Source organism: Pygocentrus nattereri, chromosome 9 (assembly GCF_015220715.1).
Source record: "Pygocentrus nattereri isolate fPygNat1 chromosome 9, fPygNat1.pri, whole genome shotgun sequence".
Taxonomy (NCBI): domain Eukaryota; kingdom Metazoa; phylum Chordata; class Actinopteri; order Characiformes; family Serrasalmidae; genus Pygocentrus; species Pygocentrus nattereri.
Genome location: NC_051219.1, coordinates 39,017,914 through 39,071,716, shown reverse-complemented (window position 1 = coordinate 39,071,716; position 53,803 = coordinate 39,017,914). Strand labels below are relative to the sequence as shown.

Here is a 53,803-nt window from a genome sequence, read left to right as displayed (position 1 = left end):
AATTGTCATTATAGCCCAAATAAAAGAAGAAAAAGGGCCATGTACAACAAAATATTTGTACAGATTTAACACAAATGAGATGTATAAGAACCAAATGTCTTTAAACTTATTGTAAGGCAAATAACCATAATCCATATGGAACTCAAATATACCAAAAAGTCAGTGTCTCCAAGAGTCCCAAAAAACATAAATATATCATATGTAAAAAGAAACATGGGGCATGTTTGATCAGGTCTCTGTCCCCTTTATTTCATTTCTCCTTGGTGTTCCAGAGAACACGAGAAAGGGTGCCTACACATTAGAGACGTTTTGTGAGTCCCGTGCCTGCCGGATCCCATACAGCCATTTGATTACACGTGCATTCCTCTCAATAACGGAGATGCCATAAGGAACACGCTCGTTGGGCCTAGGGGGGGCATCGTCTTCATCATCTTCATCCTCCTCCTCCCTCCTGCCTTCTTCTCCGCACTCAGAGCTGGGTGTGCTGACGCTTCGGAGTTTGGAGACAGAGACAATGTCTGAGGCAGCACGGGCAAAGCGCTCCACTCCGCCCAGGCCCTCTAGCTCCTCAGGGTCCAGGCCACAGTAGTTGAAGAAACGCTCCAGATCAGCGGTGGCCCGCGAGAGACGGTCGCTCAGGTCCGACTTGGAGCGATGTAGGGCTGGGTGCTTGCGCCCTGAGCCCCGCGAACTGGCTGAAGAAAGGCGAGTGAAGGCAGGCGAGGCTGGAGGTGGGATACCAGAACGCAGGAGCAAGGGGCTGGATGGTATGCAGGGCGAGGGAGAGCGGGCTGGGAGTGAGGGAGGCTTAGTAGATGGAGGAGGTGGAGGTGGTACCTGTGGCTGGGCGACCTGTGGTTGTGCTGCCTGTCTGGGCTTGGCCTGGGGCTGCAAAGGTATCCTCTGGGGTTTCCTGACCTCCGCTTGAGGCCGCACATCCACCCGCCGGACCATTACGGAGTTGGGGCTGCTGTAAGCACCCTGTGCAGGGAGCCGGGGAGCTCTGGCTGGGACAGGGGGTGGTCTGCGGTTAGGCTCTGGAACAGCAGGAGACGGAGGCTGGATGTGGTTGTTGAGATGAGAAGGTGTGCATGAGTTGACAGAATCAGATGTTGATAGAAAGTGTCCCTTAAAGCAGAAACCCTGCTGGGGCTCTGTTACTGACTGTCCACTCCCCATACTCTTTCCTCCAGATGAGGGTGAGGAGGCCAAGGGTGAGGGAGAGGAAGGAGCAGGAGATGAAGGCTGTGGCCCATCTGAGACATTAATGAGGTTGTTAAGGATCTCCAGATTGAGCTGTGGGCCCCTGCGTGTAGTTTGTCCTGGGCTTCCTCCATTGTCCACAGAGTCCGAGGGTCTGCGGGGAACCTTCCGGGCTGGCGGAGTGTTGATCCTGCACTGCAGCATCATGCTTGGGGACAGCAGGGGCTTGCGGATGATTGGTGGCTTGACAGGCTCCTGCCTAGTTAGTGCTACTTGCTGACTCTTCACGTACTTGGCCTTGTCAGCTTCCAGACGCTCCACGGCACTTAGCTTGCGCGCCCCAGGCTCGGGAGCCCTACGGAAGTAGCCCGGGCCCTTGTTCAGGATGCGGAAAGGCATGGCCGAGGTAAAAGGACCACCAGCCAGACGTCCGTCCGAAGGACGAAGGGTTTCCACTGGCATGATGGGTTAGGTTAGCGACTGGGGAGGTGGGGTAAATTCAAGAGGGGTGAAACTGAGGCTAATGGTCAGTTCCCCTTTTGAGTTTTCAAATGTCCAGTACCTCAGAAAAGTCTTTTGTACTCACACTTTTTCTCCTACTTTTTTGCTGTGTCTTCAGGGTCCTCTCCCACCCCTGAGGGCCCCTTATAACTTTTTCAACCCAGCTGAATGGTACTGCTGCTGCTCCCTCTTTTTTGTTTCAGGTTCTCTTGTCTTCTATCCACGCTCCTCCTGGCTCAGCTCACTGAATAGGGGACTTCAGGGAGGGGGGTCACCAAAGGTTGCATTCCATATCAGTCCAACTGAGCGACTCACCAGGACAAGGGCAGTCTGTAAAGTCAGTGCCGAGACTCTTCTACCTCACAGCTCCAACGCTGGCCAAGTAACGGAGTGAAGCCCACAAAACACAGCGACTCAGTCCACTCCTCTCACATGCACTGGCAGTGTCCCAAGTGTCCCATAAACTCCACAAAAGCAGATAATCCTGGAGTCCTCCTCTTATAGCTGCAGTGCTCTGAAAAGAAGAGAGAAAGGGAAAGATGTCATTAGAAAAGAGGAGAAAAAAGGAGAGAGGAAACTCCTCTCTCTCTCTCCCTTAGCTCAACACATATAGCACTGTAGAGCAAATGGGGCAGACGCTTGGTTTTAATACCGCTGTCTGGCTCCTCCTACTACACTCTCAGAGCCTCCAGATGCCGTTTCTCCAAGCAGCCAATCAGAGGAGAGAAAGGAGCTCAGCGCATGGGAGAGAAGAAAGGAGGAGAGACTGAGCGGTGCTCTGATTGGCTGAAACTAGAGGCTCCAACCAATTGTACCCTTCCCCCCACTCACAACAAACACGCCTACTGAATTTTCATTCAAATTAAATTCTTTGAAAGACAACAAAAAAGAAAAAGAAAGAGCAAAGAGGGAACAGCTGCAATCTTTTGCGTTCAGTTGCATCAAACACAACAGGGCCTTTTTTTGGGTGGAAAACACTGAAATCTCCTCCTGTCCTTCACATGTGCATTATTCTAGAGTACTTAAAAGGGCTTTGTATACTCTCTATACAGAACACATTACAGGCAGATTATCATGTTTTATATGCTGACCCCAGAGGCTGGAACTAAGCCGAGGCTCATTTAAATCCTACTGAAAACGCTTATAACCATCACCTCAGCTCGACTCAGACGGGCAAAAGCCCTCTTAAGATTTCAACCGGACTATAAACAGACTTGCTGCTGCTCACTGGCTGCTGGTGACTCAGATTAGAGCTCCCGCTCCATCATCACTGATTCTTTCATGTGTTCATCTGTGGTTTCATTGGAGCTGAGAGGCAATTTACTTTTTCCCCTCTCTATTCTATCCCCCCCTATTTCTCTTACAATACTGAGGATTTGGATTACATCATAGGAGATGCTCCAAGGCTTGTTCCTTGCCCTTCTTCATCCTCATCATCATATTCAAGCACATATTTTTAATTAATCTTTTTATAGCATGCCTTTGTCTCTGGAACTGTGTCCCCATTACACCCCCTCCCTTCTCTCTCTAATAAGATAGAGCAAATTCAATGGAAAGAGAAGGATTTTAAAACCAAGCAAGGGTGCGCAGTCTGAAACCCTAAATACAGCCTCGGGCTTTAATTACTGGATCAAACGCAACAGTCTCAGAACATTTAGAGAGAAGGAAAAGTTAACCTGGATACATACAGGGCATGCACGGGAGTGTTTTAATCTAGAAAATGGTCATGATGATTCACGTCTGATGCACAAAGCTTTTGAAACGGCCTGTGGGAGAAGATGACCTTGTGGCCAGAGCACAGAAGAAGCACAGAATCACTTTGACTGAAAATGTGTTGCTTATGTACTTCATTACACACACTGTAATGCATGTAACTACTATTGAGGCCATGCCATAATTCTTCTGAATAAGAATCTTTCCCATTTTGGTCTACAGAGGTCAGCGCACATGCGCATTTAACTTGTTGAATCATAGATATTTTATAAATATGTTTACATTTATACTTACTGCTCAATTCTCTTAGCTGTACATACAGTATATATGTAGCTCGGTATTTGATTGTATTTGTACTCATCTTCCATTGCACATTTTGTTTACATATATTTATACATTTATTCTGTTTTTTGTTGGGTTTAATGTTTTTGTTCACTTGGTTTTTGGCAAATACAGATTCTGATGATAATGTCCTAGCATTTCTAAACAACATAGGTAATGTGAAGATGCTAAAACTAAGTATATACCAACCTAAAAACTAGCCTACTATCTAACAGTTAATGGAAAGAATGAGGTATTTAGCACACAGAGGATGCTTATTTGTGATACTCTTCCCTTTAAGAAGCTTACAGATATAGCAATAATGAAAGCATATCCAGGTTAAACTCTTTGGTGCACTTTAAGCCACATCCAGACACACAAATGTTCAGCTGTCTCCCAGTGGCAGGGCTTTTAATAGAAGGTGCAGTTGCTTGGGATCCAGCCAGAATGGAAATGTTGAAGGGGATCAGACCCAAACAGGTCATTAGTCACTCCAGTCCACAAGAACCCAGCACCCTGTGACCGCTGTTAAGCTCCTATATACACTGTCTCGGGGTCACTACCATGGAGGACACAAATAGACAGAAACTGAAAATAAAAGGAAAAGCCCCAGATTCTGTTTTCAAATCATAATAACACAATTATGCCACAAATGCACTGCTCTGTCTCTGCAGCCATAAGGTACAGACACATAATAACAACCCAACATATACTACACACAGACACATACATTACACAGCTCATATTTCAGTGTGTGGTGTTCGGTTACACAACACAGCTGTCCAAGGCTATTTTCCACCTCTGCTTTGTCTCCATGCCTCCTTTTTAAAAAAAAAACAAAAAACAAAAAAAAACACAACACTGTAAAAGGTGTGGAAATTCAGGTAATAACTGCTGTCTCACCATCACATATACCATATTGTGCAATATGCACCTTACTCACTGCTCCTAAGCCCAAGAGCAGTAGAGGCACAGGTCAGGTAAGACACTCACTACAGAATGAGCCAGACAAGCGCAGACACACACGCACACACACATGCTCACACGCACGCATACATACACACACATACAGGAGAATGTGCTGGGCAGAAGTGATCCATGACGTCAAAGGCCAACTTTGGGCATGAACAGAAGTGTGAACTGATCCATATAACAAGAGGGCTTCAGCACCATGCCATCTGGGCTGGACATGCGGAGACACAGGAACTAACACACACATACACACGCACACGCACGCACACACACGCACGCACACACACACTCACAAAAGCATACATAGATATAAAAAAAGTACCCAAACTGATATTTGCTACATTCCTTTCAAATGTAGCTTTTAAATTATGAAGCTACATATCCATTATAATACTGGGGGAAACTGGAGGAAAGTGCCTCCTTAAGAACGATGTCCATTCACTGTAACACTAAACCGTATCTTCATGTAGACGATGATGATGCATAAACCTTCACACAGTATCTGGTGTATCTGGCATACGTTTCTCATCACCTTATGAAATGTATAATTTATATGTAAAATAATATCTTGTCTTTGCATTTTTCAAAAAGTGATCTTATTGATCCGATTATTGCTACAACAAAAAGGACTGCAATAATTTAGACAAAGCAATACATGCTAGGAATGTGGTTATCCAGATAATCTAATTTGAATTACAATTAATTAGCACTCAGCAATTCAGTAAATTTGTTGAGATAGGGTTTGGCTCCATCATTTGATCAGGTGAGAAAATTGGGGGGTACCATAATGGACTCCTTCCCTTAAGTGACTATTTACCAGAAGAGTAATGTAATACATTTACATTTGTTTAATAATAATAAAAAACAATAATAAATAAATTAAGATGAGGAAATATGCAATGTCTAATAATGTGTGTATTATGTGAATCTAGTGACATTAATCTGAAAAATAGGGACATTGAAAAATGAATTGAAATGAAAAAAATATTACTTTTTCATACTTCAGCTCAAATAGATATGTAACCTTGAACACATTAAGGTAAAGTACTCACTGACATAAACTGATGGCAGCCTTGTAGGCATTTTAGCTTGCACCAAACATTCTTCCTTAAACTAGAACAGCCTGAGTTGAACCTGGATTATGTACATTATGAGTATAAACTGCAGTGCTCATTCACTTTAACAGTGTTTAGAAAACACTTTTCATAGGCGAATCTGAACTGGGAAAATGTGACGTTACTAGCATTAGTCCCTAAAACCACGACTAAAAACGTTGAGAGACTGTGGGTTAACCCCAGCAGCCTACAGCTGGAGAGAAAAGGAAAAACTCCACCACACAAATTCCAGCTGTGAGAAACTACATTCTGTAATTACAGGGGAATTTCAGTGACTTGAAGCAATTTGGTGCTCTTACAATATCTATCAATTACAGCCTGGAGTCAGACACACGTGAGAGAGTAAGGAGGAAAGAACAACAAGGGAGATCAAATAAAAGCTGTAGAGAAAGCAGTGAAGTAGTAGTAGGGGAGGGAGAGAACACGAGAGAGAGAGAGAGAGAGAGAGAGAGAGAGAGAGAGAGAGAGAGAGAGAGAGAGAGAGAGAGAGAGAGAGAGAGAGAGAGAGAGAGAGAGAGAGACAGAGAGAGAGAGAGAGAACGAACAAGAAACAAGAGGAGAGAGAGATGTACAGGGAGGGGAAAGTGGCCAGGCGCTGGTCGGTTGTTTTTACTATTCACAGAGGAATTCCTGGAGATAGTAGCCTAAATGATGAGGAGTAAAAATAAAACGGCTCTGGTCCGCAGAGCCTAGGCGTGGACCACTGATGAGAGGTTCCTGGAGGTAAAAGAGTGAGAGAGGTTGGTTTGAAGTGGGGGGTTCCGACACGCAAGCCTTAGCTTTATCTGTACCCAGGAGTCTTTGTACCCCAGACACTGGCTGCTGCTGACCTCTCCCAGCTGGGCTCTGGACTAAACAAACATGACTCCCCAACTGGGACAGATAAGGACAAGCCTCCACTGCTGAGCAGTACCTGGTCTTCAGTGTTCAGACGTTAGCCTGACAGGAAACATGCTACTTCAAATTTCACATTTCTAGAAGTAATGAAAAACACAGGCTCCGAAAACATGCTGATGACGAGAACTGCTAATAAAAGCTGGGGCAACGTGGGGGAGATGAGGAATGTGTGAATTAAACTCAGGTGGAGTCTGTGCCTACCCTGCAGGAGAGAGATAATGAGAATTCACATGAAACAGAAACTTTAAAAAGGTCATCTCTCTCTCAATCAGTCCAAAGCACTACCAACAGCAGCGATAAGAAATGTTTGTGATAAGGAGATCAGCCATCTACACACAATCCACCTCAAGGCCTTCATTTGATACTAAAGAGCTCGTGATTATCTGTTATCTGTGTCGTCAGGTTTTGTACTGTGAAAATTATCAGTTGGTTTAGAAGTTGGAGCAAGGAAAGTGTTTAAAAGACTTTATGCCATCTGTTTCTCATTTCAAGTACAAGTATGAAGTCTATTCCACAATTTAGTGACTTTCCTGCTGTAACCTACCCGATTCCCCATCATTGAACTTAATTATCAGTGATTCTTTGATGGGGAATTCCACTGATTTCCTAAAATATACCCATACCCATAAAATGTACCCATAAAGCAATCATTGAGATATAAACAAAGTCATTCAATATAAAGCCATTTTAATTAAAATACAAAACCAGTGAATCTTTACATGTCTAATCTGTTATGTGTAATGATAATAAAAATAGTAGATCTGGTTCCTTTGGGTACTATTTTGCCTTACATATACCTCTCCACCATTAGCATGCTTAAAATGTTCTAATGTTTTACTTTAAAAAAACTTTTAGCAAATATATTGTAAAACAATGTCTCACATCAGACAATTCATCTGTAAGCATTCCATGTAATGGCTTTCTGTGAGGGAGCCTTTAGAGGCATTAAAGGCTTTAGACTTCTGGTTCCTATCGCTAAAACTGTGAACAACCCTGACTTGGTTTCTTTAGAATGGAGCATCTCACAGCAAACCAGTCTAAATGACTTATTTTTACTGACTTTTACTTATTTTACTTAATTTACTTATGCTGAATTTTTGAAAAAATGATGGAATTCTTCTTTAAAAGTAAAGAAACCCTCTTTAAGAGTAAAGAAGCCAGTGCTGCAGTTGAGGACCACTGCACTGTGGTAGCAGCTTCAGTTTCTCTTGGAAGCAATAGCATTAAGTACTGCCTAATGTGTCAGGCCCAGATAGAGCTGATCAAGAGCTGTCCTTCAGGAGACATACCTGCTTTTACTAAGATGGTTAAGAGACAGTTTGCTGCCCCAGAGGGCACACAGACCAGTACCAGGATAATCGGTCCCTGAAGACCCAAGCAGTGAACCAGACAAACCTTCTCGTGGTCTCAGTCCATTTCTACAGCTTCACCAGTGAAAGGGGGATCCAAATGGCCCCATTCTCAAATTTCAATATGCAGTACAGCACAATACAACTGCTCCTTCCACCCACAGCAGGACAAAGTCAACTCTGAGCACTGAGCCATTAGAGCGTCAAAGAGTTGTTATAATGCAACCCTCCCCCCACCTTCTTTCGCCCAGCAACTCGCAGCCTATGCAAGGCCTAACCCAACACTGACTGTCTACGTCTGCGCCCCCGGGACATTCTCAGTATTCATCTCTCCATTCATAATCACACCCACTACACGCATCCCACTGTGCACAAGAGCATACCCCAACCCCATCTCTCAGTATGACAAGCAAGGACGCCAGCAAAAATGAAGTACGAGGGCTGCACAATATATCGCTAATCATTGCTAATCATTATTATGATACTGGCCTTCAAAACGCTGATACAGCAGAAGTCTGCAGTATGCAAATGAGTCTATAACCAGTTATTAAACGTTTTACTAGAACCAATCACAGACATGCTTCTGTATGTTTGCTTACTGGAGAATTTCACTGACTTTTCAAAATGTCTGCATTATTAAAAGGTTGAAATATAAAACGTTGACACTACCTGATGAGACATTGGTTTATAAAAGTTTTGAGGTAAGGCATCAAACTAAAATATGTATATTTTTAGATTCATTCATGGTAGAGGGGTACATGCAATGTATTGCAAGGCAAAATAGTATACAGTAGAAAACATTAATAAAAAAACATTTATCTATCATTATTATTATTACATGTAAAAATATGCCTGTAGCTTCACTTGTGGTTTTGGATAGTAGATATAATGGCTATATTTGGGTTGTAGACATCTCGACCCCTGGTTCCTATCACCACCGCTGTGAGAAATATTGGTAATGTCAGTGCAATATGGAGCATTATATCTGCAAAATCAAATTTTGTCCATATCATGGCTTCCAAATGCATGTGAATGCCAAGTAATTAACCCTTCCAAACACATTTTTGAGAAAAGGATCAATGACACAACTGACACTAAACACTGTGCACGTCATTGGGATTAGAGGGAGGAAGAGATAGAGGGCAGAAAGCGCAAGTCCATTCCTCATGACTTGATTGTAATAAGATAATCAAATAAGAGCAGGTGGTGCAGCTGGCCCCATGGCCTCAATAAGACCCCTCTTGTAGACAAACTGCCCCTGACAGGCATTGACTCATATTAGAGAAGAAGAGGCTCAGCCAAAGACTAGAACAAAAAAACCTAAAATCCACATTCTCAATGAGTAAGAAGAACTTGTGCTTGTGTTGAGCTTGTGCTTCTCTGCTGACTGTGCGGATACGAGCCAGCCCAAATCCCCAAACCCTTCCCACTGCCTGGCCTGCTGCTCCTCGGCCACACATTCTTCTCATGTCTCCCATTCTCTCCTATCTGACACCACCAAGCCCTCTATCAGAGGGCTGAAGATAAGTCACCTGATTTTGGCTCTACTGGGCCGAATCCACCAGGGTCCCATTCTTCTTTGGTGGAGTAATGTAACCTGAAGGCTCCCAGGAGGGTACAATACCATTCAAACAGATGGACAAGACCTGAGCGATCCATCAGCGGACTGTTAGTGGGTTAGCATTTCCTCCAGATCATGCTTTATTTTCTTAGTGGTCTATTCGGGGCAGGTCACCGGGGTGATTGAGGTCAGTCTGAACTCTAAACTAAATGTGGCTTTCCATTCTTTATCACTTTAGCAACAAGACTGCCTGAGCACTGTCAGCAGGAGAAAAATGACACCATCCTCAGCAAGGTATTGATCAAACAAAACAGCAGACAAATAGTCTAATCAGTCTATCATTACAATCATGGTCACCTTGCCCAGCTCACGCAAGCTCTGTCCAACCCCAGCCAAGCCTGGGAAAGTGTAGAAGAACATGGAACATACATACAAAGACATAATTACATCCTGAGTGTCAGATCATCACACAAAAAACAAGTACTCACAAGCATGTACATACACTTACAGACATAATGACACATGGTCTGCTGTAGTCAGAGAGTAATCATAGAGCCATGGTGATGTTGCAAGCGCCCCAGCGGCGTCACTGCAACCTCGGATGGTTTTGGATCTTGTCTTTCCCCATTTCCACCACAGCAACACCACAACAACACATTCCCACAGTCTAACTGAACAGGAACAACTGTTAAGAGCCATGCAACTAGATACGTAGAGACAGAAAACACAAAAAGATCCCAATCCACAAGCATTCAGACTAACCAGATCAGCTATTAATGGTGTTGAGTCATCATCCAGTGACTGACCCTGGAATGTTAGTGTTAGTGGACCTCTGACAGGGAACTTCTCAGAGGCGAATGCCCTAGCGATAGAGATTCTGTTTGTTTTCCTGTCCACGTGAGTAGGAGGATATACCAATAAAACAATAAAAAAAAAAACACAGCAACTTCATAGAGGTCTCTTTTTTTCTGACTTAATCACTGGACATGAGTCTAGGACAATATCAACATAGCACTATTATAGCTATAAATGAGAAAAACTTAACCCAACAAATGCCAACCTGCATGCTAATATCTCCACTGTTATAACCAATGGCTATGTATGCACACAAGATAGGAAAATTCCAAGGACAGATTATGGCCAAGGACAGAGGGCTTTTGTCACCTCTCACTCTGTTTAATGAGCAATAGCTTAAGCTCGCTCATCAAATGGTAATGAACCTCTCGGTGATCCAATGTAGACACTCATTAACATTCTGGGCACAACGCTGATCCATGAAACAACTATGAGCAACAACAGACAGTTCAAGACTAAAACACAATAGTGGGCTTGTTCTACCATTAATGCAAAGATGTCTCTCAGAATATAAATAGATACAGATAAAACCTAGAGTAGAAAAAGCAGCTTTATTACTCAGGAGCTCACTAATTCACATGATCTAAATAAACAGTTTTAAGTAAAAAAAAAAACTTTTCTAATTTCAAATGCTTATTCTCAGTCTTGAGCAGCAACTTACCAAAAGAGGTGCGAAGAGCTGTCTACTGAGACAAAAAAGCTGTAAAAAGTACAGACGTCCTTTAGAGAGCAGATGCCGGTTGAGAAAGTAGCGCTTCCCTGAAGAGGTGAAGCGCATGTGAGGGAGTCTGTGTATGCGCGAGTGAGCCAGCAACTCAAATACTCCTCCTCTGTCTCCCGGGCTCCACCCTGCCTGTCCAATCAGCACTGCTGTTCAAGTGCAGACAGGAAGAACAACACTTCCTAGTAGGCACATGACAAGAAGAGTTCATTAATGTACAGTAAAGTGTGTCAAATCTCTCCTATTCCTGTGCCTATTCTTCTACTCTAATACTGATATTCCATAGGCTCCTATTGTTGCTTCTTGGTTAGTCTAAGCAGTCATTTCCCAAAACACCTCTAAATAGTCGTTTCCAGCACCTCCACCTTTTTTCCACCTCTGTGTTACTGTAGAGGAAGTGATATAACAGAGCTGGTCTGGCTCATCAAAGAGCCAGGGCGAAGAGTCAGAGAAACAAATCACTAGCAGTGTTGCTATAAGGATATCCTGTCATTAGGCATGCTGGTTTCTCTGAGGAATTACCTGAGAAAGACTGCGGAGAGTAGTGTCAACAGTGTGTGCTTGTGTACGTATCTGTGTGTTTCTATTCTTAGAAACAGTCCCATACCAAGGAATAGCCCAGTACAGTATTGTCCATCTCTGTGCTACACAATGCCAAGATACCATTAAGCCAAAAATGGTAGAGGGGCAGAAAAAAGAGAAAGGGGCAAAGTCATAATATTATAAGATGATGACTTTTACCGACACAGCAGTAAACCAGAAATCCACTGAACTCTTGGCTCTGTATTTGCAGGTCATGACTGGCGTCACAGTAATCACTTCTTTGCAGAGACACCACTTTATACAGCGCACTAAGCCTACACAGGCAGTCAGCTTCCAGTAAAGAAATCTGCTAAATGAAGGATGGTTAATTATAAAGACGAGATAAAGAGGAGTGTATCGTCACAACTGGAACCCAACTACGTACCCCAATGTTGTCATTTTGTCCATTTTTTAAAGAGAATTTGAAAATGCCAGCTGCTCTTCACATTGTGTTCAAATTTCACAATGAACGGACCAATTGTCATAGGCCAAAATGACTTGGGAAAAATGTTGTTCCTTTAACTTCCATTCAAAGTATTTTTCCTGCTCATACGAAGTTTTGTGACTGCGATGATATGCTTTAGTACAAGCAGCATCTGTCAACACAAGCAAAGAATTAGGTCACAACTGAACTCACTTCGAAAACCCTTTTTAAAGCCTTCCTAGTTTTCTTTTTTTCTCCAGAGAAATGTACTTTTGATTCTTTTAAGATGTATGCATGCTTTGTTATTGCTCAATTAAAGAATTATTGTTTATTTCTTTTAAACGGTTAATTGTTAAAATAAATCACTACATTCACATACATGGTGTTAGCCCTGGGGGGAGAGGGGAACGGGGGGGGGGGGGGAATCACACTTGGGCCAGCGGTAACCAGGCCTCTTCCTATAGATACGGACACATCAGTGCAAACCAAAGACTCAAATAAACATTCATCTCTTCACAATAAACTTCACCAGTTAGCTTCCAGTCCTGGTGTTTATCTGTCCTTTTTCATAATGCATCTCATCCACTGTAAGCATTTTAACTGGATCCTGTGACATGATATATTCACTGTTTACCTTTTAAAACCTTTCTGATGTAAACATTTAGGTTAACATTAGATGCAAGTGGGAGGAGTGGCATGCTTTGAGAGCATCAACCTGTCTGAGACATAACGAGAAAACAAGCAAATTATATTATCATTCTTTTATTTACTGAAAGCAATTTTCACATAGGGACTCATATGATCCTCACTATGTCACTGCATTACTTGATTACTCATATGTAATCAGCAGTGACAGCCCTACTAACAGTTAACTGTAATACTACAGCAGTAAAGTTAATGAGACAAGCAGGTGGGGATCATTTAATGCTGATCTCTTTTGAAACCTACACTTTCAGTGCCAGAGGCCCGTACCTGAGTAACACAATAAAGCACCAATCCTATAGCAATGATACCATTAGCTATAGTGACAGATCTCTATGGAAACGTCTGTAACTCTGTCCCCGCTTAGGCGGGTGGCCCCGCGGCTACCTGCCTCCACCTGTGCTAAGAGCCAGAGCATGGCAGAAAGAGCAGAGCATTCTTGACATGCCACAGAGCACAGCGAGCTCTAAAGGAGAAGAATAGAGACACAGTATGCAAGAGTAGGCTTCAAGATGAAGTGTCCTAGCGTAAAACCAACACATTACATAAGAGAAGGGTGAAAGTTATTGCAGGACACCGCAGCTAACGGAGTTTTCTTTAGTTTATCTAAGCGACCAGTGACTGCTTGCATATAACCTCTTAGATATTTATCTTAAATACATAATGGCTATATTTACCTAAAGGCTGGTCCTATGTGTACTGTATTAAACAAGTTAAGCGCTATACTTAAGCACCTTGTTTCTTGCAACTGTCAAAAATGTAAGTGTAAATTTAGATCAAGAACTCAGTTTTGAACTCAGTATTTTCCTGAACTAAATGCAGCTCGCACAATTTAAAGGGGAATAGAAGTGAAGACTTAGGCCCAATCCCATTTCTTATTTTTACCCCTACCCCTTGTTTTCAAGTGAAACCCTCCCCCTTGAAACTGAATTACAAGGGGTAGTGGTTGAAATCTTCCCCCTATGAAATGGGAAAACCCTTCAAGAGCCGGATACGTCATCAGTTGTCATCAGCGACTTTTACAAATACAGACGAGACCAGGTTTTCCGGCCATTTCCAATATGCCGCCTCCAGCTGTGGTGATCGCACTTGTGTGTCACGTGACAGGACAGGTGAATCATATTTAAAATGGTCTGGTTTTCCTGCTGTGTTTCCATACTATAGCAATAATGGTACATCACACTGACATTTGCCGTTTATCTGAAGGAGACTGAAAAGCACGAGCGCACACGATTCACTCACAACTTCAGTTTTATACATTAATCAATCAAACGAGTCACTGAATAAAAAAAGAGCACAAACAGAAAAACTACATAACTTCATTAACAGCTACTAGCACTGCTCTGTAGGCGACCCTGCCAGTCTGCAGTGACAGCAGAGGAGGGGAAAGTTCAGCTCCTCACTGCTTAAATACATTTAGGGCATCATACGCCTTCAAAGAGGGGGGGCAATTATTTATCATCACCACCAAGGATTCTTCGGTGATATGAAGCTGAACTTGTGTCTCTTTGGTCGCTTGTGCAGCTGCCTTGCCGACAATTCGCATAGATTCTGGGAATTTTCTCAACCCTTCGTTTGTTGTGCCTCTGAAAAACCTCCGTCTGAAGGGCCTAGCCCTAACATTTCGCCCTACCCCTCCATTTCAACAACAATCAGGACACCCTACCCCTAGACGTGAATGCGCAAAATGGAGGGGTAAGGCTAAGTGTTAGGGGCAAGGGGTGAAATGGGATTGGGCCTTAAGTCCAAAAGATGTTTTATGCAAGTGGCTATAAGCTCACAGTTCTATGGAACTCAAGTGCAAATTCTCTCTCTAAGCTGGCGGGTAAGCTCTACTGACCCCTGAACTCCCACCTCCTTGACTTCTCATGTCCAGGCTGTAATTTCATCTCTCCACAAGCTGCTGAGATGTTCACAGTCCTGATCCTAACCCCACAGAGCCAATCCCACTGCAAACGTACCTGTCGGTCATTGCCAGCTGCCCTTAGACCCAGCAGCAGTGAGCTGCCCTACCATCCATCTGAGCAGTGCAGGAGTGGCAGTGCCTTTGAGCACAGGGATTACAGATGAAATGTTCTAGGTGCAGGATTACCGCTGGAACCCATCTTTCTTACAGAAGATCATAGGCCTTGCCTTAGGGTCCGACAACACACACATACGTAAGTCCGGGCTGCCCCCCAGCCTGACTCACATCTCCGTTTACAACTCAGATTCCACACAAGCATGTTCAAACAGGCTTCTACACTTCTAAATCAGCTCTCCCACACCCAGCTCTTCAGTGGATGCACATGAGCCTGCAAATATAAACATGCTTGCTCATACGCACACAACGTGCACACTAGCAAAGGGAGTGAATCACACAGCATATGAACAGGTGACTCACCTAAATTGCTGCTAGTGGCGCACAATCGGAATCGGTCAAGATGAGTATACACCTAAAACATACAAATCATAATTTTTATCCAATTCTTATTGCAATTTTATGACGTGAACTAAAAAAGCTAAATTTGTCTTGGCTGATCAACTATATCAGGTTGGTGGAAAATGATGCCAAACCCATATTAAAATAAGCAACTGGTTTTTCATTTAAGCATTTATAGTGTTAGTCTGGCCCAATAAGAAGCAATTAACATTATTTTTAGGGCAACTTTGGCTAAGAAAATTTACTGGAAATGTGTGTTTTTTCCCCCATGTATGTTCAATTAACCCCCTCAACTGACCAAAGCTAAAAAAATATCCATTGTCCAATTAGGCTGTAAAACCAATTATAACAAGCCATAAAAATGAATGAACATTGTATCACTAACTGCTACTGTTCAGATACTGTTCAATTAGGGCCAAGTGGCTTAGATCAAACTCAATATCATAACATTTTCTAGATTTTCTAACAGTTTTACAGTCACATGTAAATTTTACATGTCTCGTCAAATTACTTTTCCATGATTTTCTAAGTGATAATAACACATTCTATACAGTGAACAAACTTAAATAAGACATTTTTCTGCAAATTTTAGTGCACTATTTCTATTTATTTGCTGAGTTTAACATATGGACAAAATAAAACGAAATTTAAAATGACCCATAACTTAGACATGCCATCTTTTTGTTTTATTAGTTTGCCCCAACATGTTACATTCAGCAAATAACTGCAACTGTGCATAATTAAATATGCAGAAGACTGTACAGGATGTACTTAACCTGTAATTTGGGGCGCCCAAACTTTAGCACATGAATGTATATGAGCACTAAACCCATGCTTTATCTATTCTGAACTGGCTAAAGTACACAGCAAATGACACACACAACTGGTGCAACACCAGTACTACTACAGATTATACATTACATGGCTCTACCTTCATTTTTCACTAGGGATCCAGACAAATACAGACAGACTAATTTCTCAAAGAATCAGCAGCCTGCACGTGAGCCGCCACACCTACCACAACACACACACATATATACAAGGTCAACAGGTCCAGCCAACTGCAGCTAAGTGAGTACACAAATAGACACATGGGGAAAGGGTGAGTGTACTCTCAGTCACACTGCTCTGGCTATAACAGAGGTGCTTGGACCGACTCAAACTGAAGATGCATGGCCTGCTGGGCAAGAGCAGAATGGAGAAGGCTGCTGAGATTGGACTGTTTATCTTGGGTAGACCTCATCAGAAAAAGAGGCATTCTGCTCACATTCCACAAATCCTGTCAAGGAAACCGCAAGGCTGCAGAGAGCACAGAATTGTGTGTGTGTGTGTGTGTGTGTGTGAGTGAGTGAGAGTGAGAGTGAGAGTGAGAGTGAGAGTGAGAGTGAGAGAGAGAGTGAGAGAGAGAGAGAGAGAGAGAGAGAGAGAGAGAGAGAGAGAGAGAGAGAGAGAGAGAGAGAGAGACACAGACAGACATATGAAGGAAAGAATTGTGTGGTTTTAGTAGCCTATACATTCCATGACTGAAAAAGCTCCATGTGGCAGTTTCTCCATAACCCATGCGGTAGGAACATGTAGAGTCAGCAACTCCATAAGACAATTCAATTAAAGATGTCATATTTAACAGTAGCTGTTTTGAGCAGCATATGCAGGGCTGTGGAGGCGACAGCATGTCATCCTGTTATCATCCAGAGACAATTATTATCTATGCATTCTTCAAAATCCACATCACCCCTTTTCACCCTGTCAGCAGACGACGACTGTAAAAGCCATTTGTTCTTGAATCAGAGGCAAAATGATCCTGTGCTGGCTGGACTAATATCAAAACTACATCAGAGCAGTTAACAATCTAAAGCAATTGCTGCTGCTTTGTTCTACCTGTGCAAAGCTTTCAAAGCACTGAAACAGCTTCGAAGAGGAGCTGGTTGGTTGGGTGGAGGGGGAGAGTCTATGTTTTAAAACCTTACAGAACACAGCTTTTGTGAAAATGTTGTTTCCACAGAACTAAAACAGCCTACACACTAAAACATTCCTCAGAACTTTGCAGGTTTGTGCTGTTCTGGGATGTTGTGTAGGCGATGGCTTGACAAGGCTACACGTGCTTCAGTGGAAGGTAAGCATAAGCCCACACCCGCCATGGTTGGTAGCTGTCATGAGAGGGAAGACTCTTCTCATACTACACCGTAGAATTAAACCTTTTCCATATTCCAGCATTGATTTAAACCGAGGGGTCATTCATTTTAAATGCTGTAATTAGGAATGAACAAGATATTTTAGATTTTTATGGCATATCATTCATGTCACATTTCTCTTTTTTTGTTGTTTGACAGCCTAAGATGCCATAGCCCTGTTATTGGAACGTGCTCGGATCTAGCTGTCCTGATCTCGAAGTAGCTCAGCATGGATCGTAATCAGATCTATGAGTGTAAACGCAATGCAGCAAGCGTGGTCGAATGCCACGTGCACCCAAATATCATTTCTACTTCTCTCATTTAACAAGTTGGTTTGAGGCATCTGCGTTTGTATTAAGAGAAACTTATGATTACAGCTCCTTTCTGTGATTGTAACTCCTATTTTGCTAAGCAAAATGTATAAAACTCGCTGTCTTTACTTTGTCCGTAGCTCAAAAAGCCGTAAACATTAAACACGGCACAGCCTGAGTCCTCTTATACAGGTAAAGGTGTGAAAAATAACTGTGGTAAATGGGGTGAAGGATGGGGTGGATCGTGCTTAAAATGAAATAATAATAACAAGACTTCTGAGATGGTCTTCGGCACTCAAGCAGCCATGAGAGCAGATTCAATTTTTGATGTTTTTCAGTTTTTGACATAATTTGAAAATACCTGTTGCACTTTACATTGTACGTAAATTTTATGATGAATGGACATAAAGAACAGCCCAAAATCACTTGGAAAAAAGCCTGATTCCATTGACTTACATTAGAAGTAAAGTAGGTTTTTTCCTTCTTCTGTAAAGTTACAATTTTGGAGATATGAGGTTTAGCATATCCATTAGATTAGGCAGCAAAGCATCTCTTGGATTGAAATAAAGCCACTAGCACTGCTTCAGTTGACACAAATTGAAACACAAACACAGAATTGGCTTTAATTTTAAGTGCAGCCTCTCAAGTGTCAAATATTACTTTGACCTGAAAAATTAACTGAAAACACGTTCATCTCCGTCTGCAACAGAACGGTATTTTTTTCCTTTCATTTACACAAGATAGCATAACCTAGCCAAGTTAAATTAGGCTGGGAGAAGCACTGAAGCTAATGCATTCCAGTTTTTGTAATAATAATATGTCAGCAGAGGGGTCATGCGCAGTACTGACGAGTTGGCTATGCCCTAAAAACATCATAACATTTTAAAATGAAGGCTTTTCTGTGTATCAGTGCATCCAAACAGGTCAAATTATGCTCTCATGGACTCAAAAATCACGACAGCAGTGCAAAATCTTACACAGTTCACTTGGCAGCCCCTATTTAACGAAACATGCAATGATCAGTATACTCACGATATGCTCGAAAAAGCATTTTATCAAGATAACAATACATTATCATATTATCCTAGCTGTAGTCAAAAAGGGAGGTAATAAAGATGTACTGTGTGGGAGTGTTAAACACCAGAACACTTCCAGAGGCGTTTTGAAAGATGAGAGGGAGCAGCCTGCACTGTAATCTACAGATTCCCATGGTTGTTTATGTGCTGAGTTGTACGTTTGGCCCCAGCAGAAAAGCCCCAAGGGAACCAGAGCTGCCATGTAGCGAGGCTGCCTTCATCAGAAACCATAAACAACAGTCAGTCGAGCCACAACGGAGAGGGGAGAGTGATGTCATGAGTCTCTGAGAGAAGAAGCAGGATGCTCTCTGTTAATGGAACAGCAGAAGATCCAACATTTCACAAAGCAGTGAGGTTGCTGGAGGCTGATATCCAAAACAGTGACATCAGCAACAGCCCAGATCTACCCTACAGCAAAGTCATCACCATGGATTAGCAGCACTGCTACAGAGAGAGCAAAAGAATGAGAAACAGACTCACAGCCAGAGATAAGAGTGTGACTAAAGGTCTGATTTCAAAAAGCCATGTAGGATAAAGTGAAGTCATTGGAATATCCTAATGGACACTGAGATTATGAAGAAACCATTGATGATAAAAGTAAGGCCACGAAAAAGCTATTTTTCCAGCTGCAGTGGCTCAAAATCTAAGCATAGACCGCATTTATCATGGAAACTGGCAAATAAACTAACTAGCTTGGCCCCTAAACACACACACGCCCTCCTCTGAAGCAATCAATGTTTAACCTTTCTGTTTTTGTGAGTAGCTAAATCCACTATGCAGCAGCATGTGATGAATATTTACTTCACCCTTTCTCCTCAGGTCAGCATTGTGCTTTCTATACAAAAAAGCAGGTTAAATGTTAATCTGGATGAAAATATTAGGCAATAAATGATCAAATATTCAAACATTCTGTATCCCTGTGCTCAACTGTGCTGGTAAAGTCACTGTTCAAGCCAGGGTACACTTTATAACAAGAAGTGTTGGAAAGATATAACTTTACTAGCTTTTTAGTGTTTCCTTTAAATTATTAGGTCATATTGATGCATTTAAAACCAGGGTAGGTAGCTGTAAAAATTTGCATTGGTCACTTCAGCCAAAATGACGATGAATCTTATGGCCAAAATTCATTTGAGGCCTGAATAATGGACATTTTAAAACATACATTCAACATTACACTGACAATTAAAAGGCATGCCGACTACCCAAAACATATTAAAGACTTTATTTTAATAAGAATGTGCCATTGTGGGGACTGTGGTGGTCCACCTGCCAATTTTGTCCACCCTTACGTCATCCAATCGAGGTTATTTCATTAAGCATCTCACCTTATACTACTTAAGACCTTATTTCATTGTGTTTAACCTCTTCAACTCCTTGAGACGACTGGTGGTTCCAAAACGCACTTAGTCATATTCTTCATAACTTTCATATTTCATGAGCTACACTCAAAAGGTGGGTGTCATATGAGGCTGCAACAGTCTTCTTTCCCGTCAAATAGATGGTGATGTCATTTCAAAAACTTTTCTACTGAAAGTCGACCCATTTTTCCACAAATCTGAGCTCTAAATTATAAACAGATGACGTCTTTTCAGTCTTTTCTACTCTGTAAAAATCTTTTTTATAAAGTAATACAAAGAGCGTCTAAGATTTTTGGCATATAGCAATATGTGTGATCATAAAACACATTTCCTGTTAATTTGAGGTGAGCTTTAAAAATAAACACAAATAAAAATTGACATTTATTTCATGCAGTTACTGAATAATTTGCCTTACGATGGTCATTTGGTCATTTAAATTCAGATGGACAAACCAAAATATACCCTGGAGAATAAGAGGTTAAAAAGAAATTAGCTGCATCCAGTGGAACAGCATTGTTCTTTTCCCAAATAATCCAACAGGTCAACTAAACAATCATGTTGAATATACAATAGTCCTTGATTAACTCACACTGAACGTACTCCAGCTCTGCTTAAACTAGTTTATTTAAAAGTTAAAGGCTTACACTTCCAAAGGCTTGCTTTGCCATCTAAGTGTTAATCAGTTTACAGCTTCTCTGCCTTGGTATTCACACCCAACCCTTAAGTTGTAATGCCACCTCAAGACACCTAATAATATCAAACAATGAAGTCTGAGGGGGTGACCATCTGTTTGCTTTTTCAAAAAGCTACTTAAAGGTTTTATCCCTGACAACGAGGCCACAGAGTGGGCAGAATAAAAGTCTCCAGATTATCTACCAAGTGAAAATGAAACAAAAACAATGTCTAATCTAATCCCTTTTCACTAGGAGCAATCTGGTCTGGATGACAGAGCTTAATTCTAAAGAGCAGTATGCCTGTATAACTGTGTTTAAAAACACGGGTGTCCTGTTAGTGGTGGGAAGTCTACTGATATCTGCTACTTGCCTGAATTAAATCTGTTCTGTTGAGTTGGCAAACAGAAACACAGCCTGTACAACCCTCCACATTCATATATCCCCTATATATGGGGATATGGGGCAGTTGTGGGCTGGAGGTTAGGGATCTGGCCCTGTAACCGGAAGGTTGCCGGTTCGATCCCCAGGGCCGACAGTCCATGACTGAGGTGTCCTTGAGCAAGACACCTAACCCCCAACTGCTCCCCGGGCGCCGTGGATAGGGCTGCCCACCGATCTGGGCAAGTGTGCTCACTGCCCCCTAGTGTGTGTGTTCACTAGTGTGTTTGTGGTGTCTCACTTCACGGATGGGTTAAATGCGGAGGTGGAATTTCCCCGGTTGTGGGATCAAAAAAGTATCACTTAACTTAATATTCATAGAATCCCCCCTCCGATTCTCACCACCTTCTACAGAGGCACTGTAGAGAGCATACTGACCAGTTGCATCTCTGTCTGGGCAGGAGCCTGCAGCGCCTCTGACTGGAAGTCCCTGCAGAGGGTGGTAAGGACAGCAGAGAGAATTATTGGGACTTCACTTCCTCCCATACAGGACACTGTGACAAGTCACTGTCTGACCAGAGCTCAGAACATGAACAGAGACCCCTCCCACGCCCACCATGGACTGCTCGCTGCTGAAGGAGGTTCCGAAGTCTTCGAAGCAGAACAGCCAGGTTCGAAAACAGCTTCTTCCCACATGCCGTAAGACTGCTGAACTCTAAATAAAATGCTGCTCCAATTCTTTTTTTGATTATTCCATACCTGGGAGCTCCAGTGCAATACACTCTCTTGTATATATACTTTTTAAAAATGTATTTATCTGTTGATATACATATGTTTACATATGCATTACATTGTACTTTGCATTACATTGTATTATTTATGACTATTTTTCTTTTCTCCCTCATCTACTCCGAGCCAATGCAACGTGATTTCGCTCTAATGCGCACTGTACAGTGTAAATTTGAATGACAGTAAAGTCTGTCTAAGCCTAAGCCTAATTCTAATGTTTCTGCTGGAAAGAAACGGCAGTAAATATGTGACTACATGTGACAAAGTCTTATTTGTATAACATAACTCTATGACGTATATGTTGTCAGAAGAAAACCTCATATTCCCATGTCTGTCATTTTTCAGTTTTTGACATAGTTCGAAAATGCCTGGTGCCCTTTACATTATGTGCATATTTATGATTGACCACGATGACTGGGCCAAAAGAAATGACCCAAAATTACTTGGAAAAAGGTCTGGTTTTTGGAATTATGATAAAATTAAAAGTGTGTTTTTTGCTTCCGTTTTGGAGATACAAGGGTTTCTTCCGACAACAGCAATATACAAACAAAGCCATACACTCGCACACAAGTCTGGCTAGTGACAGTTTGTGTTGGAAAAATACTGAGCAGGAAAATGGACATAGCCACAGAGAAAAAGTCTAAATGAGTTTCTCCTCTCAAGCGAGAAAAGCTACTGGCAGAACAGAGTCTAATCAGCTAATGTTAAAGACAACCAGTGACAAACCAGTGACAAACCCAATGGTTACACATTGATATATTAATTGCCTTGGCATAGTGTTTGCTCGAAGAATGCAATATTTGTTTCCTCAGAACTGAAGGACGTTTCGGCTGGGCGTGTAAATTCATTTTCTTAATAAAAGAAGAAAAGAGAAACAGAAGTGGTGACCATGCAGTGTCAATATTGGTATATTCAAATAGATGCTGCGACACACATTTACACTCCATAATTGTCTCAGCAAACCATTCGATTCTTTGGAAAGGGAAAAAACTATCTGCAACATTTTTTTTTCACTTGGTTTATTGATTTTTGAGACGATGGTTTTTTTCTCAATTCTAGTCTAGTCTGAGCCTGAGAGAAGAAAAACCAAACAAGTTAATAAGGGAAGTTCTCATGCCCTCAAGGCCAAGTTTAGTTATTATTGGGGAAGAGCAGAAGTGAGTCTTTCCTTTTTACAGCACTCTCTTGAAAGTAGGATAGTAAAACGCACTCAAACGTATGTAGAAGGTGAAATGCATTCATCAGCAGAGTTGTGCAAAGTATTTTAAGAAAGACACGATGGCCGAATGACGAATACACTGTTCTAAATGTATTCAGGAGTGTATTTCATTGTAATACTTAAAGTAACATATTCACAACACATTCAGACTACTTACATTACATTTATCCTTTATGCATTGTCACTTACATTTACGGCATTTGGCTGATGCTCTTATCCAGAGCGACTTACAAATTTACTCATTTTACACAGGTAGGCCAAGGTGGTGTTAGGAGTCTTGCCCAAGGACTCTTATTGGTAGAGTGTAGGGTGCTTGCCCTGGTGGGGGGATTGAGCCCCAGTCTACAGTGTAGAAGGCAGAGGTGTTAAGCACTACACCAACCACTACGTCCTCATAAGCCGTTTTGAAAAACAATACTGATGCGTTTTTAGTTCACATCAAGCTGTTCCTCACTGTTAATGACTGGCAGTTTTCTTCATGTAATTCTTTTGTGAAATGTTATAATCATCAGAACGAAGGTCCAAAAACAGTCCAGCTGCTCTCACAAGCAGTACCAGCTGCTCTCACAACCCCCTGATCAGGACTGTCTAATCAAGCAAACAAGAACACCAAAAACAAAAGCTTGCAAATAAAGCTGGTAGCTGTGTGTAACATCACGTCAAAAAACACAAGCACCCAAATCCAGTACAACACCGAACTGCGTAAGTGAGGTGACTGTTCAGTTCGATCATCCCTCAAAAGAGCCTAACACTGAGATGACTAACTGATCATGCCACTGATTTATCAGTCTACTCAGGCTTTAGCTGGAACATCAGTGTTTGTCATGTAGCCATTTGTTTTGTTCCTCTTTAAAGTCTGGGTAACCAGAATGCCTGCTAACCTCCACTTGCCATAAACCAGCATTGATGGTGTCACTTTTAACGACATGTTCAAATACTTCATTTAGAGGGTAAGTATTCTAAAAGTATTCCCATAAAAAAGGTAAGAAGTAACTGTATTCTGCCCTTACAGAATGTAGCTTTGACTGAATACAGATACCTAATTATGTATTCCCAATACTTCTGTTACATCCCAAACCCGTTTACCAGCCCACAATAGGAAACGTTAGCTCGTCCTATGGTGTGCGTGGGATTTAGGACAAGTTATAACTTCATGCAGCTCATCTTCCTTTGATAATATTTGAGGGAAATGGTCACAGAGGGTCCACAGACACAAGTTAAAACAGACTGAGTACTAAGACAACCTACTTTTCCCGGGAACGTGAGTTCAAATCCCTGTAACTGACAATACCAGCCAACTCAGCTTCTTGTCAGAACGTTAACTGACGTTGACGGTGGTCAACATCTTATACTAATGGAAAACAACACGTTCTAGCTCCTCCATAAAAAGCTATTACCTAGTTTGTATTGAAGTATGTATATTTCTAGATAGCAAACATGAGCATTCGCCTTTAAATGCGCAAGAGTCTCTTAACTGCAGCAAAGTAAATAAGCAATCCAGCTAAAGAAGCCTGCACTGCCGAGCTTCCTAACCAACTAGTGAACTTGCTGACTAAAAATATGGGAAAATAAACAAACAAAGAAAACGTCAAGACACCTACCTTCCAAGCACCGCCGTGCTTATTAGAGTTTCAACACTGAAACTGTTAATAACTCAAGAACTCGTGCGCCCTTGAAAATCCCAGCAGTGATGAATGAAATTCCCTCATTCAATTTCTGCGGGGGCCATACCACTAAAAACAGGAGCTGGTGAAAAATAGCCAAGTCAGTTTGGATCGTTACAGTGAAGCGTCTTGATTCATCCATCTGCTGCTCATGCTATAATATGCTTCGTTTAGTTTATGGCAGTGTTTTACTCGATAAGCGTCTGGAAAACAAATCACCCATCCTGTGTGGAACACCCCCATTAAAAGACATAGTATGATCCGAACCCCGCCATTGGCCCTTCTCTGGTTCAGAAGACGCAGGCAGGTTTCCAGGGTAACAAGAGACAGCTGCGCGTGGAACACTGGGCCGTTGTGAGTAGCGTCAGGTCCGCTAGGCCCGCTTTCACCGAGAAACACACCGCAGGCTTCTCTGTGCTCCAAATGTCAGTTTCATGAGCTTTAAGCTGTTTATTTTGTCACAATATTAATCCTCATTGACATTAAACTTGGCACTGAACCATAAGAGCTTGATAGACGTTCTTTTTTAAAGTTAGGTCAAATCACTGAACCAGGCAGAGCTTGGCTACATAAACCATCGCAGGTTTAAAGGGGAATTTCTCTAAGTTTTCAAAATGCATAAATCAATTGCAATAAGATGTAAACAAAGATATTCAGAGTGGTTTAATGTGAAATGGTACATTTTAGAGAAACGTACTGACTCAGGTTTCTTTACAGTGATGGTGATAGGAACCAGACGTCGCAATGTCTACAACACAAATTAAGCCATTTTATTTACTATCCAGAATCGACGTCTGGTTCCTATCACAACCACTGTGAAGAGTTCTAAATCTATAAGCTGCTTTGGAAAGGCTCATTTCACATCAAAATTCTGTGAATAACTTTGTTTACATTTTACTGGCTGAATTATGCAGAAATGATGAAAAATTGAATGTCTGTTCAGCAAAGGGCTTAAAAGTGGGAAAAATTGGAAATAGAAGGAACACTGCATAAATGGCAATAGTAGAGTAGATGTTCTTTGTAAACGTGTTTAGATCTAAAAAAAAAAAACAGCATTGCTCCCTACACTGCAACTCCCATTGTGTATTGGAGAATAGCCAGTGCATGTGAGGGGTGTAATGGGGGATGGGGAGACAGGGTTAATTCACTGCTTGACACACTTTCACTAAAGCATGCTGTTTATGTTTACGAGGCAGTGATTAAGTGAGATGGTGATCTAACTTTTTGTACTTCAAATGAAAACACTTAACTAATGAAGCACACTTCAGGTGGATAGACGTGATGGTGCTGAAGAACACTTGCCCTGTACTATATTCAAGCACAATCAGGAGGATGCCCTTCTCACCTGCATTATTGAATTACAGCAAGATTTGGTTAAGAGGGCTGAAGAGGGACTATATGAGGAGATGAGTATGTAAATTAGAGTGTATGGGCACAAGGCACAGACATGCTAAACAGAGACAGTTCACCTTTAGCACTTACTGTGGCTTATCTCAGGTTAATCTCTGTATAACTGGATGTGATAAAAAAAAAATGTAGTAGGAGAGAAAGGAGTCACACTGCCTGACCGAACACCCACCAAACTGCCAGCAGTCACGTCTTTAAACCCTCATTACTAACTCCCACTCAGAGCTCAGAGGGGCCGAGCGCTGTGAGCTCCATTGTCCTGCACCCAAGCTCAACTGTCAGTACAGGCTGTGACAGACGGAAACAGAGAACTCTGGGAAACAAAGATACTCAGTCCTTCAGGCCATGAACCTCAACCGTCAATCCTCTCAAATTACAGATACCTGCTGTTTATCTCCACGACTGTTTCTGCATCAGTGTTTTTCCACAGAACAGAAGTGAGTGTTGAATGTTGCCAATAGATAACTGAAGAAATGAGAAAAGAGCTTATCTGCCAATCTTTACCTACTTCCTACCACTCAAAATGTAGATTTTCCATGTCCTCATGTTGCCAATAGAGAGTTGAGGGCATTAAAGAAGTTACTGCTTGTCTTTACTTACTCATAGCTGCAATTGAAATGAAAGTGGACAATGCTGATGTGACCAGAGGGAAGGGAGACAGTGATGGGTTTATGAATGGGGAATGAGAATAACAACATAAAAGCCAATGACTATGTCTAGATACAGTACTGTGCAAAGGCTTTTAGGCCATCAGAGAAAATGATATGTAAAGCTGTTTATATGGGTATTAGGCATCTAGTACTCTCACTAGAATACAGACAAACGATGAATTTCACTTTAAATTAAATCGTGTGTGCAGGTGATTGAATTTAATATACGTCCTATACATATCATATATACTGTATATTGATCTATTCTACATCTATTTTTGCATATTAGCTCCACTAAATTGTTTCAGATCTTCTTACGGAAGGAAACACAAACTCAAAACACAATTTTTAATGATGATGTAATTTATTGAAGACTTTGCAATGTATATATTGGCTTGTGCTTCGAATTGTTGACTTGCTGCATAACCCATTTGTGCTTGAGCTTCAGATCCTGAACTGATGACCAAACATTTTCCTGCAGGATTTTCTGGTAGAGAGCAGAATTCATAAATTCATAGCTCTGTAAATTATGGCAATTTGCCCAGGCCCTGGAGCAGCCAAGCATCCCTGGAGCATCATACTACCACCACCATGTTTGACGCTTGGTATGATGTTCTTATTATGGAATGCTGTGTTAGCTTTATGCGGGATGTAATGAGATCCCGTCTTCCAAAAAGTTCCACTTTTGACTCGTTAGTACACTGACTATTATTCCAAAAGATCTGGGGGTCATTGAGCTGTTTTTTGCCAAATGTGATATGAGCCTTTATGTTCCTCTTGGTTAGCAGTGGTATGGCCTTCCAGTTATGCCATGGATACCATCTTGCCCAGTCTCTTTTGAATGATGGAATCATGGATAACTTTCTTTCTAATCAATTTCTTTTGATTACAGCACAGTGTGCTGCTTGTTTAAACCTTTTAGCCTCTTCACTTTGCAAAGTGAAGGTTTGAAAGGTTCTATTTAAGTAATGTCTAGATTTAGCAGGGCTGGCAGTAAACAAGCCTGGGTGTGTCTAGTTTAATTGATCCCAAAATGTGGTTGATTGAGTAACTAAAGGGTCAATCAACCATGCATGCATGCCCAGGTTTGAACCTCTATTTATCCCATACAATTAAACTGGTGCCCTGCGATGGACTGGCGACCTGTCCAGGGTGTATCCTGCCTTCCGCCCGAAGACTGCTGGGATAGGCTCCAGCATCCCCCCGCGACCCTGACGGAGAAGCGGCTTAGAAAATGGATGGATGGATGGATGGAATTAAACTGGCTGTTTTGTTACTGTAGCTTTAAGACTGGTATATGTAAATTAACTCTGTTCCGATTGGCTGCTTCATGCAAAAGACAGTCTGAGCAGAATCACTCCTTACATCTTCAACATTAATAGGCCGGGCTAAAGTGCTATAGCCTGATAAGCAGATATATGAAAACGTTTTGGTTTACCTGACATCACATAGACAATGAATTCAAATTCATCGGCTGGGCTGTTTTTGTAGCTGCATTTCCACACTGGGACTTGAATTGTAAGTTTTGAGGAATTTTTGTCATGATGTGATCCCTTTAACAAATCCACGAAATGACTAGAGTGCACTGAGAAGTCAAAGTTATGTTTTTCTAACTGTATTCTTCAGGGAGAAAGATATCAATGACATCACCAAAACAAAATATTCTTGTTACACTTCCCTACATTTACATTTATTTATATTTCTGATATTATATAGTTTTTTAACAGGCAAACAAAAAAGTTTAAAAAGCCATGAAAAAATCTGTAATGTTTTTATTCAGACTGATGATCTCTGTACTTGTTTACTTGCCTCACACTCACTTTCAAGTCTATGAAAACTGAATAGTTCACAAAGCTTTGCATAATATATGTCTGTAGGGTAAATTTCCTGATGTCCAGTGTGCAGAATGCCCCATAGTTTAAAGAAGCCACAGCAGCACTGGTGCTAGCATCAGTTTAACAATTCTTCTTTTGGAAATGCTGTTTTCTAGTTTTGGTATTGTAGTCTTTCATATAGTTGTTTAAATCTTATACATCTCTTATTTTGTCTGTGGTTTGAAAAATGAGCAACAATTTACTCTTTTCTACCAATCTCTTTCGAAATTCGTCAAGTTTTCAGATTAACAAACATGCCACAGTATATTGTAAAGTTTTTTATCAGTATTCCTGCATATTTACAGTTGCTGGGCTACGACAGACCAACTGGGTGAGCCAATTTGCTACAGTGCCACCCTGATGCAGACCAGTGCTGAATTTCTAGTTAGTTACAAATACCAAAGACAAAAGCTTGCTTATTGAGGGTGAAGCAGAACAAACAAGGTATTTATATTTGGCCGTCTAATTCCAAACAGGCAGCATATGTTTATTTACAGGGGCCCCCGAAAATTAGATTTTGAGACAGGGTCTTATTCAGGAGGTCCCCCAAGACCCCCTGTATTATCATGCCTTACTACTGTCTCAATCTCCTCCCCTCACTCAATCTTCTCACTTTTATTCCCCTCAGGACTGAAACGGAAATATTGTAATAACACATTGTCACCGGGAGTCACCAAGAGTTGTCCTTCCTATTCCAAAAAAGCATGTGAAACACCTTTTTCTCAGTAACGGGAAAATGTTTATTAGAAAGGGAAGGACACAGTTTGGCTGGCGACACTGAGCGGCAAGAGTCATCGGTGTCTATTGTCTTGGCCTGAGAAGATCCAGGTTGCTGTGTGTTTTCAATTGACTTCCAGTCAGCTGAGCCAGCTTTATCCTTTGACTGAATCCACTCAGGCCGGCCGCCATTAAAGAGGAGGAAATTCTCCAGAGCTCCTTACACACATAATCATGGCTTCCTCTGTTGTTTTGGGAAGGTCTCCTCCCTAAGGAGCTCTGTTTCTCACAGAATTACATCACTCTGGTTTATTCCTCTCTTGTTATGATTGACCATCTATGCTTGATGAAGGTCATCAGCTGCAGTAATAACTGCTCTCAGATAAAACGCAGGCAGTGCAGTTTCATTGGCAATGTGTTTGTGAGAGAGATGACATGATGGTTTCTGGGAAAAGTTGAGGTTGTATATTTAATCTCAGTTGATGCTTTCAAGAGACAAAGGGAAGTCCCAGAACTACCGTGCTTCATAAAAGTTCATGTTTTTTCATATTGCTGCCTTCATTTTTCAGCTTTAGTTTGAAAAGGCCCACTTTTCTTCACACAGTGTGAATATTTTATGACAACTTGATCAATAGAAATGGTCCATTAAACCACCATCTTGTTTTCTTGGAGAACAATGTAAGAGGTAGCTAGAAGCCCAGTGACTAGCTAGCTAGATAAGCACACAGATAAAAGGTTAGCAGGAAGCAGAATCATACATTCAAGCAACACTTAACTCAGTAACCATAACTGCATCAAATATTAAAGGGGTTTAATTTCAATGATTTCTTTAAACTGCTGTACAATTCAATGTCTGAGATGCAAGCAAAGCCATTACAAGTGGTTTTGATCTGAAATTATGGAGAAACTTCACTCATATTTCTTTACAGTAGTGGTGCTGATACGAACCAGAGATCATAATGTCTACAAACCAAAGATATATTGCTAAAGAGTTTAAAAAAGTAGTAAATCTGAGAAAAACTTTTGGAACTATTTTGTCTCACAACAACCGCTCAGACGCGAATGGACTCGTATCTCAGAATCACAAAACAATGTCTCAGGCATCAGGTCACAATTCCTTACCGTTTCATGTAAGAACTTTCTGTGATGGAGCTTTAAGATGCATTAAACATGTAAGACATCTGGTTCCTATCACCAGCACTGTGAAAAATTCTGACTATTTCTAAAACGAAGCCTTTTGCATTACACCACTTTGAATGACTTTGTTTACATCTTAATTCAATGATGCAGATATGGTGAAAAGTCATGTACATGATTCTAAAAAGATTTGTCTTTTCCTATAAAGCTAGAATTTTAGAGAGTGACAGCAGTGATGTGCTATTCAAACATTTAAACCGGAGGATCCTTATCCAGTTGTTACTTCTGAAAGACGTATTATTCAGTAACTATTACAAACAATTCATTACCTACTATCAATTTAATATGGGGGGCAGTCATGGGCTGGAGGTTAGGGAACCAGCCTCGTGACCGGAAGGTCGCCGGTTCGATCCCCAGAGCCGACAGCACATGACTGAGGTGTCCTTGAGCAAGACACCTAACCCCCACCGCTCTGGGCAAGTGTGCTCACTGCCCCTAGTGTGTGTGTGCTCACTAGAGTGAATGTGGTGTTTCACTTCGCGGATGGGCTAAATGCGGAAATGAAATTTCCCCGTTGTGGGACTAATAAGGGTCTCTTAATGTACGACATGTAATTGTGATCATATATGTATCAACCATTTTAGCCATTACTTCATCCAGGTTTTGGTGTGGTTCACAGACTCTGATCCAGCTCCATGTTCTTATCTTCTGGATCTTTGGCTTCATCTTTTCTAACCACATTTAATTTTAACCACAGTTTCCTTTCCTCGTATTGAGCAGGCAGCCAGGCCAGGACATTGATACTCAGTCACAGCTGACAGACCCCCCCATCCCCGTCTCTCTCTCTCTCTCTCTCTCTCTCTCTCTCTTTCTCACAGACAACCTCTTATTTTCCCCATCTGTCTTCTATTCATAGCATCCCGACTCACTCCCAGTTAAAAATAAGCCACCACGTGTTTATTGTTTTTTTTTTCAATGCGCCTTCCGTGTTATGATCTGATGAATTGAAAAGGGAACGGTCTTTTTTTTTACAACTGTGAGTGTCTGTATGATTCCCAGTAAACTTCAGTAGATAAATATTTTGCACCCCTCTGCTGGCTGAAGGCCACCTTCTCAGAGTTTAAAAAATGAGACAAGACAAAGAGTGACGCAGAGAAGGCAAAACTAGAGCACAGTCAAGGCAGACAAACTGAGGTCGACAGCGCTGTGAGGAACACTGACCTGAAGCTAAAGAGTACATTTCAAATCTTCAAATCTAATCTAAAGGGAAAAAAACTTATCAACTATCATCTGGAATGAGTATTATTGTAGATAACGGCTGCAGCAGTGTAGTTTTTCTGCTTTGAAGCCAATCAACCAATGCATGACTATGCTGACAGGCCTAAATCTGCCTAAATGTTGACAAACGTGCCTCAAATCAAGTTGCTAAGTCTTTTCATGATAATGTGGTTTCTAAAGCCGTACAAAACAGAAAAAAGTGTGTTAGTATAGCTAGAGACAGTATAGCAGTGATCTTGAAGCTTGTGTTATGTACTTTATTGGTCCCACAAGGGAAATTCATCATTTTGCTGCCTAGCTGTGCCCAATCTGGGAGCAGCACAGCGTCGCCAACAGAGCAGTGTGGCCTGGGCCAATGGGGGGTTAAGTGCCTTGCCCAACAGCACAACCAGGTATACCTAGTCAGTCATGGAATTTGAACCCAGTTGATTGCTTCCTTCTCTTACCAATAGGCTACTAGCCATCCTCAAAATGCTTGACTGTCATATTATATGATACAGTAGTATCAGAAACCTCACAACAGAGTTTGCTAAATGGTAATGCTAATTTTGGTGAGGTTTGAGCTTCCATTACTTGTAAGTTCCATTCGCTTTGTAGCTCCTTTGCAGAACTAAAGTAACAAACTTCAGACACCAGACATGTCTTGGCTGATCAGTACTGAGACATACACTCACCGGCCACTTTATTAGGTACAGTTCAGTTGCTTGTTAACACAAAGAGCTAATCAGCCAATCGCATGGCCGCAACTCAATGCATTTAGGCATGTAGAGGTGGTCAAGACAACTTGCTGAAGTGCAGACCGAGCATCAGAACGGGGAAGAAAGGGGATTTAAATGACTTTGAACGTGGCGTGGTTGTTGGTGCCAGACGGGCTGGTCTGAGTATTTCAGAAACTGCTGATCTACTGGCATTTTCACGTACAACCATCTCCAGGGTTTACAGAGAACGGTCCGCAAAAGAGAAAATATCCAGTGAGCGGTCAGTTGTGTGGACGAAAATGTTGTTGATGTGAGAGGTCAGAGGAGAACGGGCAGACTGGTTCCAGATGATAGAAAGGCAACAGCAACTCAAATAACCAACCAAAATCTCTGAGGAATGTTTCCAACACCTTGTTGAAAGTCTGCCACGAAGAATTAAGGCAGTTCTGAAGGCAAAAGGGGGTCCAACCTTTCACTATCAAGTGAGTGTATTTACAGGCAAGATGGTAATGTGGCTCACAAGCTGGTTTGATTTTTGTTAAAAGGACAAAATGGGCCTTCCTAATGTTTGGGTTGCTGATCCCTGCCATAAGTACATGCATGCAGGGCATGAGGCAAAGAAGTACCCATCGAAAACTTTTTTTGTTTTTCTGCCATCAATGATAAAAAGTAAAAACTCAGAAGGCACATATAGATTCACTGTTTACTGGATAGTAAATTTGTTTCTGTATTTGTCGAACAGAAGTTCCATCAATTTTTCATGATTTCTGTGTAATTCAGCCAGTAAGAAGTAAACAGAAGTTTGTGCCCCCTGGTTCCTATTAAACAAACCTGAGGCGGTATGTTTCTCTACAGTATACCATTTCACATCAAACCACTCTGAATGACTTTGTTTACATCTCAGTGATTGAATTATGCAGAAATTTTGAAAAATTTGTAGAATCCCTTTTTAAATCCTTGCTTCATTGTAACGTCCCTTACATCCGTCTCTCTCCATCTCATTAGACCTGCTTGGTCCCCTCTCATTGTCCCCTCCCAGTGGAGTCTACAAACCAGGCCCACTGGGGCAAGATCAGCAGATGCCAAGTAGCACACGCTGAATTAAACAGCTCCCCCCTCAAACAGTCCCCCCAGTCTCTCTTACCCCCTCCCCAGGAAACACAGACAATCTAAAGAAAGATCCTGCCACAGTCAATGCAGAACAATACATTCTGGCTTTGTATACATTTGCTGCTGATTGTATGGATGGCTTATTGAAAAAGGCTGTGCTTACATTGTGCCAGACACTGCTGTGTGAGTCAAGACATTTATAATAACATCAGACTTAAAGCAGCACACAGGCTCCTCTGTAATTTTGCTTCAGATAGTGTTATTTAGATGAATATATCATCTTATGTTTTTTTTGGAGCGGAGTTATTGAAGTATGCTGTGAACTCTATTGAACTGTACATCTTTGAGCACATTTAGAAACTCACTTTGTGATTTATTTATAACCTGCTAAACACGTTTGCTGCGACTCACGCTCCCCCTCAAAAGCTTTGTTAGCTGCCATCAGTTAGCCTGCCATATAGCTAAAATTAGTATTTCAGACACAAGGAAGTCAGGTCATAAATATTTTGCATATTCATTTCGGGAGAAGGAAACGGCACTTAGTACTCCGACAAAAGTGTTCCATGGAAGTCGTGACTCTCTAATGAAGTAAGTTAAGAAGAAGTTGTTATACTTAAAGCTGCCATGTGTTATCATGCAAAGTAATGCAGCTCAAAGTGCTTCACAGTGGGATAAAAAAAGGAAATTACAGTAAAATTATGCAATTATACAACAAATAATAAGCAATAAGAAGATAGCAGTTTTTATTATTATTATATACTATTACTATTATATTATTAACTATTATTAGATCAATTTTTATTATTATTTCTGTTGTTGTTGATAAAACTACCATTCAAAAGAAGTGAACCACTTTTTAAAACACTTATTTTACATACATACAATAATAACTTATGCAATATTACAATTAAACGATGAAACGATTTGCTAAAAATTGCATATTTTTAAATTAAAATGTTTAATAATTTAATATTTCAATGATTTCAATTATAAGAAGTTGATCAAATAATAAATATAAATATACTGTAATCTTACTAATCTTACTATTTATCTTAATCTTAAATCTAACTATTTACATAACTTTTGTCAAGTTGTCTGCCTTTAGATTTCATCTCCACTTTTGAAAAATGATGAATGGATGATGGACAATGTTTTTATTATAACTTTTATTATAACTATCAGTGTTATGCAGCTTCCTCGTCCACTTTAGAATCTTCCACAACTCTGTTCATTCTTTAGGCCACATCTAACATTTCTTCATTTGAAGCCTGTCACATTGCACACATCAGAATACGTCTGCAAACTGCTTTTATGCCCATATTGTTGAAAACATTAATAAAATGGACATGTATGGAATATGCTGCTGTTGTCAGAAGAAAACCTCGTATCTACAAAAATGTTTACAGGAAAAGGAAAAACCTACTCTACTTTTAATGTAAGTAAATGGAACCAGAATTGTTTCCAAGTAATTTTACCATTTCTTTTAGTCCGTTCATCATGAAATTTACATACAATGTAAAGGCCAATAGATGTTTTCAAATTATGTCAAAAACTGAAAAATGGCCAAAATGGAGATACAAGGTTTTCTTCTGACGGCAGCGATATTATGAAGTAACTTCTTTCCACACCTTAGTCATTGATTATATAAGAATAATACTATTCAATGTTTGTTTTGGGGTTACTTAAGAGCATTAAGATAAGGGCCAGCAGGCGTCTTCGCAGGGGGTCATGGGGGTCAAGGTCTTGGTGTTGTTGAGGTCAGGCTCTGTCACAGAGGAGGACAGATGGAGATTTAAGGCGGGTTCACTGAGGACATACACTGACCACAGTGACAGTGTTATGACGATAAAGAGGTAGATGACTTCAGTATATCACTGTGATATACAATCTATATAAGATCTTCAGCCTGAAGACTGTAATAATATAACATTATTGAGCAAAGTGCTGGTGCTGAGGGAGTTAAAGATGTGGCTAAAGACTGTAATAATATGACATTATTGAGGAAAGTCAGGCACCATTTTACTTGAACTCAACTGCCCACAAGAGACATCTACTACCAACACTACCCCCAGTTCATGAGGAACTGAGGTCTTATATGTCTGCAGCTATACTGCTCTCCCTATATGATTTACTAGATCATGGATAGGTAGCAACATATTGACTAACTAGCTAACTGTATAAACAAAAAAATAAAAAGCGGGAAGCATCCACATATCGCTGTAAAGAAAACCATCTCCAGTTTTGACGTTTTTCAGTTTTTGACGTGATTTGAAAATACATATTACCAATTACAATGTGTGTAAATTTCATGATGAATGGACCAAAAGCAACGGCCCAAAATGACTTGGAAAATGTCTGGTTCCTTTGAGTCACATTAAAAAGTAAAGTAGGTTTTTTCCTTCTCCTGTAAAGTTACCAATTTGGAGATTTGAGGTTTTCTTCTGACAACAGCAATATATTCAAGCGTGCACCAAATTCAAGATATTTTATATATATACAAACACTTCTATATATGTTTCTCTGTCTTCGTTGAAACCTTTCCTGAATCTGTAGAGTCACCCTCTCCATTCCATCTTATCAGATTGTACTCACATTGTTACTGTACTCACATCCGGCATTATAAGGCTATGAAGAGGGGTTGACATACATGTTCTCTGCATCTAACCATATGTAATTGTATGTAAGTGGTGGATTTGTGTGAATCTGACCAATGTACACTCAGTAAAACACTAAGGACTGACCAATCAAGCCAGAAACTCTTCATTCTTCTTTCAGTCCACATCAGAAGACACGTGTGAAATGGGATGAGATTTTACAGCCACTGAAGGTGCTGAAGCAATTTTGGAAAGTAGTGATGAAAATGACAGAACATTTTGATGTGAAACATGTGTATCATGCTATACGCAAATGCTTTTAAAGGGGAATTTAAGAAGATATACAAAAATTGAGAAAATGCCCTCAGACGTCAGAGGGTTAAAGGGAATTTTACTGATTTTTCATTTTTTCCGCATAATTCAATTGTTGAGATGTAAACAACGGCAGGTGTTTTAATGTGAAATGTGTTTTGATGTGATGCATTTAAAAGCGCTTTCCCACTGCATGGTACCGGCTTGACTCGAATTGCCTTTTTTGGGTTTTCCATTAGGCAAAAGCTGGTACCTGGTACTTTTTTGGTACCATCTCCGTCGAGGTTCCAAGTGAGCTGATCCCATATGAAAAGGTGGCGTAAAAATGCCTTTTCATCAGATTCATCTGCCTCTTGATTCATCTTTTTAGAGCAACCAGAATCATCTCATCCTCTGAACTCTGATGAAGTTTTCCCCAAACATTCTTTTTTGTCACTAGTCTTTTGTTTCAGTGCCATCAGGCTCTTCTGAGCAGAATTTGCCAGGGTAATTTCATTTGTTGTTGCTATGACGACCAGCTACATCCAGGGGGTACTACATCTGCAGTGGAAAACAAAGTAGCTGGTACCAAAAGCGAGTCAAAAGCTGAGTCAAACTGAGCCGGTACCATGCAGTGCAAAAGCAGCTAAAGAGAACCAGCTAAGATTTCTTTAAAGTGGTCGTGATAGGAACCAGAGGTTGCAATGTCTACAACACATATGGCCTTTTTAAAATCAGCAGTGAAGCAAAAATACATTAAAAATATTTCGCAGATTTAAAAAAAAATAATATACGATACATATTATGATATTTTGACAGACATAATGCACTTAAAAACAGCCATCAAATAGTCTAGTTATGATGGGGGTTTTTTCACATGTCTAATTATATGATAATCATGATAATAAAATGCATCACAATAACAATATGAGTGTGTCAAGACATTTATCATATATTTTTTTGGAAAGGAGCTTGTTGAAATATGCTGTGAACTCTATTGAACTGTACATCTTTGAGCGCATCAAAAGATGATGTTGCCCACCTCTACTCAAACAATGCCTCAGGCATTAGGAAATGTATTTGTAATACCTTCACCACTCTGAAAATTCTGACTCAGTTCTTCTACACTGAAGTATTTTACATCAAACCACTCTGCATGACAAGTGATGGTGCAGAAATTTTGACAAATGAATGGAATTCCACTTAAAATGTTTACTAATCCATTACACTAAGCCAGCTGGCTAATTCAAAAAGAAATTCCTGGATTGTCTACTTATATTTACTTTTCACAGTAAATGAACAGTAATGTGTGTAACACCAGAGACAGTAGAGGTGTCTGAAATGCTATTATGTGTCATATATTTTTTACCATTTAAAATATTATTATGCGTAATTTTAAAACCCTCTACTACCTTTTGTCTTTATTTCCTTTGAGGTGGGTTACAGTCTTAATTAGGAGGGTCAGACCCCTCCCCAGGTCACACACGCAGTTTGCATCCTACCTTAAATAATTGGGCAAAATTAACAGCATTAATTGGACTTACCTTCAGCATATATTCTGTTTAATAGTGGTACTGAAAAAGCCCCTTTTTCTATTTCTGACCAGGTGCTTCCTCTTCAAATGAGGTCTTTCAGCGACCAGTGATTATGAGGTCAAGTGGCACTGTGAACATGACAAAATTTTGTTGATGGTTTTTACGTAAAGCCTGATCAATGGCAAACTTGGACACTGGACATATGAAATAAATTCCACATTTTTGGAACTGCAACTGCTTCCATGACACACATGTCAGGATTATTACAATTGAGTAAATTATTTAAAATAACATGGAATTACTGAGAAAAATGATTTTTTTACAGTGCATGAATGAAAGTTCAGAAGCGGATTCTAACGGTTTTCTGTGTTGGGCCGTCTTTAAGGAAAGTTTCATTTTAGCTGAACTCTTTAATATCCCAGACTTATTACATACTAAGTCTTATTATCCAGTAACTATAGAGACTCCAATGCAAACTGGTTGAGCTGTTCTTAGGTTATAGACATGTGCAATAAAACTTTGGGCCTACCGACGGGCCCTGGCCATTGAAAGGGTTCAGTTTAATTTGATCAAATATAAAATATCACAGCGTTCATCATTAGGCAGTCATAAATTTGGCAGCTTTTCTTTCTGTTCTTTATCCTTTCCTATACGCCGCACCCCTTCATCCCTCTCCACTTCCCTTTCTCTCTGCGCAGACGAGCAGCTGTTCGGCCTCTCTGGCTGAATGGTGAGCCCCAGGAGAGAGCAGAGGGAGGAGCAACTCAGGAGAGCGGATGAGTGCGACCAGACACCGAAGGTCAGGGTTCAGGTCAGCATGCGCCGCCGTGGTTCTTTGTGCAAAATCACGGCAGGTTAAACACACACACCCTCAACCAATCATCTCTACAGAGATAATCAATAAACACACACACACACCCATATACATACAGTCATAGGCCCAATCCCATTTCTTCTATTTACCCCTACCCATTGTTTGTCACCCTAACTTCTTGGAACTGAGTTACAGGGGGTAGTGGTTGAAATCTTGCCCTACAAAATGGGACAACTCTCAAATTAAAAAAACAAACAAAAAAACAGTTGCTTCATTAACAGCTACTAGCACAGCTCTGCAGGCAACTCTGCCAGTCTGCAGTGATAGCAGAGAAGGGAAAAGTCCAGCTCCTCGCCGTTGGGCTTTAGTTGCATTTAGGACATCATATGATTTCAAAGGGGGGGGGGTTTAAGACAATTATTTATAATTGCCCACTGCTGATTCTTTGGTGATATGAAGCTGGAGTCAGATATTCGCCAGCTTCTTGTTCAAATTTTCCCATTCCACCTTAAATAGTGCAGCAATTACATTTTGGCGCTTCAGGCCGTCAACACTGCTGGTGTTAACACTGCTACTAGCGTTACGAAGAAAACAACCATAATACAATGAAAAGACATAATCTGATGGTTATTGTATTTTTTTAAAGGAGTTTTTTTTTTCTCATAATACTCCATTTGGAGTGAGCCTGTGAAAAACCTCTGTTTTGGGGCCATGTAGCCCTAACACTTTGCCCTACCCCTCTATCTCAACAAAATTGGGAAACCCTACCCCTAGACGTGAACGCGTAAAATGGAGGGCTCAGGGCTAAGTGGTAGGGGCGAGGGATGAAACGGGATTGGGCCTTACTCTTTTAAAAACTGAAGGTGTTGAAAAGGGTTCTTTATAGTAGTGAAGAGCTTCCAGTTTAAATTTCTATACCAATTAAAGGTGCTTCCTAGAACCGCACATCCAAGCCAATTTAGGAACCATTATTTTTTAACATAAATGCAGTCGTAAAGAACACACATTTCTGCCATATGTGATCAGTTTGAGTCTGAAAGGATGTGTAACTATCAAGAAGCTGTTACTGAGGGAAAGAAACAGAAAATCTGTTAATCAAACAAAGAATCTGCTGCTGTTCTCAAAACAATAGACTGACCATCCCAGAGTCCAGAACTCTACACCACTGAATGCGTTTGGGATTAGTTGGATAGTGGGAACCAGAAAATGCTGCCTTCTTACACTGAACTTTGGAGGTGTGCAGAAACGTTCCTTCAGATTACTTTGAATAATTGAAAGCAAGCCTCCTGGAAATAACCGAAGCTTTAATAAAAGGTAAAGAGTGGACACACTAAATACTGAAACACTGATGCTATATTTATATGTTAATGCTTTGGTATAATTTTCTCTGACATAAAAGCCTTCTGCTTCTTTTGTGATGGTGAAAAATGCACAACTTGTGCCTAATGGTCTGGAACTGGAAATTAAGAAGATGAAGGGTGGTCTCTGACATTTGCACAGCACTGTGTGCATTGTCATGTCTCAAAACATGCAGTTACTCAAAACAGACAAAATCCCAAGATGGCCTCTAAAATATACGCATATCTACTCATTACTGCACCTATCAGCAGAGTTCAGGATCAAAGCCCAGGGGATAGGGCCCTATAACAAAGCTGCAGGCCCACAAGGGGTAATGTCAACATTAATCTATCCCTAGTGCACCCCCTCTCCTAATCTCTCCCTCAATACCCAAAGCTAATGCAGCTGAACCTGCCATCAGGCAGCAAAAAGACATGAGGCGCACAGTCATGTTCAGTACATGGCAGCGGAGTCTTGCATTGAGGCACTTAGCTGAATTATGAATTACGAAGCGAGATGAATAATGCATGGGGCATAATGTTTTTGTCCTGGAGCTGCGCAAATACATCCGAGATTCTGAGATTCAGAACATTGGTCAGTTATGTGTATGTGTGAGTTTTAGTCTGTTTCTTAAAGGGAAACATACAGATTTTAAAAATGCTTCATGATTCAGCTGTTGAGAGGAAAATAATGAATTCAGAGTGGTTTGATGTGAAATGGTATACTGTAAAGAAACATACTGACTCAGGTTTGTTTGATAGGAACCAGGGGTCGCAACATCTACAACACAAACTAGGCAATTTCATTTACTATCCAAAATGCACATCTGGTTCCTATCACTACCACTGTGAACAGTTCTAAATCTAGTTTTAGTGAACCAAGACGTGTCTTCATGAGTTTTTATTTTTGTGATGGAAAAACAGTGGTAGATCTGTGGTAAGTGGTAAATGGCAAGTAAATACTTTAAAATATATAATGAATGTTGTGGTCCTCAGGAGTCGCGTCACTGCTGTTACCACATAACAAAAATCTCTTATTTTTGAAATAAAAATCTTTTTACCTGTTTTCTGAGGATCTAGGAAGAAAAGCACATGGTAAGTCCACTGTGTCCGTCGGTCATCAGACATTTTCTCATTTAGCTCATGGTTTCATGTGAAGCTTTTAGTTGAAGTCACTGGTGTGACCTTTATCCTTAGGTAATCGTGAAAAAATAGAACACAATTGGATATAAATAACATTTTATGTTTTATGTTTTTAAATGACCCAGAATGACCCATGTACCTATGGCATGAACGTAGTGGTAAATATGGATTTTTTTGGAGACAGTTTTGCCTTACAACTCCCTACATGTACCTCTCCACCATGAATGGGGAAAAAGTATTCTTCTATCTCAGGCATCAGACAACATGTCTGTAACCATTTGATGTAATGTCTTCATGTGCAGTAGTTTGTGAACATTTCTGATTTATCTTTCTCTGCATTCTCAGCATCTATAATCTATATTCTTTCTGTGCAATAATTCTTAAGATGTGCAATATCAAATGACTCTATAAGCTATCCAAGGAATGTGCAATAACTAACTGCTACCTCACTTGTCTTGTCTGTTTAGAATAGTTTTATAGTCCTTTTTCTTTATCTTTAAGATCCCCCCCCCCCCCCCCCCCAAATACGCACTTTATATATTTTAGCCTTGTTTAATTGTTTTGCATGTAGAAAGTGCCGTTGGACTGCTGCTCAATTTCATTCTATACTGTGCATTGACAATAAAGGCATCTTATCTTATTCTCACCACTTCACATTAAACCACTCTGAATGACTTTGTTTACATCTTTAACTATGCAGTCTTTTTTTGAGAAAAAAAACTGCCGTTAGCCGCTCATAGGGCGTGTTGAATGTGGATAAAGTGCAGAAATGTGTTTGAGTAATGCAGAGTCTTGTTGCTATCAGTGCTAATGTCATCATGTTCACACAGCACTGCTGAGTCATTAGCATGCCAGCCAGTAGCATATACATACACGCAATATAAACCTGATAAACTGCAGAAAAACACAGCACAGCACTAAATCAGATAAAGAATGGGGTCACAGACGTGACCGCAAAGCGCAAAGTAATCTCTCCAGGCCTCTGGCAGCGCTGCACCAGACAGATAAGGCCTGAAAACTCCCCATATCATATCTCTTCTGCTATTTCACCGTTTCTCTTCTTCCACCTTTCACGTAGCCTGATACACTGTTCAAAAGTTTGGGGACTGTTTAGCACAGAGAATAAAGTTAGCATAAAATTAATATCCAAAATGCACCATATTTCCACAGCTGTGATCAAATCTTGGAGCAAATCTTGGAGCATATATATATGTATTTATATATATATGTATATATATATATATATATATATATATAGAGAGAGAGAGAGAGAGAGAGAGAGAGAGAGAGTTATTTAGTAACTTTTTGTTCCCAAAATACTTCAGGTGTTGGATAAAACATCTAAAAACAAAAAAAAAGTCTTGTGCAAAAGTCAGAGACCGCTCTTTCATTTATTTAAGTTATTCTTTTTTCTAAAACAGGAAAGAAGAAGAAAACAGAATATTTAACCGCCTCAACAACTAAATGTAATATGACAATCTTTACGAGATTTTTCTTAGATGTCCAGTTTCAGTGTTCTAGTGCAAATTTAGTGCAATCTAAATTTCCATTTAGAAACAGCTATTCAATAGCTACGCATCCTTTCTATGTTGTCTTCTACAGTGGAAGGATGGACAGAAACATTGTAGATTTTATCAGATGTGACGCAAGAGTGGAGCTTGACTTCCTCCTATCAGATGAAAGCTGTTTAACTGATGGTGACAGTTTTGGTGGTCTAGCAGGTCTTCCATGGATGTTAGGAGCCCCAATTTCTGTTTAGATAGTTTTTCCTTGGAAACTCCTGTGTTTCCTTTGACTTTCCTCTTATGCAAGTCAAGTTATCTTATATCTGATCTCCTCAGAAATCTCCATTTTAGATGCGCATGAGAAAGAAATCTGTGAGGTGTTTAAGGTGAGTTTGGGTAGTTCTTGTGCAAATGTTAGGAATATAATATCAGTGACAGCTTTGGGAACCTTTTGTTGGGGGGAGCTGTGACTTTAGTTTTTAGATTAAAATGATGAAAAAATTAAAGAGGCAGGGCACAAAAGTAAAGAGTGGACAAATCAAATGCTAATAGATTTGATATTACGCTTAGTGTTGGAGACGTTTGTGTAACTTTCTGTTAAATATATGCTTCCTGATTTTCTTCTGTCACAGAAAAATGAATAACTTGTACATGATGGTCATTTTGACTGTAAATAAAATAATCAAAAGGCGAAACAAACATGTGTCTTTTGAGTTGAGATCCTAATATTTAAATCAATATTGCATTTGTTCTACTGTATATAAAATACCAAAAAAAAAATCTTAATATGACAATGACATATGAAATATAACTCAAACCTTTGATGTATGATCACTGAACTAAGGCCTTTCCGTCCGTGCAAGCCACAGGCTGACGAGTCAGCAGGACAGCGCAGAGACCAACGGACAGCAGAGAGAGGAAGCGGACAGAGTGGTGAGAGAAAAACAGGGAATGATGTCACGGGGAAAAGGTGAAAGGGCAGTGGTGATAGATGGAGAGGCTAGGTGATGGTCAACTCCCTGCACTTCCCCAACAGGAGGAGAAACACATAGGTCAGCCCTGATGCAGAGAGGCAGGCAGAACAGAGAAACGGAGAGGCTGAAGAAAGAAATGTGTCATCATGGAATCATGAAGAGTGAAGCAACAAGCCTGCAATACAGACAATTCCATTCGAAGGGAGTTTTCATGATATATCCCTCTACTCTTCCACTCCCCTCCCCCCTGCTCAGTGGGATCTGATTTACCCTTTGGCCATCATTGTTTTTGCGGCCTATATTACATGTGTTTCTTACATGTGCTTGTATGTTTACTGTACGTTATCTTGAAGGGTCTACAGTACTTATTTATAAGTCACTTGTGTAGTCTACATATATTTACACTGCAGGGATGTATGGTGTGTTTGTAGTCTGTACAGAAATGGGTTACACATACACATTTGTACTTGTGCTCCTCTGTATCAGGCTTTGGTAAACATACACACACACAATGACTTGAAACAAAGCTTTATAGACTCAATGTGCTTGTAGTGACAGAAAAGCCATTCTTTGCATATTTTTTTTACCAATTAAAAAGAAAAAACATCTCACTTCCCTTGAAGATATCTGCTTCCTCATAATTACAAATACAAAACAGCCTGTGCACAGCTGGCACAAACATGCCAAATCACTCTCTTTCCTCAGAAGTCAAACAACACCTTACATAACCAAGCGTGAGCATTAATGTACTAGCATTTCCATTTCCCCACAGGGAACACTGAGGTTCAAGCCAAAAACCCCAAAGCTGCTTCCCATACCACACTACACAGAAGTTTCTAGGTAACTGTTCAGACCGGCTAAACTCCTTAATCTGCAGGCCGATTATAAACTTATTACCCTTAAAAACTACGTTGTAGCTTTTAGCAAACTAATGTGTAAGTCATGTATTAATAAGTGAGTAACTGAAGTGTGGGCCCAAATACAGGCCCTTGATTTAACCTCATCTTCCCTAACAATACAGTCAAAGACTTTGTCAATGTCTCTTGAACTTAAAAATAACGCTCTCAGAGTAGTTGGGTTCACATGTACATGCTTGTTTGGCATATTAAAACATCTTGAATTTGAACTTCCATATGTTATGATTACTACTATATAAAAAAGGCTTGATACAGCTTTTAGTGTCAGATACAGAGTTTCTGAGCAAGTCAGCGCAAGGAACCCAGGGGCCGGGTTACAGACATAAACATCTTTAGTTAAGATTTTTATTTTATTTTTTCTTGTATTAATTTAGGAATCTAAACTTGCAGGATTTTTCTCTCAAGTTAGGAAATCTAAAACTACTCGATCGAAATTGACAATCAGCCGTCATGTCTGTTTCCTAGCAACCAAGCATACGCGCACAGCTGGAATGTAAACACATAAGCAAAATAATTTAGTTAGCCGGGAAGCTAAAGTTAGCCACCGTTATTGCTATAAAAAAGGGGTCAAACAAAACTAAATATGTTTATAATTTTATATGACGAGTTTTCGTCAACATTTACACACGGAGGTAGTACGAGGTGGAGATCGAGTCTGCAGCGTCTGGGATTTTAAAACTTTATTAGAAAGAAAACAAACCACCATTTTCAGTGTAGATACATATGTCATTATGCTGGATACACTGAACTACCTGTCACTGCATAAAATAATAGAAACAAACGGTTAAAACATTAGTTAAGACAATTCTGGGGTTGTCTTAAAGACAGTATTTGGGAAATTTTGTCTAGCTAAGACGTTTCTGTAATACTGTTTTCTTAAAAGATTCAAGAGTTTTATTGTCATATGTATAGCAGAACAGGCAGTCACACTGTACAATGAAATTCTCACTTTGCTGTTCCTCCATTCACCAAATATAATCTTAATATAATCTTAAGAGAATAAAAAAAGAAAATAAGAATAACTCTAAAAACAGTAGTTAAAAGTAAAAGTAAAAATCGTTACACATGCGTATGTGCAAGTGTGCAAATATGTAGAGCAGCTGTTCATAAAGTGCATCAAGTAACAGATGTAAACAGTAAACAATACTGTTCTGTGCAGGTAATAGATGTAAACGGTATTGTTCTATCAGCAGCAGTACAGTGTAGGTAAGGTGCAGTTATTGAGTGCGAGGTTAAATCAGTTCAGATTGGGAGGGATGAAGAGGTAGTAAGTGAGGTATTCACCAGCCTGATCGCCTGTGAATAGAAACTGTTGGTCAGTCTTGTAGTCCTGGACTTCACACTCCTGTAACGTCTGCCTGAAGGTAGGAGTGTGAAGAGTCTGTGCTGGGGGTGTGTACTGTCTCTGATGATGTTGTGGGCCCTCCTGATGACCCTGGCGTGATAAATGTCCTGTAGTGTGGGGAAGGCTGCGACGGAGATGGACTGTGCAGTTTTGATCATACGCTGGAGAGCCTTTCTGTCCTGAGCAGTGCAGGCCCTGTGATAGACTGGCGACCTGTCCAGGGTGTATCCTGCCCTCCGATGACAGCTGGGATAGGCTTCAGCAACCCTTGCACCCCAGAAGGATAAGCAGCTTAGAAAATGTATGTGTGTGTGTGTGTGTGTTTTCTTAAAAGCTATTTAAGACATCCTGACCCAACAAACAGCCAACATTCTAATGAAGACAGTTGGCTGTATAATTTTCCAGAACTCGCAACCCAAATGGACCCATGAGCGAGGAGGAAAACATTCTAGAAAAGTCCATACCAGTGTGAACAGCAGAAAACTTTAAAGCAGTGTGTGAGTGGGGGAGAACATTCTAGAACAGTGTGAATGGAAGAGAATGCTCTAGAATAGTGTGAATTGGGAGAACAATGTAGAACAGTGTTGATGTAGAGAACATTCTAGGACATTGTGAAGTGGGAGACCACTCTAGAACAGGGTGAGTGGAGAGAACGCTACTGTAGGACAGTGTGAATGGAGGCAAACATTCTAGAGCAATGTGAATTGAGGAGAACATTCTAGAACAGTGTGAATGAAGGTGAACATTCTAAAAGGGCGAATCGAGAACATTCTAGAACAATGTGAATTGAGGAGAACATTCTAGAAACTCACATGGGTATCATGTGCCAACCCAGTGTCTGGGTTTGTTGGTGTTGTACTCTGGCCTTAAGGAGTTCATGTGTATGGGGTTTTTCCTTGTAGGACACAAACCACAAAGCTTCACAAATGCTGAGAAACACCAAAAGTGGTGTGGTGATAATTAAATGGAGTTTATGATGGAACAAAGTTTCTCTTCCCTACAATCTAACATCCTATAAATTTCTCCTCGATACCTCACATTACCTGTGACAACGGTTTCTACCTTCTGCTCATTAAAAAGCCTTAAACTTCCTTAAAGCAGAATTTGCCCAGAACTCCAGACCAGGTTCTCTCCTCTCCTGCAGTCACAGACTGTTTTCAAACTACTACCATATGTTGAAGTCATGGTTTTCAACATATAGCAATTTACAGCTGGCAAATTACAGCTTAATTAGGTGAACTAGTGGGTTCAGTAGTGTTCAGGGAAGTGTTGTCCCTGTAGCTCTTCCCTCTGCAATGTGTCTCTGCTGGTTTGACTCATGTCAATGCCCTGATGTCCCATGTTCCCTGAAACTGTAGACAATCAGAACTGTAGAGAAGCATACAAGAGAAGCAGAATAATAAAAAAAAGCATATTAGAAGATGAAAACAAAGCTCTGGCTCTACTTGTGTTCGATTTTTATGATCGCAAAGAAATGCTGATGCTGCTATGTGATAGCGTGAGGGTGTTTGGCATTCAACCCAGTGTGCTCACCACATCTATGCAAGCAAAGACTCCTTTGTATGAAGCTGTTCTTGTTGACCAGGCCCTGACTCTGTCTACAAAGGGGGCAGGGCACTGCGGTCATCCCCTGAGGCAAACGTTTAACCTAATTTGCTTCATTACATATCCTCACTGCAATTTAGTGGGAATATGCAAAAAATGCAAACAAGGTAGCAACGCCTGAATGATCTGCATGCCAACTGTGCATGAATACATATCATAATTATGGTCAACAGTGTTTCTAAAGCAGAAGAACAAAGCCAGAACAAAGAGAAAGGAGTTCTAATGAAGTGAGATTGGCTATTGAAAGCCAAACAGCCTCCAGCCTGAAGGCCTGCAGTGGGTCTGAGCTATTATTCCTGGTATATATTGCTGCTTCAATACCTGCAGTTTCACACAAATAGCATTCAGATATGCAACAAAGTATATCTGTTTGATGTAGAAACAAAAATGGTTGATTTAGTGATTTACTGATAAGAGCAGGGCTGCTGGGTGCTGAAGTGCTTATCCTCTGTTGCATCACTCACTACAAGGTTCCAAACTGCCTCTGGAAGAGCTTCATAAAAATGGGTTTCCATGGTCAAGAAGCGGCATACAAGCCTAAGGTCACTGTGTGTGATGCCAAGTGTCGGCTGGAGAGGTGTAAAGCACACCACCACTGTACGTAGCAGTGGAAATTTGTTCTCTGGAATGATAAATCACACTTTACCACCTGGCAGTATGATGGGTGAAATAAGGTTTGGTAGATGCCAGTAGAACACTTCCTACTGGAATGCATAGTGCCAGCAGTAAAGTTTGGTAGAGGAGGGTTAATGGTCTGGGGCTGTTTTTCAGGTTTTGGACCCCTTACATCAAGTTAAAGGTGAGATTTTAGGCCCAATCCCATTTCTTATTTTTAACCCTTGCCCTTGAAACTGATATTAATTGGACAACCCTTCAAGAGCCGGATACGTCATCAGTTGTCATCAGCAACTTTTACATAAACATATGAGACCAGGTTTTCCAGCCATTTCCAACATGCCGCCTCTAGCTGTGATGATCTCACTTGTGTTACACGACAGGACAGATGATTCATATTTAAAATAGCCTGGAAAAATAATCAGGATGTGTTTTCCTGCTGTTTCCATACTATAGCAATAATGGTACATCACACTGACATTTGCCGTTTATCTGAAGGAGACTGAAAAGCACGAGCGCACACGATTCACTCACAACTTCAGTTTTATACATTAATCAATCAAACGAGTCACTGAATAAAAAAAGAGCACAAACAAAAAACTACATCACTTCATTAACAGCTACTAGCGCTGCTCTGTAGGCAACCCTGCCAGTCTGCAGTGACAGCAGAGGAGGGGAAAGTTCAGCTCCTCACTGCTTAAATAAACTTAGGGTATCATACGCCTTCAAAGAGGATGGGGGCAATTATTTATTATGGCTACCAAGAATTCTTCTGTGATATGAAGCTGAACTTAGCTTTTTAATCACCAGCTTCATGATTGATTTCCCGGTCCAACTTAAATAGTGAGGCAACCTCACATACCAGAACATAACTGCTGCACCATTTAAGGTGGAACAGTAAATTTCGCCAGGTAGCGACCGAGACATCAACGATTTTTATGCGTGTTATGAAGGAAATGACCATAAACCGCTATTACAATGGTCCATACAATACAGCAGCATTTTAACAGAGAAGTACTTGCATTATGTAGTGCTAAGTGTTACGGGCAAGGGGTGAAATGGGATTGGGCCTTAGACAATTCTGTGCTTACAACTTTGTGGAAACAGTTTAGGGAAGGCCCTTTCCTATCCCAGCATGCCTGTGCCCCTGTGCACAAAGCAGGGTTTCATAAAGACATGATTTGACAAGCTTGGTGTATAAAACCACACAGAGCCCTGACCTCAACCCCACTGAACATCTTAAGGATGAACTGGAATGTTGTTTGTGAGCCAGGCCTTCTCATTCAACATCAGTGTCCAACCTCACAAATGCTCTTTTGACTGAATGAACATAAATTCCCACAGACACATTCCAAAATGATTGGAACAGGGAATGAGATGTCCAACAAGCTCATATGGGTGTGATGGTCAGGTATCCACACACTTTTGGCCATTTGGTGAGGTTACAATGAGCAAGTGTGTCAAATGTATCTTTTCCACAAGCCCATAAGATGAGATGCAATATCAGACAGTTGTGTCTCAGTATCCTCTTCAGGTCAACACTGCAGGCTCATTTGAAAAATGACACAATAATACACAACTGAATAAATAGGAATAGAACAATTGAATGATTTTTGGCCTAAAGAGGTGATCAGTGAGGGCTGATATTACTTTAATTTTGCTGATAGTAAGAGCTGACTACTGACACAAAACATTTTAGCCAAATTTCGCTGTGTGGTGAAAGGAAATGTTGTCAGTCTGATAGTTTTTTATAATATCTAACTCACATCAGGACAATATTTTTTGCAAAGATCGAAAAAATTATGTGACTAGAGAGAAAAGCAAAGTAAACACCAATGTAACTTTCATTTATCTAACATCATTAACCAGATATAAAACCTATTATATAAAAAACATGATCCAGCTGAGTGCAGTAAATATCAAAAGCTAGCAGAACTAGTGAAGACAGACAACACAGAACACCAACAATATTTCACTTGAGTTTGCTGCAATGTTTGGTTGTTAGATCAATCTAAACCATATCTGGCGTCATTGCCTGGGCAGATGGGCAATGTTGTGGCATCCTGTCCCCACCCTCTCACTGGAACTGGCATCAGCCAATTGTGCAATGCTAAATCAGCAATCAGTACCATCCTCATAAAAATCAGTCCATCTCAGGCATCAAATTTGAGTTGGGAAATCCTTATATTCATATAATCATGACTGAAAATGGACAATCCCCACTCTAACCTTTGAGGAATGGCATTCACCAGCCCTGCCTAGGACCGTCCTCCTATTAGAGGAGAGCCAGAGGAGGAGGAGAGGGTCAGGGTCTCGGCACAAAGCTCCAGCAAAATGAGCAACAAAAAACTGAGTGTGTCTCCCAGCACAGGCTACAGAGAGAATGACCCATTTACCCAGCATGCCCTGGGGGGGCTGAATGGCTGAGGTTGCTTTATGGTGCCAGTATTCAAGCAGGCTGGGCTGGAAGGGAGAAGAGAAAGAGGAACAGTGAGAGACGAAGGCTGTCCTGCAAGCCTGAACTTGTCAAAGCCATTGTGACACCAGCAAAGACAGGACTGGGTCACGCTGGCTGGAACCATATGCCTGCTGTCCTCTCCTAAATGTTTTGGAAACCAACTCTTGTCAGGCGATCACACGTCTCTGTTTGGATGTGAAAGTTATGAAACTGCACATCATCCTGATTGCAGATTCATGAGAAATCACACAATCAAAGCTAAAAAAAAAAAAGGGATGAGGGCTAGCAGAGATAATCATTTGTTTACATTGCAAGAAACAGAACCTGAATAGGGTGCATTTTTATCCGTTGAGGTAAATACAAATAAAATAAAGCTAAAAAACATTTACTGAGATGTCATGGGTTCTATGAAAAAAGAAAAAAAAGTTCTAACTTTTGTTCAGTGCTGTAACACCTTTAAAGGGCAGCAGTGAGTAACGTTTGCTTATTTGGTGTTTGTAAATAACATCTTTAGAGAGCAGCAGTCAGCACACACACACACGCACGCACGCACGCACGCACACACACACACACACACACACACACTTTTCTAAACCACTTATCCTTCCGGGTCATGAGGGTTGCTGGAGCCCATCCCAGCAGTCATTGGGCAGAAGGCAAGACACACCCTGGACAGGTCGCCAGTCCATCACAGGGCAGACACACAGACATATATATTCACACACTCACTTACACCCAGTGGTGATTTAGCATGTCCAACTGACCTGAACACATGTAGAACATGAAAACTCAACACAGAAAAGGCCCTGGTCACCCGGCCGGGGAACCGAACCCAGGCTACCCACTGTGTATGCAATCAGTTGGGAGCTACTAGGTATCGTCAAGATGGGGAGCAAAACGGAATTAATTTGGCCACTTCAGGCTTGTACTTTAATAGATGTGTGTGTGTGTGTGTGTGTGTGTGTATTTTATATATATATATATATATATATATATATATATATATATATATATATATATATATATATATATATATATATATATATATATATATATATATGTGTGTGTGTCAATTTACATTTGATGATCGCAACAGGCCTTCAAACAATAACCCACGTCCCAATCATCATTATATGCATCACGTAACCCAAAATGTCACATACCACTGACTGTCGGTTTTTGAACAAAATGTTTTTTTTTTTTTGCACTTTGTCAAGTTTGTGCACTGATGTCTTTGCACTGTGTGTATGTAAATATGTGTAATAGCACAAAAATCTCCTAATTTGACCTTCAATCAATAAAATACATTTAAATATAAAGTTTGTGTAACAGGTTCTCTTAATGATGTGAATTTATTTTACTCTGTGTCCTGCTGTTGCATCCAAATTGCTCCTAGAGTATCTGAATGTATAAAACTAACAGTACCTTGTTCATCACTAGCACTGCAGCAGATCTCTTTCTCAGGCCTGCTAGGGCTTCCCCCACATCGACTTGTGTTGGTTAAAACCGCACATTTTCTCAAAATACTGCAACATGTGTTCATGTCAGCCCAGTGCTACGAATAAACCATGACCAACTGCTTCTTTTATCACAGTGTGAGGTCAGTGTTTCTTTTTAGCACAGGAATAGAAAAACAGCATACAAGATGTACAATGTACAGACCAAAAGTTCAGTAGTTCAATTTCTTAAAACCTTGCAGAAGTAAATGGTTCATATGTCAACAGGGGTTCTTGAGTGGTCTCACCATCTTAAGCTTTGGTCCTAACATCAGAAAATCGTGAGTTTGGGGGTCCAAGAGGGCCTTCCCTCTCCCCATCACTCAGCATGGTGCTAACCAGTGTAGGCATCTGCTAGTTAATGTAACAAAATCAGCAGTTAGTGTTCTCCTTCAAGTGCATTGAGCTGTCCAGTGAGGTTGCATTAGGAACAATTGCTTCAGAAAAGATGCTTCACAGCTGAAACTTGTATATAATAAAGTTAGTTAGCTAGACAGTTGACATTAGCTACCATCACTGATGTAAAAACAAACCTAAAAGATAAGAATATTGTGATGGTTTCAGTTTCAGTTTCCCAAGCAATTTGGCCAACCACACAAACATTATTCTTCCTAATGAACACCCACACATTCAGGTGTATCTCCTCATTATTCACCACCATCACTGGAATATTTTATCTGAATAGAATATAATAGAATAGAATGCCTTTATTGTCACTATACACAGTACAATGAGATTAAAAGCAACTCCATCTCAGTGCAAACACACAATGTAAACAAATGACACAGAATAGAATGGGGATGGGTTGTGCACAGTTCTATGCGTTTGTATATATGTGTATGTGAAATAAATATAGAAACAAAATAAAAAACTATGTATTTACAAGATATAAATATGGAGATATTTACAGCTGTGTTGTGTGTCACTAAATATTGCACATTGCTAAATATTGCACATATTCCAGTATAATTGCACATGTACAGTATGATTGCACATTTCCGTATGCAGAGTATTACACAGTAGCTGGTAATGGAGTCTGGGAATAGACTGCTATGTAGGTGGGTAATGGAAGTCTGGGGATAGACTATCAGTGCATCTGTGAGTTGAGAAGTGTTATTGCTTTTGGGAAAAAACTGTACTTAAGTCTGTTTGTCCTTGATCTGATGCATCTGTACCGCCTTCCTGAGGGCAACAGGTCAAACAGTACAGATCCAGGGTGCGAGCTGTCCATTGTGATGCGTTTCGCTCTGCTGACGCAGCGGGAAGTGTAGATGTCCATCAGGGATGGGAGAGGGCAGCCAATAATCTTCTGTGCTGTCTTTACT

At 40.7% G+C, this 53,803-nt stretch overlaps 1 protein-coding gene across 2 annotated transcripts; it reads right to left on the bottom strand.

Moving 5' to 3' along the window:
- Positions 1-228: 228 nt before the first annotated feature.
- On the bottom strand, positions 229-25,131 carry wu:fa11c10 (protein FAM110B). Of its 2 annotated transcripts, none has more exons than XM_017712758.2 (2): positions 24,916-25,131; positions 229-2,218 (listed from the first exon to the last, which is right to left on the bottom strand). In XM_017712758.2, the coding sequence occupies exon 2, from the start codon at positions 1,663-1,665 to the stop codon at positions 292-294; it is 1,374 nt and encodes a 457-aa protein (XP_017568247.1). In that variant the 5' UTR covers positions 1,666-2,218; positions 24,916-25,131; the 3' UTR covers positions 229-291. The 2 variants fall into 2 exon arrangements, with proteins under 2 accessions (XP_017568247.1, XP_017568246.1); XM_017712757.2 differs by lacking the exon at positions 24,916-25,131 and adding an exon at positions 11,149-11,268.
- Between the last annotated feature and the right edge of the window lie 28,672 nt (positions 25,132-53,803).

Excerpts from the sequence above, each read along its gene's own strand:
- wu:fa11c10 (XM_017712758.2), bottom strand. The coding sequence starts at position 1,665 with ATGCCAGTGGAAACCCTTCGTCCTTCGGACGGACGTCTGGCTGGTGGT.